The sequence below is a fragment of the Netta rufina genome, assembly GCF_964035555.1.
Source record: "Netta rufina genome assembly, chromosome: 17".
Classification (NCBI taxonomy): Eukaryota; Metazoa; Chordata; class Aves; order Anseriformes; family Anatidae; genus Netta; species Netta rufina.
In genome coordinates, this window is record NC_140141.1 from 13,328,847 (window position 1) to 13,380,424 (window position 51,578).

The window sequence follows — 51,578 nt, forward strand, 5'->3', positions numbered from 1 at the left end:
AGGCTTTATTTCTGAACTAGTAATGCTTTATTTACAGCTTATACAGGATACATTCAGAACTTTTTTTTGTTAACCAGAGATTCTAGTGACAACAGACAACTGAACAAGCAGATAGATTTGGGTTCCTTAGACCTGTTATTGTCAGCCTCTTAGAAAAGAGACTTTGACATTACCTGGTATGAAGAAATCCAAAATAGTGTATAAGACTGTTATTAGTCTTTTTTTGAAGTGCCTGATAACATTTATGGGCCAACGGATGTGATTAAACACATTTTAATGCCAGAAAGTACAGATGGGACCAAACCAGAACATGGAATTCAAACCAACCTGAGGTTTGAAACCAGATCTAAATCCAGCTGTTTTTTTGGCTTGGACCTGTCTCTACCAGAAACTTGTTTTATGAACTCACTGTAAAAGGGTTTATTGAAAGCATTGAGACGTGGAGCAGAAGGAGAGATGTAATTTTCTTCAAGATGACTGAAAGTTCTCATACAGCTAATGTTTTAGAAATAGTGCAAATATCAAGAAGTGCTTCCTTGCTACAATGCTGAATGTTGGAGCTTCAGTTATGAAAAAAAAAAAAAAAAAAAAAAAAAAAAAAAAAGAAAAACTAGAAGCAAGCAAGTAAATTAGCTGAGTTTGTGGAACGTGTGGGAAGGCCTTCCGAATAAGCGATTTACTCAGCCAAACATTTTATAGCAGAACTATTCCTTGGAATTTTTATGCTTGGGAAAGTAGTTGTTAAACATTCCAAAAAGTGCTGGCACTTACAAAACGACAAAAAAATAAAAATAAAAAAAAAAAATCAACAAGGCAGTATAAAATATTGGTTTTGGGTGGCTATCTTCATACATAAACATTGTCATGTTTTGGAATGTTCTTTATATCTAAGGGCCTGTTAGAAGGTGTAAAGAATTTTGTTTTCTTCAATACCTAATCGTTTTCCATCTTATGATTTGTGTGTGTGTGTGTTGTACAGCAGTATAATTTTTCACTTATTTATTCCATCGGTAGTTATGGTTTGTACAATGTACAATGGTTTCATTTCAAAAATAAAATAAAAAATCACAACATGAATGCTGCGTGAATAATTTTTATCAAGAAACTTAATCTCATTTTGTTTTTAAAATTTAAAATAAATTCCCATTTTATAGTCTTTTAAAATGTGCGTTCTATGGTGTTGTCTTATTTGGTAACGTGTAAAATGATTCACTTGATTCGACCAAAGTTGTTTTGATGTGTTAGCAGGACGCTGCTTGGGAGTGGGGGTAATATAACAGCAGCAAACAAATAAATACGGGCAGTGTAATACGGCAGCCTGCAGAATAATTTGGTAATTTAAGGTGCTTACTGTGGGTTTGGTAGTCAGCTAAGGTGTTGTGGTAACTTAAGTTTGGATATAAAGTGTCCTGGTTATTTTCAGTGTTGTGTGTGCTTTGTCCCAAAGCAGTTTCACAGTCTGACGAGCAGCTGTGCTGGCTCACTGCTGCCGGAATGGGGAGCCACGACCAGCATGCCTGCTCCTGGCTCATTGGTTTTAATGCCTCCCTTGCATTTAATGGGGTGCTCATGGGATCCTCTTACGAACCACTTCAGTGTGCTACCCTAGGAGAAAAAAAAAAATAAAAAATAAAAAATATATTGTTATTTTTCCTTTTTTATGGATTAGGGAATTAAATCAGAATTATAAGGGGTAGGGTGGAACTGGGGGGAGAGGGAGAGAGGGGAAAAGAGCGGGTACGAATGAGGGTGTAATTAAAGACAGGTTCCAGAAGTAAAAGACTGAGCAGGTAAGGCTTCTGGCAGTAAAGGAGTGAGCAACAGCGCAGCCCAGAAAGCCGGGTACGGAGCTGGAGGTTGGCCCTGTGGTTTGCCTGGGAGCAGGATGGACAGAAGGGTCAGTGGAGTGGTAATGGGATGGCTGGACTCCCAGCTCCTGCAATCAGCCCCACGGTCTGAGGCTGTGAGTAAGTCTCCTTGAGCTCCCATACCTCCTTCCTCATCAAAACGGGAAGGCTTATCTTCCTGTCTGTAGATTTAGAAGGATAATTTCTTACCACTAAGTGTTGTGGAGTACGCTGCAGGTATATTTTTAATCAGCTCGAATGTCTCTCTGCTCAATGTGTGTTACAGCTGAATTCTAAGTAAATGGCTGTTTCCTCCTGTGCTAAAAGCCTGCTCTGGAGAAGGAACATCAGCAGAAGATGGGGGCCTACGACACTGTGCCTTGCACTGCGGATTGCTAAAAACAGTAAGAAAAAGCATAGCCAAAAGATGCTGCTGTGGTCCCTTAGTATTTCTCTGTGCCTCCTAGGATTGTTGCTGGTGACCTAAATGCTACTCAAAAGGTCTATCTCCAAAGCATATATTTTTTTAAGGGATGAATCTTTTCTTGCATCTGTGGTATTTGCACTGAGGATGATTAGAGGAGAAAACCCTTGAGCTGCTCTTAAAACCCTAAACTGAAGACTGCTACCTCAGTTTTAAATAATGGTCTGGTGTACTACTAACACTTCTTTGGAAATTACATTGCTACCTAGCAACTTCATTTTAACAAATTACCTCTTTCCATACAGGAAGAAATAAATCTGTAAGCAGGCCACCCTTGCCAGGTTAATGTGCAGGCTGTTGTGCAAGTCCTGTAGCCAGCGCTGCCACTGATGTGTAGTTGTGAGGTTTCGTTAGTTCAGGTACGTTAACAAAACTTAACCAGTTTTACAAGGTTTATTCTGAACATTGCTTTGGAATGCTTTCATTTTTTTTTTCACTTGGAGTACTGACGAGGATGTCTTGCTAGGAGATAGCTTTGTGTTTGGTGGTGGTGGTATTTTTTCTTCTTTTTGAACACCACTGCTACTAAGCTAAGCTAGCAATAATCAGCTTCTTTGTAGCTAAATTATGAATGGCTTTTTCTTAAAAATTGTAGTCATACCTAGTGTTGACCAAGAGCTGAATGTCAGCCTTGATTTTAAAGGCTTCTCGTTTCGAGCCCTCACATGATGTGATGTCTTCCTGCTCCTTCCATGTGTGGGGAGATATTTAACTTAACACTGCTCTCCTAAACACAGCAATCTGTCCTGATTTCATGCACTTTAGTGCAGATCACTGCAAGGACATAATAGTGATGTTGTAAGAAAGCCTCTTCCTTCCATGCCCAAGACTTATCTCCATCCCTTGAGTTTTCCCTTGCTCTTATTCCTGGTTTTACAAAGCAGAGAAAGTGGCACATGGCAATTTAGTATTTTCCTTCCCCCAAGGAAGACTGTGTAGAAGAGCTTATTTTTCTTTTAAGGTCCTAGAGCTGAACATACATAAACAATTTCAAACCAGTGCTTTGGAGTCTGCCACCTAGAATACAGTTACTCTACTGGTATTGAAGGTTTGCTCTACAGAGCAAACAATTTTTTTTTCTTGATTGATATATAGATCTGTATGTATATTTTTGTGTGTGTGTGTGCTGTCAGCTGCTGTTCTCTCCCCAGGCTAATACATCTGTTGGCCCTGTTGATGTGCTTTTATCCATATCTACAGGGATCCACTGCTTCCTTATGGTGTTGAGAGGGGTGAAATCCAATCTTCCCTTGGAATTATCGTGCTTATTTTATGCATGGCACCAAGCAGGTTCGTGGGTTAGATCTGAGCCACCTGGCTGTCAGGGATAGCCCCGGTGTCTCAGGCTTTTTCTCTGTGACTCCAGGCTGACTCCTTCAGCTGCCTTTGCAGCTTCCCCAGCTACTTCTGTAGCTGCCCTGGCTTTTTGCAGATTGCCTCTGGTCTATAATAAGCAGTTTTCAATATTAAAGATAGTTTAAAGCCATGAAATACTTCTAGCGTAATCAACATTCTTCAGCAAGCTCTTGGCTGTTCTCTATCTCTTAGGTTTATAAGTTTCCCCCCAGCTTAGAGCCGTTTTTCTGAGGAACTGTATTGCCAAAGACCTCGTGATGATTCTGTTCCTCATGACCACAGCCAGCTCAGACTTTGTAGTCTTTTGGCCAGAGGTGGTTACGCGTTTCTAGTTGAGGCTTCCCCATAGACCACCTCATGCCCCATGAGGTTTTCTAGCAGGGTGGAAGTGCCACCAGTGACCCCCAGGAGGAGTGGGGACAACCCTGAGGGGCTGTGGGGACAGGGCAACCTCCACATGGCTCGGGGGCCTTGTGACATGGTGTCCTCCCTGCCCTTCCTTGGTGACACAAGGCCACTGGATGCCTCATGGGGCTGTTCCGTGATGGTGTAAGGGTAATAGGGTGGGTGCCACTCATGGCCAAGAGCTGTTTTGGGAACATGGGAGCGGGCAGGACGGCCCAGCCCTTTGCGCAGAAATCATTTATGTTGTAACCGGGCTGTGGGGATCCTGAGGGAAGGGCCGGGGGCTGGACCCTTCCCTGAGGTAAAATCACCTCGGGGGCTGCGCTCCCTGAGGTAAAACCGCCTCAGGGCGAGCCCGCGGGGCTGAGGGGGCGCTGCGGGGCGGGCGGCGCTGAGGCGGGAGCGGGGCGGGGGAAGGGGCGGAGGCGGCCCCGGCGGCCCCGGCTCCTTTAAGCGGGCGGCGGGGGCCGGCCCGGGGCGGAGCGGGGCGGTGGCGGCGCGGAGCTGAGGGGAGAGGAGCGGGCGGCTCGGCCGGGGGCTGGAGGAGGCGGCGGAGGAGGCAGCAGCGGGGCCATGGCCGCCGATGTGTTCATGCGGCCGGCGCGGCTGCTGGGGGCGGCGGGGCCGCTGTCCCCCCGCACGGAGCCCGATGAGGACTCGTCGGACACGGACGACGGCGGCGCCTCGTCGCCGGGAGGAGGGCGGCGGTGCGGGCCGCGGCGGGGGCAGCCTCCGGGCCCCCAAATCATCCACTCGGGCCACTTCATGGTGTCGTCGCCTCACAGCGAGCACCCTCCCAAGAAGGGCTACGACTTCGACACGGTCAACGAGCAGACCTGCCAGACCTACCAGTTCGGGGCGGCCCGGGGAGGCGGAGGCGCCGGGGGGCGCCTCAGCATCGACGCTTCCCTCACGAAGCTCTTCGAGTGCATGTCCCTGGCCTACAGGTACCGGCTGGAGGAGCCCCTCGGAGGGCTTTGGGGCTCGGCCCCCGTCGCTTCAGCATCCCCCGGGCTTTGGGGGGGAGCCCCCGGGGCTCTGGAGGCTGAGGTGGGGCGGGAAGGTCCGGGGGGTTCCCGTGAGGCGCCCCGCAGCTCTTTTGGGTGGAATTCCTCTTTTTTTTTTTTTTTTTTTTTTTTTTTTTGGTGACAGGTTCCCGCAAGTAGAAGCTGTCGTTGTTTCCTTTGTTCCGGTGGCTGCGGCTGGGGAGCAGCACTTCCTGGGTTTATCTGTGCCTTTTGCCCACGCTCCGCGTTGGGTTTTCGCCCCTTTCGGGAGATATCCCGATATTTTCACGTTTGCTCCCTTTGTCTGCCTTCCAAAATGGAGGCAGAGCTTTGGAACAGAAGTGGTTTGGGGAAGATGTGTGTCTGCTTGCAGCTTTTGTTCCGTGTGATACAGCAAAAGGGGATCCGCTCCGGTGCCCTCTGGTAGGCACGGCTTGGAAGTTGATTAAAAGGAAGGATGGAAAGCTCCCCCGAGCCTTACCAGCAGGGAGATTTATCTTCATTTATAAGAACCATCTTAGCTTGGTAAAAGGAAACAAACTTTGCCCACCCCACATTTCTCTATTCTTTGTTCATTTTACAGAGGCTTTTCTCTGTTTGCAGTTTTTTTTCAGTGAACAGGAAGCAATAGAAGTGCCTGTTCTGTATGTGTAGTGAGAAAACGTGACATAAAGAACCCTCTTAGTCTTTTTACCACATGAGTTATTAGTTACAGGCAAGTGAGTGAGTCTTAGCTAGGTGTGCACAAAGATAGATGTGAAATCTTGGCGTTTACAAAGGAAAATTAAACTGCAATGCTTGATTAAAAATTAACCAGTCTGCCCTTACTGTACAGGCTGAGAGGAAAATGCAGAGGAACCAAAAGTATTGCCAGCGACAGAACTCAACTCCTCACATGTGTCTGCTCATCGGCCTCAATCTGCTTTATTTTATGTTGGGTTTCCACCAGTGTGTCCTTGGGATTTGAAGGCTGTGGAGCACCTCTAACAAAGGGAGGATTCCGTGACATAAATCTGAGGGTGCTGAAATCTGTTATAGATGCATACATTTTGCACCAAATCTGTCTTGGCAGAAAGGGTTTTATCCTGCTTGTTGGTGGTAGTACAAGGCAGGGTGCAGAAAATGTCTTCTTAGAGGTTGCCAAAGAAAAGCAGATTCTTAATGTTTTGTACATGGGTACCTGAGTGTGGGCTTGCTTCTAATCATGTAAAGTCCTGCCCAGGTTCTGTCTGCTTACTGGGAGGCTTTTTTTGCCTAACAGATTGTAAAATTGTCTCTGAAAAGCGAGACCATTACATCGTACTGTGATGAGCGTAGGTACAAAATGAGGAGCTGTGATGATTTAAAGAATGGTCGATGGAGCACGGAAGCTGAACCTCTGTACCTGAGGAGTGGTCTCTGTCCGTGTTCTCCTCAGGGAGCACATGGCCCTCAGGTGAACAGCAGCTGCCTCCTCTGCCATGCTTCAGGTTTGGTTTGAGGTGTTACGAGCTGGCTTATGGGGACATTGTAGCTGTTGTTGCCTCTGTGGCATCTTCCTCCTTATTATCTGATTCAGCACTGACAAAACCTGCAGATACCATGTGTACATTTTTCCTACAGCCATCACTGGATAGAAATTCACTCTAGGGGAAAGAAAAAAAACAAAACAAAACAAAACTGCAAAACAAAAAGGTGAAGAAATGTGGTTTGTGGCTGTTGCAGAGCTAGCAGCAAGGGGCATGAGCTAAGTAATCATGTTCCTAGAGCTGGGTGATAGCTATGTTAAATATAAGAACAAGGAAGTTGATGTAACAGAGCTGTGTGCTGTATTTATTTACAGTTGACACCCGTTGCTAGTATTTCAGTGTTTAAAGTCTTAAGAAGCACTGAATTGTCTGTTATCTATTAGTTTTACCAATGAACCAGCAAAAAAAGTTTTTCTAGATTACCTAGATCACCAGGTCAGGGTGATTTATGTTCAAAACGACCAAATTTATGCTGAATCACGTTCGCTTTGGGATGCACAGCGGAGCCTGGGCTCTTTTATTTGGCTGTCCTTTTTTTTCCTTCCTTTTTTTCCTTCCTTTTTTTTTTCTTCTTTTCTTATATGGCTTTGTGCTGTTAAGTACTGCTACATGTTTTATATCAAAAAAGCTATTTTCAACCATGAGGGAAGTAATTCCCTCCTGCCTTTGAGCAGTACAAGCTAACCTGATTTTAATTTTCGTCATATGTGCCTCAGTCACGTATCCAGCAGCACAGGTAGGAAAACCTCATTTCAGATGAGCCATTTCACAGGGGGAAAATGTGACCGGGGCATGCTCTGCTGTACAGTTAGGAGATTAAAACAATCTTCTAAATCAATAAGTTACTTATAAACGCTACGGTTTACAACAGGTATCACATGGGCTGCGCTTTATCTAAATGTCACCAGTTTTTTTTCCTGAGATTGATTGTGGGAACCATATCACACCAACGGACGTAAAAGAGCCCTGGTTTTTCTCTTCTCGTCCTTTCATCTCAGCCCTCTAAAACACTGTGACCTTGCAGGACTTAGTGTGTGTAGGTGACCCAGGTAATTGTGATCGGCCTGTGGCAGGTAGGCACTTGAAAGGCAAAGATGTAGAAAATGTGCTTTCCAAAATGGAAATGGTCTTTGACATCGTTCATTCTAATAAAGAGAAGCTATGCCAATGGTTGAGTGGCCTGTAATGGTCTTTAAGCAGAATTTTGTCAAATGATATGTAATCCTGATAGTTAATTTAGTAAACCCCTTTAATAACTTTACAATTATTCAAATATTTACATTACCCGAGAACAACTTCCCCAAACTGAACTGTATTCTGAGACGTTCCGATTCCAGCACATCACGATGTATGTTTTTATTCTCAGATGTGGACAGAAGAATTTTTCCTCTTCCTTTTGGACAGCTGTTGTCTTCAGCAGCAGGATAACGCTCGGCTCCTTGCGGAGTCCAGGCTGAAGGCTTACATGAAGGAAAAGCTGTGCCTTAAGAAAGGTCACTGGAAACCATGAATCGCCCTGATGGGCTGCAGCGTGGGGATGGGAGTGTTCCTTATGGAAAGCTCTGCTCTGTGAGCAATGGCAAAGAGTTTGCTTCAGTTGCTTTCTCCAGGTGTGGAGCAGTTAAATGGCAGTGCAGAGTTCACTTGGCACTCACGCCCTGTAAGGGAACGGGAGTTTGGTGAGGGCCTGGGACCACGGAGCTCATTTTCTCCTTGGAAGCTCCCCTCCTGCGGCACTGGGAGAAGATCCGTGAATGGGCTGGTCAGTTGTGTGTGGAGTGTGGTCACGTACGTAGTGTAAACACAGCACAAGCTTTATTTTAGGAATTAATGAGCGTGAGTAGTATCTTTAATGTGGGCGGTTTTCTTTTTTAACTCGTGTTACGTATAATTATGCCAGTTGATGTCAATCTTACTCAGCGGTAGGATGTGATAGGGGCTTTGTGGGCTCCTTTATTATTCAGCAGCCTCAGAGCTCTCACCTTCTAATAAGAGCTTAAGGAGCATGCCAGGTGTTGTACTTCAGATAAGAGCCTTAGCACTGCCATGAGATACTCGCTTAAAACCTCCTGGATCCTGCTCGTTAAAGTTGCACGGAACATGACACTTGGTAACGTTGCACGGACACCGCTGGGAGCGGAGGCATCGGCCAGCGTTTGAAAAACTTGCCAGGTCATTTCTAGATCTCCTCTCTCCTCCTCAGCAATCTGACCCCGTCACTTCACGTAGCTGCAAGCCAGAAACGTTCCCTTCGCTGGTGGACTGACGTTAGGGGTCAGCTCGTTTCCAAAGCACGCCTGCCACATTTACTTGGTTAACGCAGCGTGCGCGTTGGGAAGTTCTTAGTGGCGCTAGCAGGTCTGAGATAAAAAGCTTCCAGAACTTAATAATGTATTTTATATACTGATTTTAGAAACTGCTCTGACAGATAGACCTGTACTCATTCCTTGAATGAAGCCTAACTTAGCAGCATTGCTGTGCTACGAGTGCTCGTGGTTAAGGGTAGCAAGGATGCTACCTTCAGGGTGCAGTGTGGATCGGGGCGTTGTTCCTGAGCCTATTACCTTGCCTAGGTCAGAGGCCTGATATAGTCACAAGCTTTTAAGCTCTGCTTAGGATGGGCTTTTAAGTCCCACCTTGCCAACCTTGAACCTCAGGAAGGTCTGCAGAAAGATTGCTGAGCTGTTTTCCTCTCGAAGATGCGTTTGTTTTGCCAAAGTAAATGTTTAGTAACGGTGGTGTGAAAAGACATTCATTGAAATTAAGGTTTTGGTGTCTTTGGTGCTGCACACGACTAGGAAGGAGTGACAAATCCTGTGGGCAGGTTTAGATCCAGGAACAATTCGTTTTGTTCTGCTCCTGGTGATTTTGGTGGTCGTGAGCTTCTGGTGGCTTCTGTGGAGCTGGCTGCGGAAGGTGCTGCTGCGATCTGGGGTGCGGTGATCACACTTCTTATAAAGGCCCTGTTGTTGATAGCATCTTGTGATTTACCATTTAATCTGTGTGTTGCGTTGTGGTTCTCTTGTCCCGTGTTTCCACGCAGTAAACAGATCTTATTTTCTGGCTTAAATACAACGTGGATTTCGTAATCACAATTTTTGATGGGTTGCTGAAATAGGGAAGAGGGAGCTAGTGTGTCCTCAGATTGCCAGTTCTCAGTAACTTCTGCATGGTCTGGAAAAACAAAACAAAACTTGGCTGAGCTGCGAGACTTGGAGTTACTTTTACTCAAGGTCTTCTGTTGCGTGGTTGTGGTGTGCTCCGAGTGAAGCAGAGTTTGATGCCCACAGAAATTATCACATCGATTTCCAGCTCTCTCCCCCTTATCGTTTTTTTCTTTCTTTCCGCGGTGTGGCAGGAGGAATTAGAGCCAAGAAACTCGAAACTCAAGTCTTAACTTCACTTTCCACATCCTCCTTTAGTAGGTCACTGAATCATTCTTATTTGTTACTCTCCCATGTGGGGAAAAAACACTCCACTTCTTTGGAAGGCGGGGTTGCTTACCCAGGCACTTCAGCAGCTGCTTATCTGTCCGTGTGTCCTTAAGCTACGATTAGCCTTAGACAAACGGCTGTCTGCCTGCAGCAAGGTAGAAAGTGGTGGGGAGGAATACCAGGAGCTTTGTAGCCATGCTCAGCTGGTGGCTAGGTGTTTCTGCAGTGGCAGAAATGTTTTAAGTGCAGAGAAATGGAAAGAACATGAACTCTTGTATGTGTGAGCAGGATTTCCCCCTAATATTTGTTCTCGGTGATCTCTTGCGAAGAAGGAGGAGGGCGGGGGTGAGGAGTGAGGCCAGGGGCTGGCTGAGATACGGAGCAAAATTAGGAGGATCTCTGAGGAATGCACTGAGTGAATTAGAAGGGCTGAGATAAAACCACACGGTGGAGTTGATAGCGTTGATAGAGGCTAAAACAAAGCAACAACAAAACGTAGCAGTTTAGAAGCTTGGACCAGCTTGGATTTACACTAGTACTTCGTTTGTAACTAAAGACCAGGCTATATGCCTGCTACTTCCTTTCCTTTGTATGCAGAAATTAATTGCATTTGCAGTTTTCCTCATCTGTCCTTTGATATTTGAACGTCACTGGCACGAGCAGTCTTTAAAGACAAAACTTCTAAGCTACTTCTGAGGAAAAAGGCAAGGTTTCTGAACTCTTTGATGGCTGTTGAAACATTTGACAGCTTTCATACAATTTTCCTTTCGCTCTGGGAAGGAAACCTTTAAAATATCTATACAACAATTGTAGAGATGATTAGGAAAAGTACTCGTTTCAGTTGCCTCCAAAGAAAATAGAGTTTGTTCTTTGTGTTGCAGACAGCGATGGAAAATTCAGAATCTGATTGTTTTTTGTGCAAGCTGGAGTTCCACTATTGTCACCATTTCTGAAGCAGGAAGGCTTGGGAAGTGGGTTTAGCAAAAGCTGGGGTTTCTAGAAGTGACTGCGGTGGTTTCACTGCTAGAACAGAAATTCCAACCATGGGCTCCTCAAATATATGTTTGCTTGTTCAAAGGGGGGTTGGAAGGTCACTTTTGATTATTTGTTTTGTAGGTAGAATGTGCTGTCTTCATGCCATTTCTAATATGATTCATGTCGACATCCCTTTGTGAGGAAGGCAGTAATCGCCATCGGAAACGTTCCCGTATGCCTTCACCACAGCTTATTTACTTTGTGACACAAGCACAAAGCTTTTTGCTAGCCTTTACTTTCTGGCCTGTTGATCTTAGATAAATCAGCTAGCTGCTAATTTTTCCCTTTCTTCCTTCTGAGAACGGCCAAGGAGGTCTCAGCGCTGCAGAGACTCAGATGTGTGCAGCGGTGGTTTAGAGAAGGGGAAGCAAAGGCACGGAGTTGAGAAGTGACCTGACACGGGAGTCTGAAAGGAAGCTGTATCAAAGGCGATGGTTCAGCTACAAACCTAAGTGATAAAGGAAAGGAGGCAAAAGGAAGATTTAGGAGGGAAAGAGGAAGAAGACGTGCGGCTGACACCTGTTAGAAAAGCCATTGCTGTTGTAACCGATGAGGAGCTGTACAGGTGCAAATTACAGGGTAATAAAAGCAGGCTGGTGTTTTAACATCCATCTTAATGCATCTGGAAGGCGGCGAGCTGCTGCCTGCCTTTGGCATTCCCTGACCTGCAGGCAAAAGGCACCTGCCTGCACCCTGGGGAGCTGGTGCCTGCGCTTGGGAGAGGAAGCATCACGCTCCCTGCAAAAGGGCTGCGCCTTGCAGGCATCAAAGAAGCTTTAATACCTGGTACATAGCTCTCAGTTGTGAAATCTATGGCTGGTGGAGGCCCTCTGCAGAATCTAGATTATTTTTCCTAGAAAACTCCTGCTTTTAGAACAACGGGAGCTGTGGTGTTTGTAGCAGTTTGGATTTTTCTCCTGCAGTGAGCTGCTCTGTTGGACTTGGAAGTCCAAATGGCATCCACCTCCCTGAGCTGTCAAACATTTAATTGCCACGTGAGGTTTGGCCCCTTTCTGCAAGAGACATTTGCTCAGGAGGTGAATGCAGAACCCCACTGGCCGCAGGCAGCTGCTTTCCTTCTGCCAGCGGCAGAGCCGAGGGCTGCAGTCGCTGTTCCCTCCTGGAAAAGGTTTCGTTTTGTGCTTCAGGGTGTTCACACCAGGGAGCTATTTAAGAAGGAGCTCAGCATCAGCAATAGTTGGCTACCTGTGTGCAATGCTGGTGGTTCTAAGGTTGGGCTGTGCTTGCGTACATGCAACAGAAAATGGGAGGACTGAGGCCCAGGCTGCGATGAGTGGCCCCGAGATCTGCTTCGTCACCTCCAGGCTGTAAAGGAGAAGGCTCGGGCCGGGTGGGAGGGCCTGCAGGATTCCCACAGAGCAGTGTTCGAATCCAGTTTTGTTTAATTAGCGATACGTCAGTGTGCTTAGGCCAGACCACAGCTGACCTACTGATAACCCCGGTGACACGATGTGTTCCGTGCCACAGAGTGGTGCTTGTAGAGAAGGGGGGTCGATCGCTCAAGTAGCTGAGCGTTTGACTCGATGAATTGCAGACTTGTTCTGTAGCTCGTCCAAATATCTTAATGACTTGTCACATTTTAATGACTGGTTAAAGTTTAGTTGGGCAACTTTTTGGTCTGCAGTTTTGCATTCACAGAACAACATTATTTACAGCACTAATGCACAGTGACAGGCTTTCTCATCCCTCTGCTTCTAGTTCAAGCAGTGGTATCATGCAAGGAAGCTATGCTATGTTTCATGCTTTTTATTACCTGAACTTTTTATGTTTGGGAATGTCTTGCATATAGAGAGAAATACATATGTATTTTTAATGTCATGGGAGATTTCTGGATTTCCAGAGGTGTATATTTATTGCTCCTTTATACCACACTGGAATGAGCAGAGGATAAATTTGCAATTAAACTGGGTATGTTTTGTTTGCCCTTCTCTCTTTAATCGCAGATACTTCCCTATGCATTCCCTCAGTGTTACAGGAAATGAAGCACAGAGTTTTGGGGGAACTGAGCAGGAATAGAAGAGCCTCGGCTGCGCCCAGCTGGAGGAGGAAAGGCAGCCAGCTGAAGGGACCTACTCCCTTTCTTTCACAGTCATCCTCCTACAAGCGGAGGAATTCTTGTTCTTGTAGCTTTGTTTCTGTGTGAGCACAGAAAGGCTTCCTCCCGTCTCGGTCGGGAAATAAAAGGGTGGTCTTGTCTTTGCCAGCGTTTGGTGGAGTCGGCTTGTAATAGGGCAGGCTCCTGAGTAAGAGCAAGAATTGCAGAGCTGAGCCTTAAGGGTGACTGAGGGGGGAGGGAGAAGATCCAGACGGCCTTGTTCTGGTGTAGTAAGGGTGTCCTTCCTGAGAAAGAAGATTGCCATTGTTAGTGTTGGAAATGAACAAGAATAAACTGCACTGTTTGTGCTTGGGTCTTGCAAATCTGGGGGCAAGGTGGCATCTTGCAGGTCCCTCCGAGTGGTGTTTGTGTGGTTTCGTGCTGTGCTTGCTTCCTGCAGAACCCTTTTGAAGCAGTCCTGCTGCAGAGGTAACTGTGTTGGGAGTTGTGTACACCAGCCCCTGGCTGTTGCTAGAGCAGTGGTGGTAAATTTGGGGGCTTGGTCCTGAGGCTGAGTAGGAGAGCCGTACAGGAGCATTCCTCACTCCTGCAGTTTGTGCTGCATCCTGCACTTAGGACAGATCTACAGGAACGTGCATGATGTTCACAAGATGGGACCTTTCCTTTGCCCTGATCCTTCCAGCAGCAAAGCCTGTTAGTCCTCATGTATCAGCGTGGACAGGGGATTTTTATTTTTAAGCAGTATCTCTGCATAACAAGATCCAAGCAAACACTGCGGAGGCACGAAGGACGCTTTGCTGCTGGAATCTGTCATGTTCATTGTTTTCAGAACTCTGGCGTGGGATGTTTACTCAAAATCCTGGCCTCCGTTTCCCTCTGCCACTTCGTTTACTCTCTCTTCCCTCAGGGTCTGGCAGTAACAGGGGCTCTGCCTGCAGCAGTTCGAGGACATGGCAGCTGAAGTGTGGGGCTGAGACCTGTGTCAGGGCTGCAGTGAACGCAGCGATTTCTCAGTCTGACAGCCACAACAGCTCCCTGTCAGTGTGAGCAGGTTGTCCAAACCCTGTTCCTGCCTGCATCACCCTGTCTCTGCCAGGGGCTGCATCGCCTTGGCTAATTTCTCACCTGATAATGTCCTAGTGCAGGAGGAGAGCCCATCAAACCAGGAGTGATGGTACAGAGCCCAGGCCTGTGTGATGTTATTTTCGTGTCTCTGGAGCAGCTGGAATGAAGTGGCGTTGGGATTGCACAACAGATCTAAAAATAACTTGGGCCCACTGCATTTAATTACTGTCTAGCAACTGTACATTCGTGTGGCTAAACATGAGCCAGCAAAGGCTCTTCAGCTAAACTTGTTCTTGCTGCATCTTGCATCCAGATCTGAGGCTGTTGTTAAACTTTTTCACTGTTTATCTTCACTAATGACGTCATTCCCAAAGGGAGAGCTGCTCAGTTCCTCATGATTCTTCTCTGAAGTCTGGGGCTGCTCTTCAATATCTCTCCTTACGCAGACCTTTTGGTTCTGGAGCTGTGGTATCACACCTGAAGTAGCCTGTGCTAGTTACTGAGAGCTATTACTTTGTAGCAGGCCAGAAACAGAAATGAGCAACACAGTAAAAAAGGAGAGGCATGCAAGTTGTTGCATTTCTGATGTGCCAATCAATAGTTATGGATATTACCTGCTGCCACATTTCCCAGAGCAAAGAATGATAAATTTTGTTATTTTCTAGCATGGTTGGTCTCTGCTCATTCTGATGAATTCCTGGATGTTTGTACAGAAGCCGTGGCCACGTAGGCAAGCAAGTTAAACTGCTAACATGATACTGAAAGGGGGAGCTGCCAGCATCAGGAGGACTTGTTGCCTTGGAGAGAGAGGTGACACAGCAAAGTCTGTGCTCTGCTAAGCTGTGGATTCAGAAATGGGCTCTGAGATTCACGTCTGCTAGCAGCACGGAAGGACCTGGATGTTACATACCATTCCTCTCATGCTAGCTCATTGCAGATGGTGTTCAGCAGAGGTAGGAATGTTCCCCACTATGCTTTCAGACTCCTGCACGTTAATGTCTGCACGGATACTCTGCCTGGTCCAGCTTTCTGTTTGCTGGGTAAACACATGGCCCTGGCAGGATGGTGGGCGAGGACGTGATCGGAAAGCACGGCGGTGGCATGCCAAGTGTGGGGAAGCAGGGAAAGGGAGCGATCTGCTTGTGTTTGCTCTCTTACAACACAGCTTTTGAGAAAGAAAATCGAGAGGAGGAACTGTAGTGGGGCAATGGGTTAATGACCTCAGAACGCACGCAATAATGACTTCTTTGGATTTGAGGATATGGAAATTTTAAAAAAGAACTAAACTGAAGGATTTCAGTATTATTGTGAAATACTTAGACCTGCTATGGAGCAAGAGAAGTACTTCGTATGTTATTCCAGATGAACCTCGTGTTGGGGTGGGAGAAGTAACTTGACTAAAGACACAGATGTCCTCAAGGAGGAAACTGCACGTACTTCAGGTACTTAGCAATCATGTTTGACAGCTAAAATGCATTGAAAATAGAAAGCAGATGTTGTGAAATAGCTGAGAGCCTGAAGCAATCTATCAAAAAGCTGGGACATCTGAATCTGCTGCGGCAGTCCCCACGATGGCTGTTCTCTGTTAAGAAAGCCATTATCCCTGCCTTTTCTACACAAAGAGCTGCCAGATCAATACAAGTTCAACTCACATCGGTATGATTAAAAAAAAAGGGGGGGGCTATAGACAAAGCACGAGGAGAAATAAAGGTTCTTCCAAATCACTTGCAGGGAGTAGGTTGGTATCATTTCCTTTTACAATTGAGAAATGTTTACAAAAGACTGACCTGCTCAGAAATGTGCGTTGAGTCAAGGTATGCAGAGGGCTCGGTTAACCTGCTCCCTGGTCAGGAAGGCTTCAGAGTCGGGTTGGGACTGGTTTAAGCTCTGGCTGCCCGACCCGCCTGGGAATTCATGGAGCTGAGTTTTGCTTTGTCCAAGGCTGCCTGAGATGTGCGGGGCCAGTGGGGACGTGGTCCTAGGGCTTTGATGCTTTTAGCAGTTTCTGAAGATAGCTGGAGGAAGGGAGCGCCACGCAAAAGTGCGTGTCCTGTTCTCGTTGTTCCCCAAGCACCTGCTTGTGGCCACTGCTGGAGAACGGAGCACCGGGAAGCTGGACTTTTGGCCTGCCCGTAGGGGCGTTCGTGCAGCTCTTACGATAAAGCAGGCGAGGTTGGTGCCAAGTACTACAGTGAGCTAGATGCTGCTGTAGTACCAGCAGTGGAAAAAATTCCAGGCAGCACTTTCACTGCTAACCTCTTATCTCCATTAGTAGGAGACTTGTCTTCTGCCGTGTAAAAATTACAGCCTTAGAGCGCTCTCGTTTTGTAGCTTTTGCTTGGTGCAGAAACGTGCTTTTTTTTTTTTTTTTCCAGCACAGGGCAGTACGTGTCAGTGGCACTCGGGCTCTGGAAGCTGCAGATAAGTGCAGTTGGTGTTGCTGCGTGGCTGCTCGGTGTGATACCAGCCTGCTGCCCTGCTGCTGCCTTCCCCAAGGGGCTGCCTGGAGGGTCTGGGAGTCCCAGGGCCCTGTGCACAGCCAGCCGGTACGTTTGTGCCTCCAGTGCCTCTGTGGTTGGATGTTGTCACCGTGTGATGAGGTTTCACTCGCTCACTTCATCAAACCAGCAAAATGTGAGCTCAACTATGAGGCTCCATCATCAGATGCACAAAAATCTGCATTAGAAGCCAATTCATTGCTGCTCCTAATAATGTTTTGCTCAGTGAGTCTCTAGGAGCCCAGCGTGCATCCCATCTGAGTATCCAGTCACACAGCAGAACCCTCCAGTCTCCAGTAAAAATCTTAGCGGAGCTTGAGGAGCCTCACATTTTTATCAGCAGTTTTTATTAGCACATTAGTAGGCTTGGATCTGACCTTGCGTGTGCTGATTGTACCCTGTGTGCACGGAGCGAGCTTTTAAAACAGGGAGACAGATCCTGGGAAGTTTAGAGAGATTTGTAACAAATGCCATTTACCTCTCATCTGAGCACTCAGAGGGACCCTGCAAAGTGAAGGCAGCCTTATTGTGATTTTTGCACTTGGAAAAAACACGGTTCAAAAAGAGGTGTGTGCTAGGGTCATTTAGCAAGGGGAGGTTTTGCTTTGGTTGTTTGGTGGGGGCTGTTTGTAGGAAGATTCAGGACAGCTCTGATTGTCATCTGCTTTACTTGGGAATCCCCCACGTGCTTTGGGACCTAGACCATGCAGGTCCCTGCGTGTCTTTGGACAGGGGATCGTGAGTCCAGCTGCCTTAACGAATGCGTGGGTGACTGACACAGGAATTTCTGAGCTGCTTCGCTGGTGGATATTTGGCCGCTTGTGTGTAGCGTGGAGAGACAGGAAATAAAGGAAAGCCTTAAACAGCCCCTTTGAAACTTCCTGCTTCTGATTAGAGCACTTTACATGGCGAGGGAGGGAGACATTTGAAGTGGTTGATGAACTCGGTGTACGCTAGGTGTATTCTGGCTCCTAGGGAAGGTTCCTGGGCTCCTCAGCGACCCTGGCTGGAGGTGAGTGCTGGAGGTGTGATCCCAACGGAGACCCTGAGAGGAAGCACCACGAGTCCCGAGCTGCTGGTGGTCGGTCAGGTGCAGTTATAGTGCTGTGTACCCCAACTTCGTTTGCTTCGTGTCTGCAGGATGGGTGCTTTTCTCCCCCAGATATAACACACTCAGCAAGAGTTTCTGTTCTGGCTTTTCAGTCTCAATCTCACACTTCTGAAAGCTTGGAGGCGTCATCGTGTCATTATCGCTGTGTACTCGGCCTGGTACCTGGCCTTTCTGGAAAAAGGGATGGCATTTGGATTTCAGTGCCACTGAATTTGTCTTTCCTCATCCTTAAAGGGAGGGACACGAAAGGGAGGAGAGGATTTGGAGTTGTAGTCGTTGGAGCCTGCAGTCACAGACAGCGCTGCTAAAACTTCACACCCCGAGCATCCACAAACCTTCTCGGCTGTCTCATTTTCAGCGATTTGTCACTGAACAAATTGTGTTCATTTTTTTAACAGGCTTTGAAAGCATTTCCTGCTTGTGTCACAGAATCACGCAGACACTTTCGGTCTCTGTGCTTGTGTGCTATTCAGTCCCGTAGCTATTACAGAGTTAAAAACCTTTATGCGCAATCATTATAAAGTAAAAAAAACTGCTCTCGAGTGCGACTGGAGCCGTGCTGCCAGGGACAGCGCTGGCCTCTCCACCCTGTGTGCAACCAGGAATCTCTCTCAGCCTGTCCAACCCTAACTTGGCAGCGAGAGCCCTGTGGGAAAAGTGAGGCGGATTCCTTGCGGTGAGCGTGAGCACGCTTCTCCCTCGTGCCCGCTTAACCCCAGGAGGGGTCACTTACAGAGCCACGCAGCTCCCGCTGCTCTCGCCGCTGACCTGGAGGTAAAGGTCTGTTATCCACCCCTCCTTCCAAGCAGGCTCAGCCTTTCCTGGAGGCTCAGCCTTCCAAGGAGGCTGCGGGCGTGTGCTGCCAGATCCCTGGGAACGTGGCTGCTCCTAGCAGGGGCCGCAGGAGCCGCCTTCCCCTGCTCCCAGCTGCTTGCTGCTGGCTGGAGGCTGGTGCTGGTGAAGTCACTGTGAAAGCATTTGTCTGCACTTGGATCCAACGAAGTAAAGATTTTCCTAGGAGGTGTGTGTGGCCTTTTGGAGGGGCCTTTTTTCTATTTAACTCCTTTTTTTTCCCGAATTCCAGTCTCTTTATGGTGACTCTGGCAGGGGTTTTCTCCCTGTGTTATCCTCCAGTAGCCTTAGTAGTAACAGCACCATGCCATCGCCCTCCTCCTATCTTCTGGGTAGTTCCTGGCTTAGCTTTTATGTATGGTTTCAATAAACTGGGTGTGCTGTTGAAGCCTTGAGTCTGCAGTAACTCAATTTGGGAACGAGCCTGGTGTTTCTCACGCTGCAGGGAGCCGCTCGCAGACAGCTGCTGGGAGAGCTTCCTTGCACAGGGGGCGAGGTGGAGCACCTCTTCTTTTTAAAACACTGAAGTCATTTTCAGAATAAGATCCCTGAAGTCTCGGGGTGTATTTATAGGCTGGCAGCGCCGTGCCCAGAACATTACCCTACCCTCCCCTACCCTCCCCTACCCTCTGTGGCAGAAGCTCTGGTTTCAGGTTTCTGTCCCCAGTAAACAGCTCTCGGTTCCTGTCGGTATGAGAGCTGCGCTGATCTGCCCTGCTGATAGGGTTTGTTTGGGTTTGTCAGGGGCTCTCTGGGTAAAAAGTCTCTGAACCACAATTTAGGTGCTTAAAATAAGGTCCTGGATTATCTCATCTCGTCAGCCTATTACCCTAGGCTAAGGCCTTAGCATACCAAAGGATCCCGACCCGCTGGTGGCTCTGTGCAAGAGGGTCCTCCTGGTAAATGGGCAGGGAGGTGCTCTGGGCAACACCTCTGCTTCCTGGGCATTTGCACATGAGAAGAGCCCTTTGCAGGGAGTGTTTTGGGAAACTTGAGCAAAACCCGGTGATAGGAATCAGGTTTTAGGAAGTGGAGAATTTCCAAAGACTGAGGAGGATTGCTTCCTGTAGACTGAAGCTGCTCTGGAAGTGCGTGGTGGAAAGTCAGCCTCCCGAGGGAATGCAGGACAGGCTTCAGAACCAAGGGAAAGCAAATACTTGGGTGAAGCTCCTCTGCCTCCCAGCAGGGATTCTGTAAGAAAAGTTCATGTAGAACTGATCCATCCTCGTTGTGCCAACTCAACATTGTTAGATACAGGATGAAATGTTCCTCGAGCAGGAGGGAAGCTGCAGCAAGGCTGATGGAGAGGAGGTGATGGGGGAAAAGGGTGCTTTGGGTGCCGTGGCTGATCCCTGAAAGGGAATCGTGCAGCAGGGAAGGAGCTGACAATGAAGCTGTTGGCGGAGGTGATGCAGCAAAGAAAATCTGGCAACTATCACAGCACTCACCCCTGCAGATCAGAGCGGAGTTACTGGTGGGCCATTGCACATTAGGGGCCTGTGGTGTGTTAAAATTGTGTCTTTTTGTTCCTTCCAGACAAAGACTGGAGTAAGTGTTCCCTAAATGCAAGTCCTCAACCCACTGGTTATAAAATAATTTTGACAACTGTGTAGGTGATGCAGGATGCTCATTTCTGGTCGTCCTGCCCCTGGAGCACTGAGCTGCGTGAAACCGCGTGTGCAGTCCCAGCAGCAGAGAGGAGGAGCTGGGCGTGAAGGTTTGATCTCCAGGAGGTTGATTTCAGTTGTTGGCCTGCAGCTTGCAGGCAGAGAACAGCTGCCTGGCGCTCTGGTTTCAGGCTTGCTGCTTTACATACAGAGATAACGTGCTCATTTAGCTACAAGGGTGAGTCATACAAAACATGAGGCATTACGCTACACCGCAGAAGACATGAAAAGGAATTGACTTTCCACCTTCTTACCCAGCTGTTGTTGGAGGCAGCGCTGGTAGCACCTCCTGTTCTGAGCGCTGCCCACTAATTCCCGCTGTGGAACTGCACTTCTGGTTGTTTAGCTGTTAGAGCTGAACTTTTGCATGTTTAAGCCTGTGGCTTTTGGATGAGACGTTGTTCAAAACAGTTTATTCTGTTCCATTAATAAAGCTAAAATAAATGATATTGCCCACATTAAAAAAGGAAGCCAGAAAAGCTTGATTCATTTTCCACAAATCAGTTACCCAAAGGTTTGGAACAAGGTCCTTGAAATTTGGCAAGAGGGTTGCTCGTGTACCACGTGAGTGTTTTGTCCTGCGAACCTGCTTTTGAGCTTGGTCAGACTGTCATCTTCGAGGGAAGTGGCGACAGCAGCCGGTCCAAGCAGCGAGTGCAGAGGTGGTCTCAGCGCGTCGGCTGGAGGTGAGAACAGGGCAGGGAACCGGAGGATGCCGTTTGGCAGGCAGGCACAGGCGTGTCACCTCACGTCGGCCAGATCAGAGGAGCGGATAATGAAATGTTAACAGGTCCGTGCCTCAGTTTCCCCCCTGCAAAATAAAAGGGAAAGCGCTGTGGAAAAACCAGTGAGTTGAGTCTAAGCAATGACTATAAATTATGTTTTGAGCGCTGAGAAGTGAACAGCACGGGGGGCCAGCAGGGAAAGTGCTAAACTAAACACTGGGGCTGTGCTGCATGCCATTCTGTGCTATTCTGTACACGGAGAGGCTTAGGATGTGGAAAAATGGCTCGTGATCCTATAATTAAAGTGTTTAATTGTGAGAAGTGTGCCGAGATACCAGCAATATAAATTGGGATGCTTTCTGCCTTTTTTAGTGCTTGCATACGCTACCATACATTTCCTTTTATGTAGAATTGAATGATAATTCAATAATAAGCATGCATTGTTGCTCAGTTCCAGTTGGAATTTGAAATCCACTGTACAAAGGATGTCTTAAATCTGTGCAGGGAAAATTCAAGTCCACACTTGAATGACTGATCCTTACCTCAAAGGAACACTTTTAAAAACCAAAACTGAATACTTAGAAATTGCGATAATCTTCACTGTGTGCTCTCCACATCTACATCTAATCTGCCAGGAAAATAAATTACGGATTATGTCATTTCATACCAGAACAGAAACTTTGGGTTGCAGTGTTTGTTTAAACAAAAAATCAGAACAATTTCCTGGGGAGCTTATTTTTTACATATAAGCCTGTATTGCTGCAGAAGTTTTGTGGCTCTCCTCATTGTAAGATTTTTCCTGCTCACTGTGTTTACAGAGCTTACTTCTGGGGAGAGGTCTGAGGAGGGCTGAAATTCTTACCCACGCTGTTATCTGACCGGCAGACACCAGAAAATCTGATTAGTTTAATATTTATTTGTAAAGGCAGAAAACCTTCTTTCATTAAAAATACAAACTGATTCTATTTTGTCTTGAATTCCCTAGCCAAGTGTGGAAAAAAATCGGGGCTGCTTTCTGCTGTGTTCTTTGTGGACCAAACCAAGCTGAGAACCAGCAATGCTGGTGGACGGGCGAGCTTAAGTGCAGGAAGGATCAAGGAGAGGTGGTGCTCAGGAGTCAGCGGTGATGGATGGTGATGGCCAGGCCTGTTTCTCAGCATTTTTGACTGAAATTATTGCTGACGTTATTTATGAAGCTTGCTTTCTCATTGTTCCAGCTCTGTAGTAAAGTCCATAGGAGACAAATGTCCGAGAAGCAGGAACATTTTTAGAAGTATGGTTTCTGACTGGAAAACAGAAACTATTTAAATAATCTGTGTCTTTAAATAGGCACTGGCTGAAGGACACTGCAGCCTCCAGTCTCCTTGATATTTGTCCTGTTCCCTGTTCCCCTTCACCCCATGCTATTTCAGCACTCTTTTTGCCCTTTCATAACTTGCCTGAAGGCTGCTTCTCTGGAAAACATTTCTCCAGTCATCTTTCCCGGCTGGCCACCAACCTTCCTCTTCCTGTAGCAGCTATTGCCCTGTTAGGTTTGGCTAGAACTACAGCACAAAACTTTTTTCCTTGACTGATGTAAGGATGGTGTAAAAAGCTGTCAGCGCAGATATTCCATCACCAGCACAGATGTGGTCTTTGTCACAGCAAGAGCCCAGATCCCGGGCAAATCATGTTCAACTTTCAAATTGAGCTTAAAATGATAGATTTTAAAGCTAAATAAAAAGCGTTTCGGTTATGGTACATTTGTTGGGTCAGGAATGTTTGCTCCTGCAGTGTGACTGATCTTCTACTTTCCTGTTCCTTTCCAGGAGGTGCATGCCTCAGCCTTCCTGGGTGAAATCAGTCTAGATGATGTGTCCTGGGCAGGTGTTGCAGTTCCAGTTTGCCAGTGGATGACTTTGGTTAATTTTTTAACACTTCTATCCTGAGCATCATGTATTTAGAGGCAGTTTGTCCCTTTTAGTATCTCTGTCCTCAAGATTGAAGTGTTGTTTTTAAAAGGAGAAGAACCAAACAATGGGAGAGTTTGGTTGTTTCAGAACATTTGATGTAACTTTAGCACAAAGTTCCCTTTTGTGGACTGTGGGCAACGTAAAATCCCTCCACAGCCTGGACTCTGCTACTGCGGGAGGATCTCAGGTGAGGAAGGTGAACTAGGTAACCTCAAGGAAATGAGCTGCCTTAATGCTTGCTTTTAAAATGAGCTCTGGCTGGGATTAGTGTCCTGGGGCAGCAGCTGGAATTAGCTTTGTATCTACAAATAGTAAGATGTGAAAGTGTGGCCTCCTTGCAAGTCCTACAGACTTGCTCAATGTAGGAAAGTTTTTGTTTCACTTGCCTGCCTCCTTGCTCCAGCACACAATGCATATGATCTTATTCTCTGAATGAACCATTGTTTGGGGAAATACTGTTAGTTTTGGCTCCTGGAGAGCTGAGCTGACAGGCCCAGCTCCCCAACAAAACACTTCGGAGATTAAAAAACAAACTGAAACCATTCCTTCCGAAAAAAAATGCTGGGGACAAGCCAAAAAGTTTATTTTCTGTGTTGCTAGAGAAGTTAATCTAATTAGCTACTGTAATACCAAATTGGATTATTTTTTTTATTTATTTATTTATTATTGCTTAAATTAAAAGCCTCTCTACTATCACCTGCCGTAAAAGGAAAAATTAGAGTCTACCTTAAATACTGAAAGGTCATGACAGGAAGGAATTGGGGAAAAATGCAGAGGAAGTGGGTTTTAGGACAGGAGTTAACAAGGCTCTTTTGGCACAAAGACAATGGGAATCTGTTAACTAAGTAGAAAAAGCACGCTTCTGGAGCTGGTTCCTGCAATTGAATTTGCAAAATTCAGGTGTGAAAACAAAATAATTAATTGCTTAGCACTACAGTACGCAAGAGCCATATGGCCTGTTTGAGAAGGGACTCCTGCAGGTCACTGATAGCTGTGCTTCAAGGTATCTGTGCTGTATCTGCTGTGAATATATATTTGGGCAGCAGGGTCAGGCCTGTGGAATGTGAACCTCGGCGCTCGGAGGTTTATGTTTAAATTCCATCTACGATAGATCTAGGCCAGGTGCTACGTGCGGGCAGGAGAAAAAATAACTGCTGAGCTGGAGAGGCAACTGTAGCAGGAGGTTTTCTTCCTTGTCCCTACATACCAAACCAAGTGGCAGAGGGTGGGAATCAGGCTTTGACATGCAGAACACAGCAGCGTGACAAAAAATCTCTGTCCCATTTGTAGCTCTGTCATACCCACACTGTGTAGCCCTGGGTGTATAATTCAGCCTTACTGTTTGTTACCTTATTCTTAAGCAACAAATGGTGCAGTACCTTTCTTCTCTCTCGGTATTGTAAAGACCTCATGCACAGTATTTAATTCAGCACAATCGCAGGACAGCTTGCCAACTGGAGTTCCTTGGTCAACACCATTCACGTGTCATGCTGTGGAGAATGCATTTGATTTTTTCTGGGTGGAGGAAGGGGCTTTTTCAAACTGGTATTTAAGGCAAAGCCTTCCCTATTGTCTTCTATCAGAAAAAAAAAAAAAAAAAAAAAAAAGGCTGAAATTCAGTGCTAAACTCTGCTGGTTTGACCATTTCTGAGGTAGACTAAAACCAGGGAACTGCAGGTTGAATCAGAAGCGACTAAAGAAGTAGGTTTTACTGTGTGGATTACTTGGTGGTGGTGCACCTTGCTGCAAATCTGGTGGCGTCTGAATGGTTTTCCATTGCTTTTAGAACACAGCTGCGCTCGCCGGAATCTCAGGAGTGGAGTTCAGGTGCTCGCAGGTTCCTTGTGGCTGCTGGGCTGGTCAGCGAGCTGCTCCTCGCTTCGTGCCGGAGCTGCAGGAGGCAGGTCTTGGTGGCTGGTTTTGTTGTTTGCTCTGCTTTCTTTCTTTAAAATCTGGAGATTGGCTTCAGGTAGGCTCTGCTCTCAGTCCCCGAGCTGTTCAAAGTCATCGACTTTCCATTGCCTTTGGAATTGGGAGCAGTATCTAAACATTGCTGTCAGCTTCATGCTGATTTCTCTCACTGAGGCTGAAGTTGTTTCACTTACGACCTCAAGCTGGGCTTGTGCTTTGCTCCCATGGGAACTAAAAATAATAATTATTTTAAGAATAGGTTCTTAATCACTTCCTTCTTTTGATGCACTACTTTTTGTTTAGTATTTTGGAAGAATGTAATAGAAAATGTTTTAAAATATTTGTGTTTTAATTCCAGTTCTAATTGCCTTCTTGAAGATGCAAGGAGTATACAAAAAAAAAATCATTACAGTTCCTTTCAGGGATATATAAACATATATATACTTCTCTTCCAAGAAAAGCATTTCTTGCTGTTATTCTGAAGATTATTAGTTTTGTTGCTTTGGCAAACTGTCCAGTCACATGGAGCAGTTGAGATGAGCATTACGTTGACGGATTTCTTAGTCAAAGGCACGAGGGCATTTTGTTAGTGTTAATAGCTTCGCTCTGAACTGTTAATGTTCAATGGAGAAATGGAAAAGACGTGGGTTTAATCTGGGTTTAGAAGGAACACTAAGCCAAGCCAAGATGTACAGTGAGTTTGTGTGTGCTGGCTGCGCGGTCAGTGCCGTGAAGGTGATGAGTTGGCTGGTGGAGATGGGGAGAGGATTTAACAAAGTGGCACAACAAGCTTGCAGAAAGCTTGAAAACAGAATGAGATGATCTAGGCTGGGTTCTAAAATGAATGAATATCCACTGTCTGCCCTGAACCCTCAACAGCTGAGCAACAGGGAGATAAAATTGCGTGGAGATCCCTCTGTAGACTGGAAGTGCCCACCCTGAGGGGACAGCTCACAGACCCTGGTGAGCGCAGGACTCGCTTTGTAGCCGGCCTCTACACCCGCTTCCCGGTGCGTACAAAAGAGAAGAGTAATCCTGCCCTGTGAGTACTTGTGTAGCTGCTGTGGGAGAGCAAATCCACAGTGCCCCAGTGGAGGCCACCTCAAATCCATCTGCTGGCACTGCGCTGCTGGTGGACCAGGTGCTTGGAGGCCTCCAAAAGGACAAGGTTTGGAGGTGACATTATTCCTGTCGCTTGTCCATGCACCCTCCACCACAGAAGACCTTAATCTCTTGGTTTGCAATGTTTCGAGACAAAGCTTGTGCCTTGGCTCGCGTTGTCCTACTGATGGCAGTTTGTGTTGTTGGTGCTCTTATGTGGTAGTGAGGGTAAACAGACAGCAGAGGGAGACAAAGTAGGAAGATGTGTGAATAAAACCACAAAAAATGAGAGAGGGAACCTGGAGAGAGAGGTGATATGTATACTTTAACCTGTGGCTTGAAATTTACTACATTATGAGTATTTCCCACTTCTGCTGCTCTCTCAGGAACATGGATTGATGATTCACAAAGTTGTGTTTAAGGGCTGGGTACTTGGTGTTCATAGAGTTTACTGGAGTCCACGTTGCTTCTTCCTTTTTCTCCCCTCCACCCCAAAGACTATTCATACGTAAGCTGTTTTTCTTTTCAGCCTTCCCTTTCCTTGGAGAAACGTTAATATTTCGAGTCTGTTGGTGATCCTCTGTGCCCAGCTTGCCCACTTGCATTTATTAGCATTGTACAATTGCTGGGTGGTGGATTTTCGTTGGCCAAAACTGGCGTTTCGTTCATCCTTTCCAGTATTGCCAGCCTAGAAAATCAAATGGAACTGCAGAAATGAACTTGTGTTGACTTCATCCAGCTCCTTGGCAAAATCCAAGCCAGGCAAACCTACAGTGCAGTCAAACCTGCAAGGTTTGGGGCTTAGTTGTGAGCACTCTTGTTCTCAGGTAAGGGAAACTCCCAGGCTGGCGCTTGAGAAGATGGGAGGGATACTGGCAAGGAGAAAAATTTGAGTGAAATGAGTTGTAATCCTGAAATGCTTGCAAGACCTGTTGTGACAGTTGTTAGCAGGCAGATAAGAATGTGAAGAAGTCTTGAAAAGTGGACTCCAGTCTGGTGTAAGCCATGAACAGTGTGGCAGAAGTTGTCACTGGCCAAGTGTGGCTGCTTGTACCTCTTTCTGTTGGTAGTTTGGCAATTTTAGGAGGACACTTTGCTCGATAGGAGCAGCAAGGAAAAAAAAATGAAATCAGAGTGATTTTGCTTTCTGTTTTGTTTTAGTGGGAAGCTGGTGTCACCAAAATGGAAAAATTTTAAAGGCTTGAAACTTCAGTGGAGAGATAAAATCCGTCTCAATAACGCCATCTGGAGGGCATGGTACATGCAGTGTAAGTACCAAACGGGGCTGTGTCACTTGCTACGAAATATTTTCTGAGAGACCCATGTAAAAAGCAAGAGAGAAGTGAAATTACTGTCTAATAAAAGGTTCAGAAATCTGCTACAGGCTTGGATATCTGCAGGGCTGTCATGGCAGTGTGCATGAACCACTGCTCTGCTAGAGATGTCCATGCAGAGGCTCTACTGAGCAGTTGAGCACAACCTGAAATTTCCCCATTTCATGTTGGTTTTCTGGAAAAAATGCTGGCAATTTTTTATTTTTATTTTTTTCATATCTTGCCCTGGAGGTGAGAGGGCTTCCAGCAGAGCCCACTTCTGTTGAGCACTCAGATTTTCTCTTTTCTTTCAGACCTGGAGAAGCGCAAGAATCCTGTGTGCCATTTCGTGACTCCACTGGATGGCTCTGTTGAGGTAGATGAACATCGTCGGCCAGAGGTATGTGAAACCTGAGGAAGAGACTAACAAGCTCTAGAGATTATAGTGCATTTCCTAATCTACTAGATAAAAAGCAGCTTAGTAATTCTGTGCTCTGTTGTCTTTATCTAGAAGGATCCGTTAAGATAAAGAAGGTGTGCTGTTGAACCACTGTTTCTAATTTTATCATATTGATGTGATCAAGGAGCTACCAAAAGAACACTCGTTATCTGTGTCACCTCTGTCTGTGTTCTAGTTTAGTGAAGTGCAGTTCGGATAGTTAAGATTTTGACAGCCACTGCTCTGGCTGGAGATGGCCCAAGTCAGTGGGAAATCAGTGAGGATTATTTTTAGAATTGAATCTAAGTGACCCCCTGAGAGTTTTCTGTGTCTATTTAATCGATGAGGTGTGATTTCAAGACAACAAGCAGTTTGTTTTTCTCTGTCAAGGTTAACTTCACAAAAAGAGTGAGTTTGTGTACTTTCATTTTTGCTCTTCTGTACAAAATGCAAATAGAGCTGCCCTCTGGCTCCTTCCCGAAAACCAGCCAGGCCCTTGATGTGGCAATGTGTGTTGCTCTCTGTACTGCATAACTCTAGAATAATTTATAAATGCCAAAACCCTTCTAGGAAATGACAGTGTGGCAACTGTTACTGGAAGGAGTTCCAGATGACTTTGCGGAGCTGTCTCAGATTTTAGAAAGAAAAGTTTTGATGTTTGTGTTGAAAGATGACCGTTGAATGCAGAAAGGTTGTGCTAAGGCTCTCACTAGTCTGCTGCCCCTAATTTATCACACACAGCTATTTGTAATGAATTAAAGGCCTGCACCATTCTGATCCTTTTGTTGCTACTAGTTTGGGACCTGTGAGGTCACATTCTCCCTGAGCAGGACATGAAAATGTTATGGCTTTGTATCATTCTTAGCAGCTTTTGTGTATGTGCACGTATGTGCTGGCAACCTTGTGAAATTCTCTTTGCCTGTTTTCTGCAGAGCACAAGGTGTTACTGTTCTATATGTTATATTTTATTAAATTCATTGTAAGGTTTTTTGTCTTTTTTTTTTTTTTTTTAAGTATTGGTTTTAGTTAAGCCAATGTGGGAGATGCTGACAGTGCAGTCCGACATCATCTTGTTTATTGTGGGAAAGATGAAGTTAGTACTGTCAGATTTAATCTGTGATAGCTGAACTCTGGGACAGCTGGTCTGCTGATACGTGAGCTCAAACAGAATTAGCACGATTTCTTTTGTATTTTTTCTGCCTGAATATTTGCTTGGATACTTGTTGGACATTCAGCCATTATGTGATTCCGTGTAATTCATGGTATGTGTTTGTGTTCTCAGGCCATTGCAACAGAAGGGAAGTACTGGAAACGAAGAATTGAAATAGTCATCAGGGAATACCACAAGTGGAGAACATACTTCAAGAAAAGGGTCTGTTAGTTTGCACAGTGAAAGTAGCTTGCTTGAACAATAGTTGTTGCTTTTTGAGTTTTGATGTCGCTTTTGCTAACGTGCACAAATACTTAAAATAGATGTTAAGCAAATACAGGCACACTCATCTGAATAGTCCCAATTAACTAAAAACGATTGTGCAGGGACTAATTGTGCACGATAGGGTATTTCAAGTTCTGCGGTCAGGTTTTCTGCTGGTATATACAGGACCTGTTCTGACTTTAACATCTCTTTTGTTCTCCTTTTGCAGTTACAGAAGCATAAAGATGAAGATCTTTCAAGTTTGGTCAGGGTAGGTGATAACACTGATAAGTGGCAGCATTTATGCTTGTAGAAGCTGCAGTAAGTAACAAAGCTGTAACGTACCTTAGCTTGCATTGATTAAAATCTAAAGACAAGCATCTTGCTTAAATCTTGATTAAGGTTAGACACCTTAATGTTGGTGCATCATAAAGAACAGCTTAAAAAGCTTAAATTGAATGGGGGAGAGGTTGAATGTAAAATGCTGTGACAGAAGAAATGAGAAGCAGCTTGGGGTGTGCAGAAAGATCGATTTCTTTGAGAGCTGGCACATTATTTCATCTTGTTACTGAGTCATAGCTGGCACTACTGCCTTACTTGTGTAAGTGGATATGTGACGATGTGAGAACTACATGTTGCAGATCCTCCTGCTGTCAAAATATTGGCAAATAATGTGCCGGGATCCTAAAAAAGGCAAGATGTTTAGAGGAACAACAATGCCATCATTTAGTATGAAAAAGAAATTTTCATGAAGCCATCAATTCTACTTTGGGCATATAAACTGATGATCAGAAGCATTGTTCTGATTTGTTTTCTTGTTGGAACTAACCATGAATCTGGATCTGTCCCAGTTTCACAAAACTCTCAGCTGTTTTGGCCATGAGCTCCAATGCACCATCGTGCTATGCTGGTGTAGTTAGTACTGCATGCTGGCTCGGCCACAAGAACCTGACCCTGAGTGCTTTTAGTCTGCAGCAAAATGGAAGGCAATACAATTTAGCTCAGCCTGTAGTGAAGGAGGGGTAAGCCAAGTCACATTATGTTGTATTTTTCACAGCCTAAAATTGCCCACAAGATTACAAAAGTACCTTTTGCAAAGTCAGATCAATTACATTTCAGAGGTTCTTGTAGGCTTCAGGGTAGGAGTTGTTTGCTCTGAATTTTTCCTCTGTGTGTTATTTTAAAATCTTTATGCAAACCAAAGAATCATTAAACTATAAGTGCAAAAATATACATATAATTACTGAAACTAGAAAGCATTGTTGCAGGTGTTTTGTTTTATGCATTAATTGTTGACGTCTGTTTTTTGGGGAAAAACCTCTCCCAGAGTGTCATGGTATTCGATTGAAGTTTTCTGCTCAAATCAATGAGCTGAATGTGTTTTATTAGAGGTACCACTGATCTGTTCGAGTGTATCTCCTAAAGGAGAGTTGTTTCTCTTAAAATGGAAAAAAATAATACACTTAAGTGTTTGCACCTGACTGCATTGGCACCGTTTAGGCAGCCTGACTTGTCTTCCTTTCCTTTGGCAGGACGATGATGTGGTTCTCTGGCAAAAAAGAAGATATGGCAGAGAAACCCCTGTACCTATGGAGGAAGGCAGCCTCTTGGATGTTGATATGCTTATGTCTGAGTTCACCGACACACTGTTTTCCACACTGTCTTCACATCACTTGGTTTCCTGGCCAAATCCCAGAGAGATAGGTGTGTGTTGGCTGTTAGCTGTGTTGATTTTTGCAGTGGGAATCTCTAGAAGTCTGTTTTTGCTGCTTTTTTAGTCTTGCTTTAGAAATTTTGACTTACTTTGCTGACACAGATAAAAATAGCTCAGAGAATGTAGCTGTTGAGTAGATTGTAAGTTATGGAATCCTATGGAGCCACTGCGCTTTACAAGGAGTGTAGCTGAAGTAAAGTTAAATGGATAATGGCTTATTTTAAAATACTGTGCTATGAGCTGTGGTGGTTCAGGTGGTGATTCTCAGCAAGTTCATGTATCACGCAGCAGGGGCTTGGGAGCAGGAAGCTTGTGAGGTGTCCATGCTAGTCCATTCCCAGTTGCTGGTGAGGGCCATGAGAGGTTCACCTCTTCCTTTGTACTAGCTGAAAGTTTTGTTTCCTAACAGTAGTCCTGAAGAAGTGCAGATGCTCAGTTCATTTCAGCAGATTTCAGCAGCAGTAAACAACATGGTTGAGCCTGGCTGTGGAGTGTGTTGATGTTCCAGCCAAGTGTGAGTTACTGTGCAAGTGATGCATAGCTAATCTGATCTTTCTTTTCAATTTCCCAGCACACTTAGGAAATGCTGACATGATTCAACCAGGGCTTATTCCTCTCCAGCCAAATATTGATTTCATGGATACTTTTGAGCCTTTTCAAGGTAAGAATCAGATATATAGTCAATTAATTTTTTTTAAAAATCATAATGATTTATGAGCTTGTGTCTAACAGAAGATTAAATGTTGCGGATATCTACTCTCGTTAGAAAAAATGACATTTATGTGAAAGATGGAGAACGTCTGGTGTATGTCTTCATTATTTCAGGCAGATGTGTATGTAGGGAGGCTATTGTTACAGTCCTTCAATTCTGTGGCTTCAAGAGTTGTTTCAGGATTGTTTATTCCAGGGTTTGAACCTGGTTGTTAATTTGTCATTCAGAGGAATAATGTTTAGACCTTAAGACATTGAGTAATTAAAGACAGAATGTCACGTGTGGACAGGAGAAACCCACAGAATTGCTGAAGTTTTGCCATTTAACACTTCTTAAGGATGAAATGTTAAGTCCCGTGTTAGAAACTCGAGACATTTCTTTGTTTGCCTTGACTCGTGGTCTGGTACCCTCAAGAATTATGTATGACATGAAACTACTGTTGACAACTTTAATGGTTATGGACCTTCGTGGAAGTCAAAAGTCACATCTGTTTGCTGGGCCTTCATTCAGTCTGCATCAGATCACTGAGTTTTGTGAGCATTGAGAATCACCTCTTGGCTTTCTGCATATAGGTGAACCTTAAACAATATATTGATTTTTGCATTGTCCTCAGCTTGCATGAAAAGTGATGAAGTCTGCCCTGAAGAGATCAGTTCTTCTGGAAGACAACAATTTATTGCTCACTTAGTTGTATGAAGCAAAACATCTATGGTTTAATTGTTTGCTAAATAATAATGCCATTCCTGTGAATTGTAGTATTTCATGGTACAGCGGTGTACCGTGAATTCAAGAAATAGAAAATTAAGAGGTGACTTTTTGTGTTTCAGATTTATTCACACCCAGTCGTTCCAGTAATTATTACCCCTCTGTGTCTGCTGCCAGCTCAGCTACAATGGACAGCAGCAGCCATTCTTCCCAGGTAAGGGAGATTCTTAGTGTTTAAAATAGCCTCATCTCAGACATGTATGCACTGTGTATACTTTCAGACATGAGCCACGTCCTTCTCAGAAGGAGTTCAGGTGAGATTGAGATGTGACACTCCTGAATCTGTAAAACTTCTCTTTTCTATCAGTCTCCTGTCCTGCCGTCGGGTTCCTTGCCCAACACACTTCCATCTGGGAACATCAGTGATGGACTGATTGCTTCCTCAGTACCTGCTCCTGGCATTCCTGATGTTGGCACTGACCAGTGTTCCAGCATTAGAAGCGGGGGATCTTTCATCCAGCCAGCAGACTTCGCTCCTGACTCTTCTCTCAGCGGGCCACAAACTTTTGTCCCGGTGTTTCAGACACCTTTGCCACTGCTTCAACCTGCGACACAACAGCACCAGTCCCCGTTGCCTGCAGTGCCTCTGAATACTAGCTTAAGCTCTCCACCATCTGCTTTTGCTGCACCAGAAACCCAGAAGTTTGGCCTCTGCGAATCTACAGTTATCACCCACACGGCTTCAGCTACGTTGACGCACAACGCCCCTGCCACCACCTTCAGCCAGAGCCAGAACCTCGTCCTGGCAACGCAGCAGCCAGGTGCAGGAGTGCCTTGTAACCTGGCTTTCCAGACTACTGTCCTGCAGGGGCAACCCCGGCCCCAGTTGCAGTCCCAACTGACATTTGCACTCCCCAAAGCCGTTCCCCTGGCCAGCGCTGGGACAAGGCCCAAACAGTCACAAAAAACAGTGCCTGCTCCGAAGCCTGAAACAGTGTCCTTAGTGTTAAAGAATGCCTTCATCACCCCAGGTGAGAAGCACTGGTGGGTGATGTTCTTCCTTTCTGAGTGGGACTAGCAGGAGGGAGAAACCTTCTTGTTTTTCTTGATTTACTTAAGTAAAAATGCAGCTTCCTGAGGGCGTTTAAGGAGCCCTCCAAATCCACTGGCACGTGACTACACTGTACAATGGGGTGCTCTGGACTGCTGTGAGGATTGGAAGCAGTTTGCTTGTGTGTGTGCTAGGTTGACCTGCCAAGGGGGTCGTTCACTAGGGGATTTTCAACCCCAAGATTGTGACTCCCTTGCAAAATTTGTGCTGAGCTGTGTAGGTGCATCATTGTGTGGGTTAACTAAGAGCTCTGTACTCCTAACTTCCTGAAACCTTGGTTTTGATGTTTGGTACTGTTCTGATTAGCTCTGCCCCTTCAGAATATTCAATGAAGTGAGGCAGGGAGGCAGTGCGGGATGGAGAACGGCAGGTCTGTCCCTGCCACTGACCCACTGGGTGCCTGGACAGGTCGCTGTGTCTGCCTGTGCATCATCACACTCTAATAGCAGGGTGCTGCCTTGCACACTGCTAACGCTTCGGGTGTGTGCTGAGGTTCAGCTTAGAGTCTTTGAGAGTTTCTTTTGAGAGTGCGGTGTTGGCTAGGGAACGGCTGTTGAAGTGGACCCCAGCGCTGGTCCAGATGGAAGTGGGGGAGCGTGCCTCTCGTCCACAGATCATCAGTGCCCCTAGCAGGACCAGGGTGAGCAGAATCAATCATTCCAGTGAGGTAGGAGTTAAAACAGGCAGGCAAACAGGGATTTTTCTTCAGGCAATCTGAAGACTCTTGAGTTACTGTCAGGAGCGGTGTTTTTTCAGTTCAGTGTGTGAACGCCTAACTGGCACACTGGGAGTTCCACGTTGGGTGTGAACTGGTGATATTGGCACTTCATCAGGCTGCAAATAGCAAGTGTGAGCAAGAGAGAGTTTTTCTTGTGGGAAAGCTCAAGGCTAGAGCAGGACAAGCAGTAAACTTTTTCTTGGAATTATTGCACGCTATTTTCAGCCTTGTGCTGACTGGGGGCCAAGTGACTTCAGCCATCTGAAATGTGCAGCAGCAATCCAAGAACAACCCTGCCTGGAGGAGTAGCAGTAAATACGCTTTATTAAGAAGTAGGTATGTCTCTCAAGGCCTGGCACTGTGTTTACCTACAAGAAGTTTGCTGTTCAGGAGTAGAATAGGCCCAAGGATCTAATTCTAGCATGTCACTGTGTACAGGTGATCCTGGCAACGTTTCTGTCTATGGTGCGTAATGAAGCATGAGTCCAGGTACTTCTAGCAGTCAAGACATTACTCACCTTGTAAAGCATTGCAGGCAGCATTCACTGTCAGAAAGCCTTTGCTCCTAGCATACTTCCTTGGATTGTTCCTCACCCCTTGTATCGCTTTCCCAGTGCTTTATCAGTTTATTCTGTCACAACCAGCAGCTTTGTTTCTCACGTAGATGTAAAGCCATTGGCGTGTTTCAATTCTGGCAGTGGTATGTGTTCTGGGATCACAGTGCTCCTAAATCACAGGGACAACAAGCTCAGAAGTCAAATTTTTGTAAAGACTGGAGCTTTATTTTTGGCAATGGAGTAAACATCAGTACTTATAACTGAGGCATTAACGTGTACAGGACAAACAAATCATCTCATGAATGCAAAGAGAAATGCATTGTAACCTTTTCTAGAAAGGGATGTATGTGGTTTACTGTCTTTTGATATAATGACTCAAAAATAAGCACAGGTTATCTTATCAGGCACACAGTTTCATATGGGAAAAAACTCTGCTGTCACCACTTTAGTATAAATGTTCTAAGCAAATGAACCAAAGCAAATAATGGCTAGAGGGAAACTCAGTAAATCTGAGCTGAGTTTTCTCAAGAAGCGTGCAAAAACTTTGTCTTAATGAACCATTCTTCTGTGAAGGCAGCTATAACAGAATGAAGACACATTGCACCTCCCAGATTTACTACCTACCTGTGTAAAAACACCTTGAAACAGCGACAGTGTTGCTAGAAACCTGAGAAATTATTGATTAATCTGGTATACTGGAAGCAGGGGATTGAGATTATCAGAAAATTGGTGGCACTTTGTGTGGCAATGAAGTAGTACCAAATAGGTGCCCATTAATCTATTCCCTCTGTTCAATACCAAGTAATTTCATATAAAATAATCTCTACTTTTTTTTTTTTTTTTTTTTTTGTCTTGTAAACTATTCTAACTAAATTGTGTTCTTCAGCTGCCTTTCAGGGACAGTCCAGAGCAGTGATTGTAACTCCAGCACCTTTAAAAAGAGAGGGGATTTTGACGCCAGCCATGTCTCAGTCTAATGTTGCAATTGCACCAGCTGGAATTGCCAGAGTAAGGAGAACAAAATGAATATGTTTGGTTTTTTAGGTCTGTTGTTTGCAGGTCATTAGCCATACTGCACTCAGGAGGGTAACTAGTCTGTTAAATTTCACCTGTTACCCAGTGTGTGTGTTTGTGCAATCAGCATTATGCTTACTTATTTTTATTGTAGCTACGTGATGGGCCTGGAAGTGCTATCTAGTCTTCACAGCCCCTGTCTCATACAACAAGATTACAAGGAGGCATGCATACGCTGTATCACTAGTGGGGTTGATTTGTGCTCTATTAATCATGCAGAGGCTAGCAAGAACCCAGGATGCTCACCTTTCCATTTACAAGTTGGAAAGTGTGCCTTGGAGAATATGAATGAGTTTTCCAACATGTTGTATACGAGAAGATGGAAATAGATTTTAGCATTTTGTGCTGTTGACATGTTGTAACACTGCATTAAGTTATGAAAAGATTCTGGTTTCCTGCCAGAAGTCTGACTTCAGTGCCTGCCAATTCTTTACATATTATTAGCCCTTGTTTCATGTCATCAGATTGTTAATCATGTATTAATTTGTTACTTTTAGTGAAAGGCAAGGTAACAAACCTCTCTCCCCCCTTCTCTTTTTCTCTTTTCCTTCTCCTCATGTTCTCCCGCTTTCTTTTCCTTTTTCTTTCTCTGCTTTTCTCTTTGCTGTTCCTGTGCTGTTCCCAGGCTCCCGGGGTGACGGAGTTCCGTAGTAACATTCTGGTTGGTCCAGCACAGCAAGCGCCAAGTAGCCAACAAACCCAGTCCACAGTCTCGCATCTCTTCTCTCCTAGTGTAGTCCAGGATGGGTTGGTGAAAGGAGAGCAAATCCCTTCCCACAGTAGCAGTTCACAAGTTCCTTCACCTACACCTAGTAAGTTAGAAGGCTCTAAGCGTTTTCTCTCACCTACACACTCAAGCACGTTTCCATCGGTTAGGCAGGGTGTTAATTGGCCTTGAAGATCCCAGGATACTTTTTGAAGGAAAACTTTTTGGGCCCTTCTACCCTCCAGCTTCAGCTGCATCCAACTGTTGGCAATTTTTTTTCTTAAACTACTGTCCAGTGTTCCCACAAGCTGTCATTTTGTGATTTGTAAGTGGTTCCTTTCTAAAAGGATGTGCTGTCATATTCACAAAGGACTAATTAAGCCCATTTGAAAGGCGTCTGTGTAGAAAGTGCTGAATAGGTTTATTGTTCGGTATCCTAACTGTAATTTTGACTGGAGGATTTCAGACACAGACCTTATTAATGGTAGGTAAGTGAAAAAGATTCCTTTTGCATGCATGTTGATATCTGGGCCAGTTTTAGACACTTACGTTGGCTTTGATGGTAAATGGCTTGTTAAATATTACCATCATGTCCCAGGCCATTAGAGCCTCAGATGGGAGAGTCCAGCACCACAGTGGAATTAGATCCTATACATTCAGTATGCCTTTGCTTAAATACGTGTGCATGTGAAAGGAATATGATAGCTCATTATTCAGGATGCATTACTGTTGTGCCGTGGAATACTAAACTTCCCCAGTAGTCTTGACATTTTCTAGCATGTGGTTGCTGTATCAATGAACATAACTTAATTGTCGACTGCATTTTGGTTTTGTTCTGAATAGAAACTTTTCAGCAGTTATATTTGCTACAGGATGTTGTTTGTTAACATGCCTTGTCTGTCTTCCTTTATGAAGGCCGAGACTGTCAGAATTCTGGCCAAGCTTCCCCGTGCACCTCTGAGCAGAGCCCCAGTCCGCAGTCTCCCCAGAACAGCAGCTCAGGAAAACCTGCCACTGACCCTCAGATGGCTGCATTTAAGGTGTGTGTCCGTTCCTTTGAGGTGCTTTTCTTTGCCTTTGTAGCTACTTTTCTCCCCTGATGTCTGAGCATGGATGTGAGAGTAGGCTGTGCTTCAGGAACAGTGAAGTATTTGTGCCTGGGGCTTAACTTGCATTATATCTGTCCTGCTCTGTTCAATTTAAAATGTCAAACTCTAATAATCTGCTCAGCTCCTCAGAGACGTATTGCTGGAGAGGCTAAACTGTACCTTTTGCAGTTCCTGATGTGGCTCACAGGAGTCTTATGGCAGGACTCAGTTTACTTGGTCAAAGGTTTCAGGCTGAATTTTCTAAACTGTGGCTTTTTGCCATTGTTCTGCTGGAGCTATCCAGGTCTGCAAGGTTTTGGCCATTGCTGGAGGGGGAAGTTCTCAACCTGCTGGGTTAACTCGCATATCTCCAGTGATGCTCTGCTGCTCTATAAAGAAACAGCGTCAAAGACTCTACGAGTTATATCTGTAAAACACTTCAGGAGTTACTGGGATAAGAGTTTGGAGATGGCAAGTGAAAGCAGGCTCTACATCATCACAAGCTGACCTTGTCAGAATATGTTCTTTGGTAGTATGAGAAACTTCTCCACAAAAAACAACCAATACAGGAAAATCAACTCTAACTCTGCCATCCATTTTGTGGTGACAGGGAGCATTACTTAAGCATTTTGCAAGTGCCTGACCCATTTTGGCTTCTTTTTGTATACCTTATGAGTTGATCTCAGCTTGAGTACTCACAGGGCAAAAAGGTAAGTTTAAACTCTTGCAGCCTGTGATTGCCCTCAATTCTCATTTTTTTGCCAAGGAGAATCAGAACTACTGCATGCTGAAAGTTACTCATAATGGTTTGCAGTTCTTTGCTTAGCATAAATGCTCATGATCAGTAGTTGCACTCCGTGATACAGAGTAAGTTTAAAAAGGAACGAACTAGGACTGGTCAACGGTAGGAAAGGGGCCACTAGATGGAGCAGTGCTCTTAAAAGTGAGGGCACCCCAATGAAAAGGCTTTATAGCCCTTTGAACTCACGTGCATTTCAGTTTTCAATTCCTGGCATGTGTAATGTCAGTAACTCTTCTGTAAGTTGGGGAAGTGATGTTTTCTTGTCTCTAAATGTACACTCCTTGCTGCTGTGCACTGTTAGACTGAACAGTCCTGTGTTGCTCAGTAACATTGTTTTTTCTGCTTGGCAAAATGTGGAGGGCGTGGGAAATCTCAGTTCTGCTCCTGATCTTTCATTTTCTGTGGGTTTGGGCAGTGACTTAACTGCTTTGTTGCATTGTTTTCCTTCAGTGTAAATTGGGGTGATGGTGAGCTACCCTTGGAAAGCTTAGCTCTGAAGATAACGCATTCTAAAATTGCAAATGCTTTAGTTTTTCCAAAAGATGTTGGTGGAAATAGCTCCAAACTTTTTAATGCTACAAAGGAGAAGGTTCATTCCTAACAAAGGCTTTATCCTCAGAGTAGGCCAGAATTAATAATTCTTCTTATTTTTTTTATAGGGCTACTTGTTAATATTAGTAGACATTCTGTATGTATTAGGTAAAAATTATGTGGATTGTTTTAAACTTTAAGACTTCAACAAGGTTACATGTACCCAAAGCAAAAATTTGACTTCAGAAAAAGTGTGTTTAAGAGTATTAAATAGGAATTCTTATTTTGAAAGAAACTGTACAGGGTTTGGATTTGAATTTCATATTCTGAACGCTTTTTAATCACTTACATTTTTTGCAAGTTTATAGTAATATAACTTGGACTGGAAAGACTATAAATGCCATAAGTCAACAAAAGTGATGCTGAATGTGAATAGCAGAAATAATCATAGCAGTAGAATAATAAAGGAAAACAGCGTAATTTTATTTACACAGATGCAAAGAATGAAGCGTATTTCATCAGAACAAAAGCGAAGGTTCAATATCAGGATTGGTTTCAGTACACTGAACAGCTTGGTTTCGGCCAGCTCCAAGTCGGTAAGTAACTTGGCAGCACTACTCATTTCATACAAAGCTTCAGTAAGAGCCATTCTGAAAAGAGTTAATGGATCTCTCTGCTGTTGACTGAGTGTGCCAGTCAATCAGTGAAGATACCTGAACTGAGGGACTTGGAAAGGGATGGGTGATAAATTTGTGGCTTATAGTCAATGTGTGAAAGCCCTTTGTCTTTTAGGCGTTGTTCTTCTGATGCAGCTTCAGATGTTGATCAAATCTTGTCTGATGAGATGCTGCAGCTTTAAAGCTCTACAGAGAAAAAAAAAGTAAAACTGCTCTTTGCAATCCTTGCTCCTAGCACCCCAGTAATTAAGCTTTTGTCATGAGTGCAGTGTAAGATGACTGCATTTACTGCTAGGTCACCTTTTCTTCTGACATGCTGGCATTTTATACCTATTTTGGACAGCCTGTAGTCCCCAGAGCTGGACTTGAAAAGCTATGACCAGTCAGTGCTGTGAGCTTTTTCTGCCTGAATAATGAGCCAGCCAAAGGCCAGGTAGATGCTGTTGGTGTTCTGCTGGGCATGGCAAAAGAGACCTAGACATTTGGCCTGAGCTAATACGCACAATTCTGAGCACAGTTTGTTAGCACAGGCTTTGTGCTGTGCTAACCACATCTGTGCTGCATTTAGTCAGCTAAGAGCATGGTAAAACAATGTTGTGCATCTGCAAATACTGTTGAAACATGTCCAAAATGTGCAGTGAAATTTCTAAAACTTCCCACACGTGAGAGATCTGTACTTCCTGACTGGGGGTACAAGCCTGGCTGCTTCAGATGATTTGAAACCCCCTCTGGGACTCCTCACCTAGCTCCTTTTAAGAATTTGGCCGTGTGCCCTTAGCCTTTTAAATATTGTCATTTTTTTCTCCTGTCACTTGTCTTTTGTGTATAGATTTACAGAGGAAAGAAAATCCCTTCTCATTGTCAAATGTCTTTGTAGAGATTAAGAAAATTTTCTGGCTAAGCTCATTAATTTAGTTCATAAAATGAAACCAAAATCAGTAAAACACAGGTTTGTCTGCACAAGAACATTCTAAATGTCCTTTAAATATCACGACCCTTTGAAACATAGAAAATAAGAAAGGTTATTGATACCATGTTGATTTGTTTACCCAATTTTTATATTTAGGATATAAATTGTCAGAATTTCACTACCTGTTTTGAATAGCCTATTTGAAAGGTAGTCATTTTTGAAAACTTGGCGTTAGTGAAATGTCTGTTTATTTTATTTCTCAAGTACAGATTTTTAATTGTTTCCTCAAAACTGGAAGTTTATTTTAAAAGAGATCAATGACGTTGTTTCTGTCTCCTTTGGTGATAGCTAGAGCACATTACCTTCTGGTTTAATAACTTCAGGCTTCCCAAACTAAATAACCTAAGTTGTCAGTGCAGGAACAATGCTTCTAACAGCACAATAATGTATCAACAGGTGCAGCACATCCTTCAGTACCCCAAGTAAGAATTGTAAACGTTTTTAAGAGGATAGACAAAGAAATAAAACACTTAAAATTATGACTTTCAACAAAATAGCAAAAATGTAACTTGGGGAATAAAACAACCACTGCAATCATATTTCTCTGTATTAGTGTGCAAATGGGAGTCAGAAAAACGAAGAGTTCAGTAATATCTTAAGTGTTTCTGTCTGCCTATGTGTGCTTTGGCAGGATGAAGGAAACTTAAAAGGTGCTGAAGTGCTTTTCTGGGTTTTACCACAGATAAGGGGCAAACTCTTCATCCGTCTAGCTTTGTTCCAGAAAGTGAGCTCTATGTTTGTGTTTGGTCTAGATCAGCCATGCAATCACTCTCCAGAAAACAGTAGAATATATCGCTAAACTACAGCAGGAAAGAACACAGATGCAAGAGGAAACCAGGCGCCTTCGGGAAGAAATCGAGGAGCTAAACGCTGCCATCATGTGAGATTTTGGGAGATTTCTGTAATGAAGCAGAGCAGCTTGAATGTTGCTTTGGCTAACAGCAGGGGATGTTTGCCTCAGGTGTCATGCCAAACAACAGATGGGTATTGAACATCAGTAGAGATGCTACCAACTTCCAAACAAAAAGCAAAGTCGTTGTGGGATGGGCATTGGTAGCAAATCGTGTGGATTTTCGGCAAGCTCTGAGCATGAACGCTCAACAGTGGTGTCACCAGAAAAGATGCATTAGATCAGTTAGAATAAATCTGAGAAGCCAGTGATGGTTGTTTTTAAAGCTAGGCTCACTGGGTGATGAAACACTCCTACTCTTCATGATGGCTTTGCTGCAGTTTTCTTTCCAAATTCAGTCAATTTTTCCTGGAAGCAGTGTGATTGAGTGCATAGGATTTGGACTCAAGGAGCTTGCCACTGACTGAACATAACTCTGATAAGTCACTTCACCTTCCTGGTGCCTCAGTTTCCTCTGTGGGTTTACGATAGTTATGTGCTATTGCAAAGCATGTTGAGAACCCCAGTGTTTTTTCTTCCATCCACAGAAGTGTTAGGCTTAGGCATTATGTTAGAATTATCAGCAAATCAAAATCTTTTTCTTTTTTTTTTGGTTCTTTCTTTTTTGAAGATATGATAACATCTGTTTGGTTTTATTTTAAATTGATCTGTTTCTTAAGAATCTTTGTAACATTTTCTTCTCTAACACCGCTCAGGAGTAAGTCTGTAAATTTTAACTTGACTCCTAACGTGCCTTTTTCTAAGTGGATGCCAAAAACTACTTTGTTCTATGTTATCCTCTGTTCTCAGTTGTGTTGCTTGTAATAAGATGTAGCAGCTTGAAAAATTGCTTTGCTGCATGAAAATAGACACAATTGATTTGAAAACAGTATGTATTCCTGGCCATAACAAACTCAATGTGGGGGGGTCACGCACAGAGAAGCCACCTCAGTCTGAGATGCTGGGGTTGCACATATTTTTCATGCTATAATTTAGCCTGGAAGAGGAATGTGCCCTTCCTGGTGGGGATTCTGACCTCAGAGCATCTTCTTTTCAGTTCTTGCCAACAGCAGCTCCCTGCTACTGGGGTGCCAATAGCACGGCAAAGGTTTGACCGCATGAGGAGGATGTTTGATGAATACGTGAGGAACAGGACCCTCCAGAACTGGAAGTTCTGGATTGTATCCTTTCACCTTAACCTGCTGGACCTGAGGTTTGGTGCTAATGTGTTTAGAGCCAGAAACTCTGAATTCTGATGCTATGACTTTAAGCCAAGTTAAGTAATGCATGTCCAGAGTTGTCATTTGCATCTATATATGGATACGAATTCTTGCCTTATAGACTGTTATGAGGTAGAATTTGCTCACCTTAAAGTATGGGAAGTAACTTGGAAGAAATGCAGTAGAAAGGTAAAGTTTTCTTGCTCAGTTATTATACCACAAGAAATGTGTAACGAACTGTTTCTCTAACTCCAGCTCTTGTTCACTTTTTGCAAAGGACTACAGAGAATGACAAAGATTTTCAAAAAATAAGATTATTGTAGACAATTACTGAAACTGCTGTAAAGGCAATTTTGAAAACTTGTATGTTTCTCCTTTTTTTCAATTTTTTTTTTCATTACGACAAATCAACTTAGTTTCTCTTTGCTCCTCAAATGCTAGCAGCTGTGCTTACAAATGAGTGATAATGCAGGAGATGGAGAGAGACAAGCTGGGAATGGAACCAGGTTAGCTAATCCAAGTTTGCTAGCTTGGATCAAATATGATTAGCCTGAATCAGTTAGGGGATGTTAGTAAATAGCAAAGCAGAAGTGCAATTATTAATGAGCAGAAGTGTTAACTTTCCCCCTTCCTATTAAAGCTTTGTACCTTTTTATGTGCACGTATTTCATGTGCTTGTACTCCGCTGGTTATCTCCCCTGATTATCAGAGTAGATACATCCATGCTGGTGTCTGCATGAAGTACAGCGTTTTTAATACTTTAGTATGTAAAAATGCTTCCTTTGGTGCTTCCTGGTTTATCTTAGTCCTAGAAAGCCAGACTCATCCTTTTAGCATCCTTTTAGGAACCAGTTCTCAACAAGATCTCATGCAGTCGCTGATGCAACTGTAGAACTATTAACTCTGGAACAGTTTCAAATGAGTTATTAAAATTCACTTGATTGAAGAATCAGATTATTAATGTAACAATGAAAATGGATGGTGAAATACAACCTCCCACACCTTTGTCAAGTGAATTTGTGCTGCTCCAGAATTTGGAGTGAGAGGCTTGTAGAAAGTGGCAGAGGTTATCTGGGATGAAGGTGCAGTTTTAGGTAGCTGGGTCTGTGGTATCTAGAGAAAGACAAAGGCTGTTGTAGTTGGTAAAAGAAAAGGTTGGTAGGCAAAGCCTACCAACTTCCCAACTTCCCTTTGCAAGTCAGGATGGAATTGTGAGGAAACGGTTTTCTCATAACTGGATAGATTGCTTAACACCTGCTGGCTTATTTCAGGAGGTCTTGCAGTAAAAGCTGACAAGGTCCAGGGGTGAGTGCTATTAATATTTTTTTAAAAAAACTTCCTCCTCATGAAATGACTGTAAGAGAGGGAAGGGCAGTTTCATTACAAATATGAGAATATCACCGTTTCTGTTGCATATGAGAGGGAAGTGAGTAATCTGGTCTTCGGCTACTGGAGATAACCCAGGGACAGAATATTTCTGAATAGTAGAATATCAACAAAAGGATACCCAGTCACTCTGTAAAAGTCCATAACCACATGCAAACCCCCTAGAGTATTCCAGGTAATTGTTAGACCTATCTTGATTGTTAGCAATAGTGAGAAAGATAGGGGTGTATCACAACCCTGAGATTGATTTGGGCCTCGTTCTCACAGGCTGCTGACTGTAGTCAGAAAATCCCATCTGGGCTGACGTGGTAAAACCACAGATTTTGAGCCTTCAGATGAGTTTTGTCATACAGCCAGCTTCTAAAATAGACTCCAACTTACAGGTACATTTGCTTGCTGAGTTACCATGGCAGTGTTAGAGCAAGCTGTTCTGAGTTCAGGTATGGTGACTGCTCTAGGAAAGCTCATCTGAAAGACTCTTGAAGTCTTTGTTTAGCTGCAGTAGCAAAGAGCTTGTTCACCTTAACGCTTCTATGTTCTTTTGCTATAAAAGCATCAGTGTTACGTGAAAAAGGTGGCAACAAAGAAATAGTACAAACTGCATGTACCTCGTTTTCAATGCTCATGCACTCAGAACAGTGCAGATTGTTTGTGGGAGATCAAGTCAGTCATACAGGAATTTTACAAAAAGTAATCAGTATTGGTGAAATGTGAACTGAGCTTCAATTTTTTCCTTTGTCCTAGTGTCACAGATCTTAAAAATATATAATAATAATTAAAAAAAAAAATCTTTGAAATGTTGTAGTCTAAAAATCGTTTGTTTTCTCTGGACATTGAGCTCTATTATTTTTTCCTTTAGAATGTTTTGAAGTCCTCCTTTGTTATCTCCCTTAACATTTGATGATTTGCAGTTCAGCATTATTATTAAGCCATTGTTTGAGTCCTTCAATGGGATGGTTTCCACAAAAAGCTTTAAGGATCTGAATCAAACTGCAATAGCGTGGCTGGATCAGCACTGTTCTCTCCCTGTTCTGAGGCCAAGTAAGTGAAGTTCTATCAAGCAGTAATTTGAGATCACAGTAAGTGAGACCATATACAGTAACATTTCTTAAAAGAGTAGGACAGATGTTGAATATGATTTTTTAATCCCTTCTTACTGTCTCAGTGGAAAAATAAGAAGGTCTTTTGGCTGCTTGGTTGCATGCTTAACACTGAACAGAAAAAAATTAATTGTTTAATATAGATTCTAGAATTTAAACGGTCTCAAGCAGCATTTAAATTTTAAATATTCCACTCTAGTTAAAGAGTGGAATATTTTAGCAGTGTGATTTGTCTCGTTATGACGGAAGAGACTTCTGAAGTTTGCATTCCCCATTGAAATGACCTTCTGTTTTAGCATGATTGCTTGACCCTTTACCACTTAGAATTCAGCAAATATTTATGTTTACAATTGTAGTTGCTGAGAAGTGCTCTTTTTAGTAGAAGAAATAGGTAGATCTCTGTTGTTGTTGTTTTCTGGGCACAGTTCTTACGCATCTCTGTTTCTTGCTGTTGCTGTAAGTGCAGGTACATGTTTTGCAGAAAAATCTACCATAATTCATAACAATTGCAGTACCTGTACGCTGTTCTGCATGGATTTGTTTGCAGTTAGTCTAATGGCTTTTTTGATACTTTCCTGACTTTTCTTCACAGTGGTGCTGAGCAGCCTTCGGCATCTAAGTACAAGCACCTCAATTCTGTCAGATCCATCGCGCCTGCCAGAGCAAGCCACAGAGGCAGTTAGCAAGATGAACAAAACAGCTGGTGAAACCTAACAACCAAAGACAGTGAGTTGCTTGTACAAGGGGTGGAGAACCTGCCAGTCTAGCAGCCTGGTGAGTCTCCTTTCAGTTGGTGCACTTTAGAAAGAATACTCTCCATCACCCAAGACCTTCAGGGCATCTGTCTCTGCCTTCAGAATATGTGGAAGTATGATGCAACGTTGTCATAACGTTTTGATTCTCTTCAGTGCTGTACTCTACTCCATGAAGTGAGAACACCAAGCTCAGGTAAATTTAGCAGGTTTCATTCCTGCAGGCAGCAATATATCTCCATCAATGCAGCATGCATCTGTATGCAACAAACATCTTTCTATGAAACAGCTTCAAGTGCTAAGTTCTCTGAAGTGTAAATCTTGTACACCAAGGAATGTTCCTTTAAAGGGGAAATATACTTTCAATTTTGTGAAGCAAAATCTGCTTTTCATTTTGTTTTCTGGTGTTCAGTTCCATTTGTTTTACTTGAATAGTAAACAATTGTTTAAACGGGATTATATTAAAAACCAAAGGAGAAGAAAAATCCATCAGCGACGTCAACTCATGGAAAATACTAGAATTAAAATCTCAGGCTGTGTTTTGTGTATTTTTATTTTAATGAGTGTACCATTGCATATGATCAGTTCCAAGGCATGCTTTATTTTCTAGCAAATAAAGTAGCTGATTTTTATTATTTTTCTGATATAGCCATTGCAATTGAGTAGCAGGCTGTGCAGTAAGTGCAAAAACGCAGTTTTAGATTGCACAGATTCTGCAATCAAGATAGACACATGAATTTCATATCCATTTCATCTCTAAACTGTTTTCTTGCACTCTGCAGAGTTCAGCTGCCTTCCTCATAAAATGTGCACATATAAAACACATCCATAGGTAAACGTCAGAGTGCTTCAAAGACAAAAATTGAGTTCATAGTGTTAAGAAATTGGCTTTTTTTTTTTTTTTTTTGTCTCAGAAAACGTATCAAACCACATGGACTTGTAGTCAGTTTTTAGCTTCTCTGTCTTTACCTGTTCTTTTTGCTTTTTATTTCAAAAACCTGAAGGACTTAGCCAAGCTTGGTCTGTATGGTAAGGTTATGTTCAACAGGAATTATAAAACACATAAAGATAAGTTAAAACCCGCGTAACATTCTTCTGTGGCAGTCCCTGAAGTACTGGCCTATCACTGGAGATAAGCTTAGTCTTGTTACAGCAGCAATAGTCTGTCCATCCTCAGACAGCACTGGGATGTTCATTCTGGCCAGTTTTTCTTGGTGTAGTCTGGAATGATCCTATGACCCTTGTAATTCCACTCATTACTCGATTCTGATGCTTTAGAGCTATTCAGAGTGTGGATAAAGTTTCCCTGTCACCTCCCTCAAGTAGTTTCTTGCAGTTTGAAGAGCAGGCTGTCACAGTGCAAAGCTGAGGAGCAGCTAAAAAGTTTGGATGTAGCACGTTCTGAAATTGGGGTCAGTAGGTTCTCCTCCAGGGGATGTACTTTTCCTCTGCATTGTGCCTCATCTTCCCCACTTGGTGGGCCAAACCTTAAAAAGCAATAATAGGTTTGGGGAGTGGGACTGAGCACAGAGAATAATTTTCCTTTCTTCCTTGTCCTGAGATTTTGCAGCTAGTGGCTTTCATTGCAGAGTTGGCTTATGTGTGAGCAGGACTGTAAGAAGAAGAAGGCAAAAAGGGCTGCCCCAGGGCCCTCTCCCTGAGCAGGGGCCTGTGAGTTGTGCAAGAGTGGGGCTGAAAGGGACTTCTGTGGGAGGTGGTTCAGGGGGAAGGAACGTAAGGAGAAGACAAAGTGGCATGACTGAAGTACCAGCGTGCCTTTTTGTAGCTGTGCATACAAACAAGACGCTCTTTTCTTTTTACAGTACGTCTGCCATATCATTTAAAGCTTGTGGCACATGGAAAAAACTGTGTCCCTGTGACAAAGCCAACAGCAACCTAGGCTTCACCTAGGAAATGGTTTGTTGAAATAATGTGTAAAGGTGGTCAGAGCACCGAAATAGTAAGTAGCTTTTCTAGGGGGACCCATATCCAGGTCTTTCATACAACGTGCTTTATTCAAATAAGCAGTATTTTGGGAATGCATTTAGATAAAAGATGTTGAATAAGTCTAGATTTTTAATCAGTGCTTTAATCCTCCCTTTTCTATCACTGTTTGTGAACGTGGTTCCAGTTAAATCATTTAACTGTGATTAGCTGGGGAGCACCCCTCAAGTTCTTTACTTGGGCTATCTTGTTGAGATGCATAGATACCTACATGCGTATTTGCATGTTAAAAATATGTATCCGGTTTTCTAGAAAGAAGTCAGCAGGCAAATTGTCCAGGAACAGACTTGTGTTTTTGCTGTACTTTTCAGATAAGCCCATTCTGTAATGCTTCCCCTGCAATGTGGTCTCCTGCTCGTCAGGCAGCAGTTTTGCCTGATTTTTTTTACCATGTTCTTAACCAGGTGTCTGCAACTGAGGTTGCACTAGTATTACCAACACTACAGTGTTGTCTCAACAAGCAAAATGTGCTACAGGCTTGCCTCAGAGCCTAGGGAAGTATAACGACTTCTAAGCTTAGTTCCTACTATTTCAGATCTCACTGGATGAATTGGAAGCTAAAAAGGACCTTAAAAGAATAGCAAGGGGAGGGGATGTATGACTGAAATGCTAAAAAATATTGCCCGTTAGCAGTTTTGATCTAGATGTGAATGGAAAAAACATCACATGCGTTGCATCACGAGTTGGTTACAATTGGAGGGAAAGCGCTTATTGTAATAATTTGTGATGGAGAAACAAGCTCACGGCACTTCTAAAAGACTGCAAATCTTAACATAATAAAGAGAAAAAAATAAATCAAAGATCACTTACTAGGCAAGAGTGTAGGAGGGAGGGACGGAGTAGTGTAAAGATACTTTCCACATAGTGCAATTACCAGAAATCATGTGGCTCCTCTTTGAAGGAGTGATTCAGTGTATTTTCGTCACCTAACTATTGCAAATCAGAATTCTTTTCTCTTATCAGTCAACTTTGTGAAGGGTGTGATTTTACTTTATTTGGAAGCACAGGAGGAAAAAGCTGTGGTGTATCTTATCTCTGCACATTTGAGGTACTGAGGATTGGTATGAAAAGAGATTGGCCACGTATGTATTAATTCCTGTCTAGATTCCCACTTGGTTATGTATTTGAACTGCTTAGTCTTTCTGCCTTCCTCACTCGGAACTCTAAGTAATACATTTCTTTTTTTTTTTTTTTTTAATAAAACAAAATAAGTTTGGTACCACTTACTCCCCTGACTTACGTAGTCCGACTTCCTCTATGTCACCAAAGTACATTAAGCAAGCAAAACACGCCGTGCCTGTAGTCTACACAGAATTACAGATGATGCACGTCAGTCGTCAGTGAATTGGTCTGGACCTTTAAAGAATCCCTACATGAGCAAATGCAACCCATAATTAGTCAAATCAAACATATTTTGCTCAATAAGGGAGGGGATAGATAAAATATTTGTGGCCTGTGATACCCACCAAGATCAAACAGATTGTCTAGTGGTGCCTTCTGACCTCAAATTCTATTAATCAATACACTGTAGAAGCCCCCACTCTCCCCCCAGCTTCTAGAGAAATTATGCATTATCTGATGAACTTATTAATGTTGTATGATGCTTCCTGTTAAGATGAGGAATAAGCAGTGAAAGCAAACTAGAATTGAATAAATTAATTAGTAGTAGAAATGGAGACAAGACCATGCTTCATCTGGACAGTCCAAGCTCTGTGCAGACCCCATGGATTCCTGGTTACTCCCATTTGATCCGACTGCCGTGTTCTTCCCTGCTTTTCCAGAGCCCTAGGGGAGCTTTCCTTCAAGGGAGACTTACTAGAATGCTTCTATCCGTGCCTTAGATCTTGGGGTCCTGTATGCATTTGATGCATCTTAAGTCTTACATTCTTACCCCTACTAAGTGGAAAACTCAGTGAAATGACAAAGTGGGGGTTCCCTTGGTTTTAAGAGAATGTATCGTCTGCGGGGCATTACTCTGCCCCTTTGAATCTGAGGTCATGAAAAATTGTGTGGATGGATGGGAGGAAGGATGGAAAAAAATGGTCTTTCCTGCTGACTTCACTATCCTTCCCTCCCATGTGCACAGGGGCACACCTACCCCGAAGTCTGACGGAAACCTTGTAAAGAGGCACACAATTAAATCTCCAAATCTGGAATGGCTTAAAAAATCAAAGGGATGGCAGGTTGCATTGGAAAAATCATCCCTTTATTTTGTGCCCTCATTCTGTGTGTGTACACACTTAGGCTCACATGGTAGAGGTAAGGGGCCAGGTAAACTTTATTTTGTTTGTGAGAAGCTCACTGCAAAACCATTCAGTAGCATAATGATTTTCTTAGCCCAAATTATTGGGAAGCTAAATCACTTCCCGTGTTTCTGGGATGGATAATTCTTGCCTCAATGTTCCTAACCTGAAGATACTGCTAAAATAAAACTGATAGTCAACTATTTTGACTTTTTTTTTCTTCTCTCTTTTCTATCATTCTTTGCACTTTTATTGTAAGGAAAAAGAAAAACACCCAGAATGAAAAGGCTGATGATCCCTGGTTTAGGTGCTTTATGTTGCACAAATCTCAGAGGACTGTGGACAGCTGTTGGTAGGAGGTATTTTTTTTAGGTGAGACAACAGGAGTTTTCCTATTTCTCTTTCAATTGATATACTTGCATTTCTGAGGAGATTGTTTGTTTTTGAGGGTTTTCTTGTATGGGACCCCAGTACTGATTCCACAGTGTCAGCTGAGGCCTGAACTTCCCTTTTGTTTCTTGGATGGATTTCATGCTAATTTCCTATATTAGAGCAGAAGTGGTAGTACCAAATTGTAGATTGATCTGCAAAACTTGATTCAGTTAGAAGGAAAAACATCTTAGGTATGTAATACAAAGACTTTCTAGCCATTGTCTGAACTGCTTTTATATCTGAACATTTCCAACATGAATAGGATTTTGAATCAGAAGATACCGGTTAGGAGCAATCCTCTTACTTAACAATTCAAAGAACAAATCACTCCTTTTCTTCTTGTATTTAGATGTGTTTAAGTGAATGGAGTTCGTTCTTGTTGTTTTAAAAAAAAAAAAAAAAAAAAAAGCTTGGAGGTTTGAGGACTTCAGGTCGTACTCTTGCTTTTGCCTAGGTTTCCTGTTCTGTTGCATGACACAACTTCTGTTGTGCTGTCGATATGTAGCACTTTTCAGTAGGTCTGTTAAATTGTGCAATGCATTTTTTTATATTTACAACCAAAACAATAAAGGTTATTTTTTGGAAGAAACTAGTTGTAACGTCTTCATTTTTTACCTGGAGCTTGGCTTCAAAGTGGGGAAATGGTAAGTGGAAATCTTCCCGAACCTTGCCATTCCTTTTGCAGCTCTGAAAGGTGACAAGGGCTCATTTCTCTATTATCAGTGGTGTTGAAGTCACCCCTTTGGGATCTGTGTGTTTGGCTTTCCCGTTGCAAGGCTTATATCCTCTTAAAATGACTGTGCTTCAGAAGATGAGAGAGACTTGATGTCACTTGGGCCCTTCTTGACTGGAAGAATCAACTCTGCTGGACTTTCTCAGAATGTATGAGTGGTTTGTCTTTTCCCAGGTGTTGGCCACCAGGTTGTATTTGCTCTGTGCTGGGTTTTCCCTGTCTCACCAAAGCATTAGCCACATTAGCAAAAACT

At 43.8% G+C, this 51,578-nt stretch overlaps 1 protein-coding gene across 1 annotated transcript; it reads left to right on the forward strand.

Moving 5' to 3' along the window:
- Positions 1-4,585: 4,585 nt before the first annotated feature.
- On the forward strand, positions 4,586-49,983 carry MLXIP (MLX interacting protein). The gene is given in 18 exon segments (XM_084297338.1): positions 4,586-5,039; positions 27,197-27,303; positions 27,663-27,748; positions 29,070-29,159; positions 29,431-29,472; positions 30,734-30,905; positions 31,487-31,576; positions 32,455-32,546; positions 32,700-33,363; positions 35,605-35,726; positions 36,418-36,604; positions 37,414-37,538; positions 39,414-39,515; positions 41,319-41,446; positions 42,513-42,636; positions 44,973-45,102; positions 45,754-45,843; positions 45,846-49,983. Coding segments are annotated over 18 exon segments (2,748 nt in total). The 5' UTR covers positions 4,586-4,665; the 3' UTR covers positions 45,869-49,983.
- Positions 49,984-51,578: the final 1,595 nt, after the last annotated feature.